Raw genomic sequence first — 72089 nt, 5'->3', positions numbered from 1 at the left:
ATTTAAGATTGAACTTGCGGAAAACTATAAACTACGCTTGACTAAAGTAAAAACTGACCCTATTCTCCAGGCGAGATCCCTGATGTCGAGAAAACTAAAGATTGATAACTTGAGAAAACTAAAAATTGACCACTTTTTTTAGAAAAATCCAGACTTCCTTTTTTTATTATCCTAGGAGAAAATTCGTCAGACTAGGTTTCTATTTTAGGAGAAAGATTCATCAGACTAAGACGTTTATCCTAGGAGAAAATTCACCAGACTAGGTTTTCTATCTTAGGAGAAAGATTCATCAGACTAAGATTTTGATCCTAGGAGAAAGTTCATCAGACTAGGTCTCTTTTTTGGTATCTTAGGAGAAAGATTCATCAGACTAAGATTTTTATCTTATGAGAAAATTCATCAGACTATTTTTGTTATCTTAGGAGAAAGATTCATCAGACTAAGATTTCTATCCTAGGAGAAAATTCATCAGACTAGGTTTTCTATCTTAGGAGAAAGATTCATCAGACTAAGATTTTGATCCTAGGAGAAAATTCATCAGACTAGGTCCCCTTTTTGTTATCTTAGGAGAAAGATTCATCAGACTAAGATTTCTATCCTAGGAGAAAATTCATCAGACTAGGTTTTCTATCTTAGGAGAAAGATTCATCAGACTAAGATTTTGATCCTAGGAGAAAATTCATCAGACTAGGTCCTTTTTTTTGTTATCTTAGGAGAAAGATTCATCCGACTAAGATTTCTATTGGGAGGAAAATTCATCAGACTAGGACTTTTTATCCTAGGAGGCAAAATGTGAAGATCAATGACAAGATTTTATACACAATAACAAGACAAATAAAGGCAAATATTTGAGAAACTTTCCTCTGTCGGCTCTTCTCTTCTTTTCATTTTCTTATCTCATTTTTTGTATTTTTTTTAGCCACTTTCCTTGCACTACTTTGTTTCCTGTTTTACACAAAGAAAAATTTGTCAGTTTTTAAAATGGTGGTCGGTTTGTGGCCTTGAGTCTTGAGCAGCTTGGCTTTTACTCGATCAGCTTGAGTCGGTCTCAAGAGACTTTTGTTCTGCATCAACTTTGATTGCTTCACACTCAGTACCATGTGTATTTGTGGCTCAATCAACCTTATCCCAACTGGAGATCTTTGCTTAGGTGACCTTTTCTGATATCTTCAATGGCTTCCTGCTTTTTGAGCAATTTATCTGTCAGAGAGAATTACCAGTTATCTTTGTTTGCGCCAAGTAGGCTGAAAAGAGTCTTTTGGGGAAGCCTTTGCATGAATCTTCAAGGCATGTTGACATTAACAACTGAGTGTATTGGCCAAATTTACTTTGTGCAACTGAAAAGCTGGTAGCAGATTTTGAAATCTTTTCTTGCTTGTTTTGACAAGGACTGACTCAGAGTGAAGGACACAAATGATGCAAAGAAACAAGTATTAACAAGAAATTCCCATGTCGGAATGACAGAAGGAAGAGTTTTTTTTATTTTTTTCAATAACTAGCCTTAATGGTCATGACATGCATTTTGGACTCAACGGCCTGATCTATCAAACTAATTCAATTTTCCCTTTTGCCATTCTTATGAGCTTTGAAGTCGGGCTTCGTGCAAATTCTTTGCATCAGCTTCGCGACTCACTTTCGACTAGTGGTGCCCCGAGGTGTTTTCACCAACAATTCTCTCTTATTTATTCATCTCGAGTTATTGTCACCTTACGGTGCCCTGTGGGGAGTTTTCACTAGTAAGACTCTCTCATTTTTCATTTTTTTTTCTTTTTCTTTCCTCTTCTTTTTTGTGAGCAACTTGACAATGTTCTATGTCACGTGACAAGCGCTGCTCACTGCGTGCCTCTCTTGGCATTATTGAAGGCATATCGGGAGGTCTTTATTTGGAAGGATTTTGGATAGCGTTGGAAAGAAAGGACGTCATAAAGGCTCAAAACAGACTCAAAGTAAAAATGGTTGTAGACTTACAACTCTTGGAATTGATTCTTTCAAAAGTGAAATAAAATCTTTGCCCCAGTTTTGGCTATTGGGGATTTTTCTTTCATTCTTCTTTTTTGGTTGGACCGAACCGTGAGGTTGCCTACGTATTCTTTTTTAAGAAATCAGATCGAACTAGTTCAAACACTTGACCTAACTATATTTTTTTTAATCTTTCTTTCTTTTTCTTTGTCTTTTTTTTTCTTTTTTTATTTTCAAAAAAAGTTGCCCCAACTTCTATTTTCTAAGGGCATGGACCATCCACTATTATTTTCTTCTCTCTTTTTTTTCATTTGAACTTTCTAAAAGTTGCCCCAGTTTTTACTCTTGGGGCATGGACTTCAATTTTTTTTGGACTTTTGACTCTTAACGTGATTCCAATAGAGGGTGGTCGAAAAAAAAAGAAAAAAATAACACAGGCTCAAAAAGGATAACGAAGGGTATAAAGTGTTTGGATAGCAGAAAAAGAGTCTCCCAGCCTCGAGATTGCCAAACATAGTATCCTTTTGCGATCAAAGCATTGACGAACATGTCTGTCTTCTTAGTATGTCATGGTCACAAGACACTTTCCATCCCTTAGTGTCAAATTTTCCAACAAACTTCAATTGATTAAACATCCTCAAGCCCGATCTTCATAATGATTTGAAGGTGAATTTTACTCAACCTTAATTCCAAAGTATTTCAACTATTTATTCATCCTTAAAATTGTTTTTTTCCTCAGTTATCCAATTCCAGATTAAATCAGTTTCTAAGATCTAGCCAAAATTTCCGCATGCATGTCATGTCATTAGAAGTAGCGAGAAAAGAACGAAGAATAGAATGCACAAAAGGACAAACTGTATTTTATTAAGTAAAGGATGAAAGGGTTTGACAACCTGAAAACAACCTAAAATCCGAGTTACAACCCTAAAACAACTCGGCGAATGAAAATAACAACAAAACATGTGAACAAAATAGAGGGATAGAAGGGTTTGACTCAAATAAACAAATAGAATCTGGATCACAAACCTAAAATAACCCAGATAATAGAGAAAACATCAAAACAAACTACCAAGATTCCTTCCTAATAAGGAGGGAATGACTTTTCAATTGCTAAGCTTGACATTTAGCCACAAATTTGCTCATCAGAATCATCATGGCCTTCTCCAATTTCAGTCGGCAAGTTCCCGAGAGGATTCTCATACTTCATGTCACTGGGCATCATCCCCACAAAGTGTGCATCATCATGTGCAGGTAAAGGATTCTGCGTGATATTCTGGGTAACACTGTCTTGGATCACAAACAGGTTTTCCTGGATCATCCTTTCTATTTCTCTTTTCAAATCCCGACAGCTTTCAACATTGTGCTCTTGGGCATTGGAATGGTATTCACACCTTTTAGAAGGGTCAAAGCTTCTCGTACATGGGTCCACATGATTTGGATGAATAGGTGCAATCATGTCATAATGCTTTAATCTCTCAAACAAGCTTGCATAGGACTCTTTTATCGGTGTAAAATTATCTTTCAACTTTTGTTCCCCTTTATACCTCTGGCCTGGATGTGGGCTATAGGGCACCTGAAAATTTTGTGGAGGCTAGTGGAGATTTTGTGATGCTCGTGCTCGCCTTCTGGGGTGTTTTGGTGGCTGGACAACATACTGAGGTGGAGCGATTGAGTATTGTGGGTTCAAAGGGGGATAGTAATGCTTAAGGGAGTTATCGAAAAACAGACGAGGCTGGTCATACCTTCGAGACGTTCTCCTAGGACCTCTTCTCGACCCTAATATCATCGTGATTTCTTCATCCATCTCACTTGTGTCACCAGATTCAATTTGGACAGCCTGAGTTGCAGCTTTGAGAGTTGCTTGACTTATAATTCTGCATGTCTTAAGGCCATTCTCTACCATTTCTCCCATTTTGATTACTTTCGAGAAGGATTTACCCACTGCGGACATCATGTTTTGAAAATAATATAGCTCTTGCGCCTGAAGGAAGACAATGATTAGCTCGTGGTCATCCATAGGTGGCTTAACTCTAGATGCTTGCTCTCTCCATTTAATGGCATATTCCCTGAAACTTTCACTTGGTTTCTTCTTCAGGTAAAGGGAATTGCGGTCTGGTGCAATGTCAATGTTATATTGGAACTGTTTAACAAAGGCATGTGCCATGTCATCCCAGACATACTAGCGAGATGTGTCTTGATCTATAAACCATTCGGAGGCTACTCCCCTTGAGGCTTTCCCCAAAATAAGCCATCAGTAATTCTTCACTTCTTCTTGCACCTCTTAGCTGATTGCAATACTTTTTCAGATGGGCTATTGGGTCTCTATGTCCATCATACTTCTCAAATGTTGGGATCTTGAAACCAGGCGGCAAGTGGACATCGGGGAACATACATAGATCCTTGAAGGCAATACTCTTCTGACCTGCCAACCCTTGCATGTTTTTCAACTGTTGTTCTAAGGTTTTCACTCTTTGGGTCATTTCTTCTTGTGCCATCTTTCGGGCAGGCTTCTCATCTTTGCAGGAAGATCAAACAAGTAAGAGTGGTACTCAGTAGAGTGGTACTGCTCTTGTTGGGTAGCAAATTGTGACTCATGACAAGGCTGTCCTTGGCCATTGGCCCATGCTTGACTTATTTGGTCATTTGCTGTTTCAGTATTCTAGTTTCCTCAAACACAGTAGACTCTTGTTGAACCCTCTGACCCTGAGTCTCTTGAGCACTTATAACAGCTTCGATGTCAGTTATCATTTTTTCTTGGATCTTGTGTTGTCCGCTTGCCACAAACCGACCACCTCAAACTTTTTTCACAATTCAAAACAAAAGACACATTAGAATGGACTCAGTCAGTCCTTATTATTATCATCATTTTTTTCATTTTTTAATGGTTGATCGAACTTGATGTTGGTTGCCTACGTATCATGTGGGAACATGAATCAGATCTTGCATAGTTCGAGAAGATTAGGAATAAAATAAACAAACTAACTCATTTTTTTTTGCTTTTTAAGAAATCTAAATGTAAAAGCTCCTAACAAGGAACATATTTTTCGGATTTTTAATGCTTTCTTTTTTTCTTTTTCTTTTTCGAAAGTTTTGAATAAAGACCTCTAAACAAGAAAGAAAATATTTTTGGATTTTTTTTTGTTTTTTTAGAAGAAAGACTTCTAAAGAAGAAAGAAAATATTTTTGGATTTTTATAACTTTTATTTTGAATTTATGAAAGAAATACTTCTAAAGAAAAAAGAGAAAATATTTTTGCATCTTGAATTTTCTTTTCAATTTTCGAAAGAAGAATGAAAAATATTTTTTTGGATTTTGAGAAGAAATTAAAAGAAATTTTTTTTTTTTGTAATTTTGTTTTTTTTAAAAAAAAATTGAAGTCTAAAAGAAAGATTTTCTAAAGAAGGAAGTAAAAGGAAAATATTTTTGGATTTCCTTTTTTAAAATTGTGGGCTGGAACTGATGAGGTTTGCCTACGTATCTCACATCCGGTGAGAATCATATCCGCGTAGTTCAGTCATTTTCGACGGAACAGGGAAATATGGCACTGGAAGATTTTGGGCTCATTTTGAAATGACCTTGTCTTTTTCTTTTTCCTTTTATTTTCAGAATTTCGGCAGAGTTTCGGTATATTTTGGATACCAGAATATTTTTCAAAGGTGGGTAATCATCTCTCTCATACCTCAAATTTAATTTTTTTTTCAATTTCCTCCCTATTCTAGCAACCAGTCAACATGCAAACCGAAACAAATAATTGTACTGGTAGCACGTAAAAAATACATCAGGATGGTCTTTTGATTCTGGGGTCTACCTATCCTAGACGGACCCAAACCATGTGTTGAGTCCCCAAAGTCAAATGCACATGATGCAAACAAACATTCCTACTAGGGACCCTGCATGAGGCTGAGTTATTCAGGGTTTTAAAACCTGGGTATATTATTCTGGACTTGGTGTACCCGAGCGGACAACTCGAGTCCGGGGGGGGGGGGGAGGGGGTAAGTATCGGGAACCAAAAGGCCATCCGACTTTGTAACTTGGCCCAACCTCTTTCTAATTTAAGGTATGATACTAACAGAAAGAGGATTCACGCCAGCGTACACATCCTCGAAGATGAGAAGAGAAGGATTTAGTAACAGTTTATATACAGTTCAAATAATATCAAAGTGGTAAAAGGCGGCATTTAGCACATTAGGCCCAAACATGTAAAAAATCAGATAATAAATAAAGCCAAGTATAACAGTTATTCTAAGCTCGAATTCTTGAACCATGAACCAGAAGTTCTGGGTTCTTGTCCCCAGCAGAGTCGCCAGGGTTGTCACACCTCCTTTTTACCACTCGAAAGGGGTATAAGGGAGTTTTTCCAATTAAAGTGACAATAATCGAAACAGGATTATTTATTCAAATTCAGAGTCGCCACTTGGGATAATTTATGGTGTCCCAAATCACCGATTTAAAATCTCAAATCGAGGAAGTTGACTCTTATTACAGTCCGCGAACACAGAAATCTGGGTAAGAAATTCTGTTAACCCAAGAGAAGGTGTTACGCATTCCCGGGTTCCATGATTTTAGCACGACCACTCAACTGTTATTATTGGCCTATTTATCTGATTTTTAAAACATCTTTGAAACCTATGTGCATTTTTATTCTTTTTAAAACCACTTTTAATAATTTATGAAATTATTCTGGAACAAGTTACGATTGTCGTACACTTGTTTGTTTGGTACACATTGCGAATCGTATCACGGGAACCATACCCACGATACCCAACATGTTTAATTTATTAATAAGATCAAATTGGGGCTGGGTCACATAATTTTACCCCCGGATTTTTAGAAATTAAATGTCACGACCACGTCACGGGAACCGTACCCGTAGCTATGACAATTATTTAATTAACGCGCCTAAATCAAACTCCAAAAGTTCAAGGCATTTTTTACACTAGTTAAGATAATTAATATGAGGGTCATAGATTATGAATTTTATTTGTGTATGGTGCACCTCAAATTATTTTTAAAGGAAAAAAGTTGCATTTTCTGGAGGCTAACTGAAGATGCTCCCACTTTAATCTAATTCGGAATTGGGTATCACAACCACGTCACGGGAACCGTACCCGTAGTTGTAATAATTTTATTATAATGCGCCTAAAGCAACTAGCGCATCTAATTATTTTCCTAATCTTTGAGGTTGTTGTGATGCCAAATTTACGAACAAGATATTATTGGGGAGCAAATAGGGTAGCTAACATGATCTAACACTTGGCCAGATTCCTTAAGGTCCAAGACCCACATTATAGACCATTCTTATTCCTTGCAAAGAAAGAAACAACTCCAATTTTTCCATCTACCCGATTAAAAGCATTTATTCAAGAACCCAAGACTACATGCATCACAATCGAAATAAAAACTAATTTAAATAATTTAAATGAAAAACTAAAACTTGCTACTCAAATAACGTAGAATCACAAATCAACCTACACACGCACCAAGCTATCATAACACAATGAAATGAGAATAAAAATTGAGAAATGGACCTTTTATTGATGAACAATGCTGAAAACTACGAATCAATCGGGCTAAACAAAACAACAATCCTTGAACTGAAACACAAAATTATAAACCGGAACCTCGAATCGACGCCGGAAAGCTCGAAACCCAAATCGACCCCAATCAAACGACAAATTAAAACCTTCGGTCAGATCAGATCCTTGAAAATGATAAAACTCCGAAGTATTCAAATGCTTCTCACATGGTTTAGAAAACGGATTTGACACTTCCTCTGACAGCCTCGTTCAAAGAAGACACATTAGAAAGGTCAATATGCTTGAAGAAAGACCAATCAGAGGAACAGTTATAGTTGGTGCTATCGTGATCGTGGAGGCAAGCCATCCTTTGAGCGCTATCTATTTCTTTGTGCTTTGTGTTCAAATTATTTTCTAAGTTTATTTGCTCAGAATCTTTTTTATCCTTTTGGCTTTGAGCTTTCAAGAACCATTTAGTTTCGTTCTCATTATTCTAAGATGAAAGGTTATTTGTTGAGTGTTTTTGTAGAGAACTGAAGATAGTGATCTTTCTTTGTTTTGTGTGTGTAGCCAGAAGTTCTAAGTGTGTGTTTGTGTGTTTTGGCTGGGGAATGCTGCTGGGTAGGGATTCTCTAGGTTTAGGTCTTTTTTTAGGTAGGTCTTTTAGGAAGAAGAAGAAGAAGCTTAGCTTCAAAAAAAAAAAGGTTGATCCCTTTTCTTGAGTGTCTAGGTTAGTTTTTGTAGGATTTTTTTAGGTTAAGGGGTATGGGCCTAGGAATTATGGGCTTGGGAATTATGGGCCAGGTCCGAAAATTAGGCTTAAAAATGGGTTGTTTGAGCCCAAATTTTATTCTTTCTCCGTGAACAAGACAAAATACGACGTCATTTACCAATTAATCCTACTTAAGTAAAATAACTATTAAGATAAGACTAATCGTTAAAACAAATCCTTTTTTTTGGTATTTTCAAATATCATATTGAAATAAAAATAAGGTACTATTTTTTTGTATTTTTTTTAGTTTTAAGAAAAGTAATAAACTAAAAGCAACTAAAAAGAAGAGATTAGTTTTCATTTTTTTTATAAAATAAATTAAAGATTCAAAACTAATTGAAATATCGATATTAGGCCTAAACTAAATATTTTACGCTAAAATGGGTGAAATCTCGGGGAGAGTCAAAAATCACATGTCTACAGGTGCATATGTTGGTTCGCAGGTGCGATGTCAATTCCGCACCTGCGATGATAGTAGATGCGGTCTAGAGGCGTAGAAGCGGTCCAGGGATTTTAAGTGATTTTTCACAGATGCGGAGATTTTTTGCACAAAAGCGGCACCGCAGGTGCGCATATTGAGCCGCAAGTGCGAAAAAGCTTGGGCAGAACCTATAAATAGAAGACTTCGCGAATTTTTGCTCATTTCTATCATTTTGAACACGGGCTCTGGAGCTTTTTGGGAGGATTTTAAAAGGGGATTCAAGGATATTCAGTGAGGTAAGTTGATTGAGCTCTATTATCATTAGCTATGGTGTTTTCCCGTTGATTTCCCACCTAATTAGTAGGATTTTTTAAGTGAACTAAGGGGTTAGGGCTTGGGATTTTGGAGAGATAATTTTGGAATTTGAGGGAGCAAATGATGTCAGATTTTGATGAAATTGGTATGATTAGACTTGTGGGTGAATGGGCTTTCTAGTTTTGTGATTTTTGTCGGATTTCGAGACGGGGGCCCGGGGGCCGGGTTTTAGTCGATTTCAAGATTTGAGTCCAATTTAGTAATTTATTTTGTAGAATTGGTTCGTTGGCATATATGGATTGTGTTTTGTTACTTTTGGCTAGATTCGGGACGTTTGGAGGCCGATTCGAGATGCAAAGGCATCGTGGAGTAGGATTTTGCTCGGATTGAGGTAAGTAACGGTTATAAATCTGGTCCAGAGGATATGAAACCCTGGATATTGTGTCGTACGACTACTTTGGAGGTGAGCACATGCTAGGTGATAGGCTTGTAGGGATTGTGACTTGGTCCATCCCGTGAGACTATAGAATCAATTAGCCTACTATTACTACGTGTTCCCTATGTTTTTATGGAAATTGATAGCACTTCATGTTAGAAATCCTGTTTAGGCATTGTGATATCACTGTTGAGACCCGTGAGGTCGTGTACTTGTCGAATTAACTACTATTAGTTGTTTTGTTCTCGGTCATGATATTACTTGTGTATTTGACCTTTGTCCCCTCCTATTTATCTTGGATACATGTTATTATCTTTATTTGGGCTGAATTCTATGTTTTATAAGAGCCTGGGGGACTAGAGAGGTTAGTGACTAAGATAGGGCCTGAGTGCCGAGCTGTGAGCTATGTGAGAGTATATGATGGATCGAGTTACATGCCGCGCTGATTATTTGTATTGGATCGAGTTGCACGTCGTAACGAGCCTTCGGGCTGATTATTTATATTGGATCGGGTTGTACGCTGCAACGAGCCTTCGGGCTGATTATTTATATTGGATCGGGTTGCTCACCGCAACGAGCCTTATGGTTGTTTATATATTGGATCGGGCTGCACGCCACAGCGATATAGCACTTGGGCTGAATGAGCCCCTCCAAAGTATGCACACTCCCAGTGAGCGCATGTACCTATTGAGTATGATTATTGAGGGCTGAGAGCTGAGTGATTGAATGGTTGAGATGAGCTGAGTGACTGTTGCCTTGAGAGGCTGTACTTGCTTTCAGTTTATTGTTGCACTTAGTTGTTATTTGTCCTTGTTGTACGAATTTCTGAAAAACTTGATATTTGGTTTACTTGAGCACGAACTGATGTGATCTAAACTGATGAATTTGAAAGCATGATTGTTCTTACTTGAAAGATATTGAGATAATTATATTTGCATAGCTCGTCACTACTTCTCAGTTCCTTATTTATTTCTGTTACTTACTGAGTTGGAAGTATTCACGTTACCCCCTTGCACCTTGTGTGCAGATCCACGTGAGACCGGTTGTAGGGGTCATTGAGTTCGTGCGTGGTTGACTGCTCGGAGACCTACGAGGTAGCTGCCAGCGTCCGCAGCCCTTGGCTCTCCTTCCTTTGTTATCTTTCTTTCTATTTTATAGCATTTGACAGATTATTGTAAACTTTGGTTCTAGAACAGTTGTAGATGCTCATGACTTAGTGACACCCCGATGTCAGGCTATTTTTCTGCATTTGTTTTTGAGTTGAACTCTTTTATGAAATTTCAGTATAAAAATGCTTCTACTTATCTTTTAATGAAATATCGAAGTGTTTTGGAAAGGTGTCGGCTTGCCTAGTACCACGATAGGCGCCATCACGACAGAATTTAGTTTTAGGTCGTGTCACTTCTCTTGAATGCGGAGGAGTAGAAGCGCAAATAATCTCCTTCCTCTTGATCCTGAAATCGAATGAAAAACTCATAGAGTGAGGAGGGAAGTCGAAGCTATAACTAGAATTAAAAGAGAGTTGGACATCGTAGTTCAACCACACCCAATAGAGATGGCAGGTAATGAAAAGCATCCGGTGATAGAAGTTGCAAGGCCTAATCTTGCTAATATGACTTAGGCGATTGTGAAGCCTCATATCACGAGTCACTTTGAACTCAAACAATACATGGTACAACTAAATCAGTCCACATGGCAATATGTGGGTCTATCTCATGAAGACACACAGAGGCACATTTAGAACTCCTGGAAATTACGGATACTTACAATATCCGAACGTTTCCAAGGACTATGTCAGGCGGACACTATTTCCCTTTTCACTACTGGGGAAATCTAAGGAATAGTTGCAAAAGGAGCCCGCAAACTCAATCCACAATTGGGATGATCTAGCAAGAAAATTCTTAATCAAGTTTTTCCCACCAAGAAGACAAAGTCGCTGAGGAGCCAGATTCTTGGGTTTCAACAATGAGATGGCGAGACTCTTCGTCAAGCTTGGGAAAGATACAAGAAGATACTTAGAGACCGCCCACATCATTGTCAGACTGATGAGGTGTAGGGTCACACTTCCGTTGATGGGTTGGACGAGGCATCAAAGATGAAGCTTGACTTAACATGTGGGGGTAGTTGCATTGCAAGACCATATAGAGAGATCTTGATCATGCTAAACAATTTCACTACTACTGATAATAATTGGAAAGAAGATGGGAACCACGAAGAGCATTAAATAAAAGGAAGCAAGTGTGATCGAGCTTGATGATTTCTCAGCCATGAGGGCAGATATAGCGAGATTAGCAAATCAGATAAATAAAATTACAATGCACCAAGTACAACATATGCAGCATGTGCAACAAATGTCTACTTGCTGCGAGTTATTTAGTGAAGGTCACACAAGTGATATATGCCCCGTGAATCCTGAATCCATCTACTATGTGGGGCAACAAGCAAGAGGGCCGATGAATCAAAATGCTCAATATGGTAACACATACAATCCGAACTGGAGGAATTATCCTAACTACTCTTGGGGTGGAAATCCGAATATCAGGCCTCAGGCTAATTATAATTAGCCACCTAAACCCCCACAACAAGCAGAACAGAGTTTGATTGACATGATGAAAAAGCTCTTGCTAGACAATCAGAAAGTTATGGCTGAGAATCAATAATTGCGCACAGAGTTTAGAAATCTAGAGAGGCAGTTTGGGCAAACGGCTAACAATCAGAATATTAGACCTGCTGGAGCTCTCCCAAGTGATATAGAGAAAAATCCTCAAGTCAATGCAGTGACGTTGAGAAATGGGAGAGAGTAGTAGAAGTGCCTAAGAAGAAAAATGAGCAGTATGGGCTCTAAGAAGAAAGAGTGCCAAAACCTATAGAGGTAGATGAGAGAAACAAAACAGAGTCTGATCATATACCAGAGAGGGTGCCACCCCCTTTTTCCTCAAAGACTGAGAAAGAAGAATGATGACCACATGTTTCACAAATTTCTTGATATACTGAAGCAGATACACTTGAACATCCTATTGGCGGATATGCTCTATGAGGTCCCAAAATATGCAAAATGTATTAAGGATATAGTGGAAAATAAGAGGAGGCTAACTGAGTTTGAGACCGTTGCACTTACTGAGGAGTGCACTTCCAGGATTCAACAAAAGCTTAAGGATCCATGTAGTTTTACCATCCCCGTGAGGATTGGTAAAATTGATATGGGTAGAGCCTTGTGTGATTTGGGTGAGAGTATCAATATGATGCCGTTGTTAGTGTTCAACCATTTGGGTTAAGTATCTTTGAGACCCACCACGGTGCTGCTATAGTTAGCTGATAGATCTTATTTTTATCCTGAGGGGGTAATTGAGGATGTCTTGATGCATTGTTTACCGTAAAAATGGTAACAACAATTAAATTTGTAAATGGGATTTTAAAAATATGTGATCCATTTTTTTGCTAGTTGCTAGAGCAGATTGTGCTAAGAATATGAAGTTTAACGATAAAATACAAGCTAAAATGGGGCAGTAATCAAACCGAGGGGCTTACTGCCTGGCTTCGAACTGGTCGATGGAGGACCTCGAGGTCGATATTTGGGATCGATCTTGAGCTATCGGGGGTAGTCAGAAATGGGACAACAATTGAGATGTGATCAAGCAAGGCTCTTTATGGCCAATACCAAACAATAAATGAAGAACAAGTATGAAAGCAATAAACGCTAAGAGTGACCTCGAGCTAATAAGAACGAGCAAGTTAGAGAGAAAAGAGAGAGAGATATTATTGAGCTAGTGGAGAATAGTTGGAGCAACATCAGCCTGTCACAAGTAGTGTGGGTTCCCTTTATATAGGAGGGAAACCCGGTTATAGTACTACATGCATTAATTGTAAAGTATAGAGATGGGACAGCTAGATGCGATGCTTTGACATAGGCTATAGATAGGCCGGCTCTGTCAGACTTAGCCGTGTGACTTGGGAACTTCCTTTTCCATTCTAGCCTCGACCTTCGTTTTTTTTGAGTCGGGCCTCAACGAACCCCAAGGGAGGGGACTCGATCGTGGCTCCACGTCCTCGGGGTCTTGAGGAATTCTTTCGAAGTGGCTTGATAGCGAGAAATTAAGTCCTCTAATTTCGCTGCATACATGCATATTAGGAAGTTTAGTTTCCCTGCAAGTTTTATCATCTTGGACTACGAGGCTGATAAGTTAGTTCATATCATCTTGGGACAACCTCTCATGGCCACTGGAGATGCCATTATCAAAGTCTGAGAAGGTAAGATGATCCTGAGGGTGGACAATGAAGAAGCAGTCTTCAATGTATATCGAGCCATTCAGTTGCCTCGTCATTACGAGGACCTAGCCATGATTTCTGTTATAGAGATAAATGAACTAGTCGTAGAGCCAAGTGAATTTAAAGAATATGCATTAGAAAAGGCATAAATGTTGTTCAATCACTTGGAACTCGAAGAAGAGGTTGAGGAGATGTTGTGAATTCTGGATGCTTCTTGCAAATACATAAGAGAAAGTTCCCAATTTGAGCCTATGGATAGGCCAATCGGCCCTCCCCATAAACCCTCAGTTTAGGAGGCTCCAAAACTGGAACTTAAACCCTTACCATCTCATCTTCATTATGCCTATTTGGATAGTTCTAACACTTTACATGTGATTGTTTCTTCTCATTTGTCTAAATTGCAGGGAAAATCTCTTAAGGTTACTGAGGGAGCACAAACATGCCATTGGTTGGACAATGTCTGACATCAAGGATATTAGCCCTGCATTTGCATGCACAAAATACTCATGGAGGAGGGATACAAGCCTAGCGTGAAACATCAACGCCGCCTAAATCCAATCATGAAAGAGGTGGTAAGAAAAGAAGTGATTAAGTGGCTCGACGCAGGTATTGTATTTCCTATCTTTAACAGTAAGTGGGTAAGCCATATTTAATGTGTACCTAAAAGGGGGGGATTGTTGTAGTGAATGAACAAAATGAATTAATCCCAACTAGGACTATGACTAGTTGACGAATATGCATAGATTATAGGAAGTTGAATAATGCTACACAAAAAGATCACTTTCCTCTCCTCTTCATTGATCAAATGCTTGATAGGTTAGCCAGACAAGAATACTATGGTTTCCTTGATGGCTATTCAGGGTATAATTATATTTCCATTACCCCAGAAGATCAAGAAAAGACCACTTTTACATGCCCTTATGGCACTTATGCATTTAAGAGAATTCCATTCGGGCTGTGTAATGCACTTGCGACTTTTCAAAGGTGTATGATGGCTATTTTCACCGATATGGTAGAACGATTTGTGGAGGTCTTTGTGGATGATTTTTCTGTGTTTGGTTCTTCTTTTGATGAATGCTTGACCAATCTTGCTAAAGTGCTTGCTAGGTGCGAGAAGACTAATCTGGTACTAAATTGGAAAAAGTGTCATTTTATGGTACGTAAAGGTATATTGATGGGGCACAAAGTGTCCAAAGATAGACTAGAAATTGATAAGGCTAAGGTGGAAACAATTGAGAACTTTCCACCACCGATTTCAGTGAAAGGGGTTAGGAGTTTTCTGGGACATGCAGGTTTTTATTGCCGATTTATAAAGGATTTCTCAAAAATTTCTTCTCATTTGTGCAAGTTATTAGAGAAGGATGTGCTGTTCAAATTTGATGATGCTTGTCTGAAAGCATTCGAGGAGCTGAAAAAGAAGTTAGTGAGTGCACCAATCATAGTGACTTCTAACTGGAACGAGCCATTTGAGCTGATGTATGATGCTAGTGATGGTGCAATTGGGGTCGTATTTGGCCAGAGGAGGAGCAAAATACTTCACTCCATTTACTATGTAAGCAAGACTCTCAATCCTGCTCAAATAAATTATACTGTGACAGAAAAGGAATTGCTTACTGTAGTGTGGGCATTCGATAAATTTCGGGCCGATTTGGTTGGCACCAAAGTCATCATCTACACAGACCATGCAGCCATCAGGTATTTGTTCGAAAAGAATGATGTTAAACCAAGGCTAATCTGTTGGGTTTTACTCTTGCAGGAATTTAACTTGGAGATCCGAGACAATAAAGGAACAGAGAATCAAGTAGCTAATCATTTGTCCAGGTTAGAAACTCGGAATCATGTTGCTGAGGGAGATGTCATCAAGGAAACCTTCCCGAATGAGCAATTGTTAGCCATTACTACTAGGGAGGTGCCATGGTATGCAAATTTTGTAAAATATATGGCAAGTGGAGAAATGCAGCATGATCTTGAACCTTATGCTAAAAAGAAGTTCTTGCGAGATGTGAGATCATATGTGTGGGATGAGTCATTTCTGTTCAAATCTTATACTGATCAGTTAATGAGAAGATGTGTACCCGAATTTAAAATAAGTGCTATCTTACATGACTGTCATGCGTCGCCTTATAGTGGTCATAATAGGGGTGACAAAATGGCAGCCAAGGGTTGCAATCGGGTTTCTATTGGCCTAAGGTGTTTAAATATGCCCATGAGTTCGTGAGGAGGTGTGATAGGTGCCAGAGAAAAGGAACAATTACGAAAAGACATGAGATGCCATTGCATGGTATTATGGATGTTGAAATTTTTTATGTGTAGGGAATTGGTTTTATGGGTCCGTTTTTGTCGTCCAATGGTTGTAAGTACATGTTGGTGACCATTGACTATGTGTCAAAGTGGGTGGAGGCAATTGCTCTTCCTACCAATGATGCCAAGGTTGTGGTCAACTTGGTAAAAAAACATATCTTTACAAGGTTTGGCACTCCGAGAGTGATGATCAGTGATGGGGGAACCCATTCCTATAACAAGCTATTGGATAATGTCTTAGCGAAATATGGGGTCAAACAAAAGGTTGTGACCGCTTACCATCCTCAGACCAGTGGATAAGTTGAAGTGTCAAATAGAGAGATAAAGCATATTCTGGAGAAGACGGTTAGTGCAAGTAGGAAAGATTGGGCTGCAAAGCTTGATGATGCTCTATTGGCATATCGGACCACCTAAAAAACTCCAATCGGAACCTCCCATTACAAGTTGGTTTATGGGAAGGCATTCCATTTATCGTTGGAACTTGAGCACAAAGCCTATTGGGCGATAAAGAAGCTGAACTTTGATGCAGAATTAGCGGGTAGAAAATGGTTGATGCAATTGAATGAGCTTGATGAGTTTCGCTTGCATATGTATGAGAATGCCAAGTTATATAAAGAAAAGACCAAGCGCTGGCGTGATAAGAATATCCATCATCGCAAGTTCGAACCAGGCCAATTGGTTCTCTTGTTCAATTTGAGGTTGAGACTCTTTCCGGGGAAGCTCAAATCGAGATGGTCGGGCCCGTTTGAGATAGTGAGAGTGGTGGCGAGAGAACAATCTTAGTGAACGGACAAAGAGTAAAGCACTATTATGGAGGTGACTTTGATCGTCAGAAGTCGAAGGTGTTACTTGCCAATGATTTGACAAGATTCTGTGTCATGCCGCGACGTTAAATCAGACGCTTGTTGGGAGGCAACCCAGCTTTACTACTTTCTTTTATTTATTTTTATTATATTATTTTTGTAGTGTCTGTTTTTCTTTTGTAGGATTATAAGCATAGGAAGCAAAACCATTGGAAGAGTGCAAAAGCGAGCTAGATGGTAAGAACTAAGTGTGGGGTGTCCACACATAGCATAACAATCGGGAGAAGTATGAGTATCTCGTGAGTTGCTAATTCTTCAGCCTTTGGCCTACCAGGGAGTCTCTTTTACCCTCTTGTTATTTATAGTATGTGTTGAGGACATTACATAATTTTAAGTATAGGGTGAGGAGATTGTCTGGGTGATTTTCAGTGTTATCTTAGATTAGTTGTAGTATTCATTCTTAGTGCAGTAGTTTTTGTTAAAAAATGAAAAAAGAAAAAAAAATCAAAAAATTGGACTTTTCCCGACGATGGATCTCCTAGACAATTTTCTTGAGGGATTTAAGTCTAAAGAAAAAGGATAAAAATATTTTCTTTGTAGGTAGTGTAGTAATTCCCCTTTGGTTTTTCTTTGTGCGTGATTTTTTCTAAGGGTTTTGTTTGAACCGGGTGTATTAGTTTTTTTTTTTGGAGTAGGAGCCATTATGTTGTGATTGAAATTGAAGCAATATCTCTTGACTTTTTTATTCCTTGAGAATAGTGAGTACTTTGGTTGTGACGCTTAGGCTCAGTTTTTTACTCTTGTATAAGTACCTTAAATTATATGATCTTAACTTTGCTTAACTTCTTTGACTAGAGTGTCTTCATGAGTCCAATCATGAGTGAGTTATGTGCCATGTGTGTATGAGGTTTGTGTGTTATTCTGTGCATTGCATTTGATGTCTAGAACTTGCCTCGTGTGTTTGCAAAATGAAATAGTAGTTTTGTTCAGTCTTGGAAGTGATATATGCGTTTCTTTGTTGAACTAGTTATATGTTTTACCCGCCTAATTGTTATGTATCATAGTTAACCCCTTTGAGCCAGTAATCCTATTTCATTGGCAACCATATTACAAGCCTTACCCATTTGTTTGAATCAACCATCTATTTGAATCTTTTCACCTCTCATGAGCACTTGAATTGTAATAAACTTTGTAAAAGTTAAAGTGTGGGGTGGTTGGTTTGGCTTTTGAGTGGAACTTATCAAATAAGGAGAAAGGTGCACTATTTTGAAAAAGTAAGAGCCACTTGAATTGAAAAAAAAAGAAAAAATAGTTGTATTGTTGTGAAAAATATTCTTTGATAGTGGTGACTCTTGATGTAATTGTGCTTAAAGAAGTAGGGAGTTAATATACATTGAAGTGAAGGTGGAGTATGGTTTAACATCAGTATGGGGTTTTAAAGGTTAAAGTGTATGTATTAAAGTGCTTAGGGAGATGTAATCACTCTTTTATCCAAATGTATCCTACCCATCCCGTAGCCTACATTACAACCAATTAAACTCCTACTTAATCCTAGACTGAATGAGATCAATTAGTAGTGTAGTACACTACGGGCAAGCCTATGGTGCATCTTTTGTGGCATATGAATGTTATTTCTGATGGTGAATGAATTCTTTCTATCTTGAGTTCCTAACTGTTCTTAAATTTTATTGTGTGTGGAACTACTCTCTCTTGTTGTGTGAGGGCACTTGATTCATAAAGGAAAGGTAATATCATTGACCTCTATGTTAGAGTAAGTGAGTTGTGAATAATGTGTGGTACTTGTAAGTCAAATCTTGAGGTGAAGATATTACACTCTCGTTCTTAGTCTATTTTAAATATTCTTGGTGTGATGAGTTAGGTGAATTGTTTAAAAAGTTCGTGTCTATATAAAGTGTAGTTTGATTGCTCGAGGACAAGCAATGGTTTAAGTGTGGGGTGTTGATGATAAGCTATAATTACGTGTTTTAGTTACTTATTGCACTCTAATTTACTGGACTTTAATTGAGTTTGAGCTTTAATCGCTAGTGTTTTGCACTAATTATGTGTTTTATGCCTTGTAAGAGTGATTTCGAGCTATGTAGATGTAATCGAACGAATTAGAGCTATTTGGAGCTTTGAAGTCTGAGTAAATGTAACGACCCGACCTGTCGTTTTGAGAATTTAAGCTCTGCTCGGTGGCATAAGGTCTTGAACAGCTTCATATTATGTGTATTGACTTGCGTGCGTGGTCAAATTCAGTTACTGGATGATTCGGAGTCGAATTGGAAGAAGGATTCTAGTTTTGGAAGCTTAAGCGGTGTGACTATGACTGGAATTTGACTTTTGTGTAAATGGCTCCAGAATGGGTTTTGGATGATCTCAATAGCTTCGTATGGTGATTTTGGACTTGGGCATGCGTCCGGATTTGGATTTGGAAGTCCGTAGAGTGATTTGAAGCAAATCGGCGAAAGGTGGAAAAATTGAAGTTTGGAAGATGGAGAAGTTTGACCAATAGTTGGCTTTTGTGATATCAAAGTCGGAATGTGATTCCAAGAGTTAGAACAGCTCTATTATGTCATTTGGGACTTGCCTGCAAATTTTGAAGTCATTCCGAGTTGGTTTGATAGGTTTTGGTGCGAGTTTTAGAAGTTGGAAGATTGGAAAGTTCATAAGTTCGATTCGTGGTGCAATATGTGGTTCGTCATTGTTTGATGTGATTTGATACCTCGAGCAGATCCATCTTAGGGTATAGAAATTTTGGTATTCTTGGACGGCGTCCCGGAGCCCCGGGCGTGTTCCGGTCGAGTTTCAGATGTTTTTGCATAGTTTTGAGCAGGTCTGATTCTGGTTTTTTTGCACCTGCAACTTTTGAGGCGCAGGTGCGACTCCGCTTCTGCGTGATCCCGGCCACTTCTATGGCCATGAAGGCCTGTGAGCTTTCTCGTTCCTGCGGAGGCTAGCACACAGGTGCGAAGGCCACTTTTGCGGTCCAGCAATTGCACCTGCAAAGATCGATTTTGCGGCTTCTCCTTTCGCTTTTGCGCTGCTGCTAGTGCGGCTGTAAATCCGCAGATGCGGTCCCAGGCCTGGTTAGCTGAGTTCGCAGATGCGGACTCTTTCTCACAAATGTCGTTCCGCATATGCGGTTACTTGTCCGAAGATGCGGAAGTTTTGGCAGAAATATTTAAGTCAATGGTTTGGCCATTTTCTTCATATTTTGAGTTTTAGACTTCGGATTTGGGAGCTTCTTTTTGGGGTTTTCAAGCAAATCGATTGGGTAAGTGTTTTTCGCCTAGAATTTAATATATTCCATGATTTTATCTTTGTTTTCAACATTTAATTTGTGTTTTGAGTTAAGGAAAATGGTAGTTTTTGAAGAAAGTTTTCAAAATGAAAAATCATGAATTGAGGGACGAAATGGTATCAGAAATTGATAATTTTAGTATGGTTGAACTCATATCGAAATGGGTGTTTGGGTTTTATGAAATTTGTTGGGTTCCGAGGTGCGGGCTCGGGGGTTGACTTTTGTGTCGATTTTTAGATTTTGATAAGGATTGAGGCTTTATGATCCAGAATAGTTTCTTATGAGTTTTGTTTGAGCTTTGGAGTAATTTTGGTTAGATTTGAGGCGTCTGGAGGTCATTTCAACCGAGAAGTTCATTTTTGAGTATCGATTTGTCTTCTATGGGGTAAGCATCTTGCCTAACCTTGTGTGGGGGATTTCACCTTAGGATTTGAGTCTTCTATATTGATTGTAGTCTGTGTACGCGAGGTGACAAGTGCGTGCTCGGACTTATTTTGTAGAAAATTGGCCTTTAGGGTTCTTAGGTCCTTATATTCACTGTGTAGCAAGTTCTTCTTGATATGACTGAGTTCCTATTTACTAGTTTCACCTCTACAGGCTTAAATTTGAATTAATTGCTCTAGGATTCACTCTTATTGCCTATTTGACTCTTATTTGGCTTAACTGAAGATTTTACCTTTTCTATTGTCATGCTACCTTTTCATAACTTTTTATCATTATTTGAAATTATCATCCTATAATTGTTTAGTCTTAATTGAGGTTATGATTATCTTATTGATTCTTATCCTTAATTGAATTGTTGAATATCCTCGTAATTGTCCAACCTTAAAAGAAGTTTAGATATCCTATATCTTAGTTGACTTGTCCTTATTTGGAACTATTTGACTCGTGTCAGCTTCCTTATTGTTGAATTGTCTATTGTGAGATCATTGCTACATATTAGTTTTTCCTTATTGAGTTGTTCTGTTTACACCTAGCATTTTTTACTGTGGTTAATCCTGGTGAACTGGTTCTACCATTTTTTGTGATCTAAAGTGCTTGAGTTGATTTACTTGTCGTACTTGGTATTATTGTCATTGTTGTTCTTGTACTTGTTATGGTGATGCATGAGGGTTCTGTCGTGCAGTTGTTGACATTGTGATGCACGAGGTTTCTGTTGTGCGGTTGTTATTATTGGGTTGCACGAGGTTTCTGCCGTGCTGTGGTTACTATTAATATTTGCACATGCGGCATGACAAGGCGGGATATATATATGTGGGTTGCACATGTGGCGAGACAAGGTGAAAACATTATTATGCACGTGTAGCGAGACAAGGCGAGAATTTACTTTACTATTGCACACGTGGCGAGACAAGGTGGGCTATGTCAGGGATTGATTATGAAGATTTGTGATGGCCTGGGGGCATTCTTGCTGTTGATATTTATATAGTGGTACACTTACCTGTGTGAGCTTTATCTTGTAAAAGCTGTGAGAACACATTCTATGTGTTGTCCGTTCTTTTCCTTATACTTATTGCTAGTATGGACTTTATTAGGAAACTTGCACAAACATACACGTAGTTAAGCACCCTTATCGTATAAGAGGTTTTCTGGATATTGTTAAGTATAGTTGCACACCTTGTTACTTGCCTTCTAGTTGAAAACGGCTCTATTGGCACATGAGTCATCAGTTTGGTTATGAGGTGTTATGAGGGCACAGGTTGTCGAGTGTTAGGGTTCATGTATTGAGACCTGTTAGTTGTGATTCGTCTGAGGTTCGGTACCTCATGGAGTTTTTTTGACTAAAAACTAATGTAAAAGCGGTTGTAATAGATGAGTTATTACTTGTCCTTGTTGTATATATGATTCTGGATTTAGGTTGTGTTTCATTCACTCTTCTGTGTCATTTTATGGTATTACTCTGATACTTGTTGTTTCCTTTCTTATTGAAGTTTCTGTATTGTTAGTCGTATTGCGTAGTCTTTATGTAGAAACCATATTTTGTTGTTCCTATACTTATACTTGTTCAGTTTATTAGACCAGTGGGTGTCTTGACTGTTCCTTGTTACTAATCCATCGAGGTTATCTTGATATTTACTGAGCACCGCTATGGTGTGCTCATTCTACACTTCTGTACATTTTTGTACAGATCCAGGTATTTTATTGCTAGTAGCAGTGCAGACCGTTGCTGAAGAGACTCAAGGTAAACATGTTGCTGCGTTCGCAGGCTTCGGAGTCACCTTCCTATTTTGTATTCACATTGTTCTACTTACTTCCAAATAGTTGTATTTAGAAGTTGTAGCAAACTCTTTAGAGCTTATGACTTGTACCACCGATTTTGTGGAATTATAAATTTTGTAGAGGTTTCTATTTTGAGACTGTTAAATTTTATTTATTATTGTTATTATTTAGTACAAGTTAGGCTTACCTAGTCCCTAAGACAAGGTGCCATCACGATACCCAAACGGAGGGAAAGTTGGTTCGTGACAAGTTGATATTAGAGCTCTAGGTTCATACATGCTACGAGTCATAAGCGAGTTTAGTAGAGTCTTACAAATCGGTACGGAGACGTTTGTACTTATCTTCGAGAGGCTACGGAACTATTAGGACAATCTCACTTCTTTCATTCCTATCGTGTGAGCTTATTGATCTCGGAGTTTGAACTTTTATCGTTCCATTCTCTCATAGATGGTGAGGACACGAGCTGTAGTTAGCGATGACGTTGCTCCCAGAGCAGGTATCGCTATAGGTAGAGGCAGAGGCCGACGAGGAGCATGTATCGCAGCTAGGGCACCTAACAGAGCAGAAGTTGAGGAGCCTCCAGTAGCTCCAGTTGTGGGGCAGGTACCGGAGGCACCTGCTGGTACCCTCGGACGTCAAGAGACCTTAGCGCAGTTCCTAAGCATGTTTGGTACATTGGCTCAAGCAGGGCTGATTCTGGTTGCACCAGCTACTTCACCGATCGGGAGAGGGACTTAGACTCCCACCGCCCACACTCCAGAGCAGCAAGTTCACGTTGGTCAGGTTCTAGGTATCATGGTGACACAGCTTGTGGTTCCCATTCAGCCCGTGGTCAGGGTAGCAGCATCTGAGGAAGAGCAGCTTAGACTTGCAAGGTTCAAAAAATATGACCCTCCTACATTTAGTGGTTTGGTTTCAGAGAGTGCACGGGGTTTTTTTTAGAGGACTGCCATTGCATTCTTCGCACTATGGGATTATTGAGACAAGTGGGTTGCTTTTACTATGTTCCAGCTTAAGGAAGCGGCTTATCAGTGGTGGCGGGCATATGAGTTGGGTAGCCCGGCCGAGTCAGTTTCACTCACATGGGTTCAGTTTTCAGAGATGTTCTTGAGAGAGTTTGTAACTCAGTCCCTTCGGGATGCATGGTGCATGGAGTTTGAGCAGTTGTGCCAGGGCACTATATCAGTATCGGAGTATTTATATAGTGGTACACTTACCTGTGTGAGCTTTATCTTGTAAAAGCTGTGAGAACACATTCTATGTGTTGTCCGTTCTTTTCCTTATACTTATTGCTAGTATGGACTTTATTAGGAAACTTGCACAAACATACACGTAGTTAAGCACCCTTATCGTATAAGAGGTTTTCTGGATATTGTTAAGTATAGTTGCACACCTTGTTACTTGCCTTCTAGTTGAAAACGGCTCTATTGGCACATGAGTCATCAGTTTGGTTATGAGGTGTTATGAGGGCACAGGTTGTCGAGTGTTAGGGTTCATGTATTGAGACCTGTTAGTTGTGATTCGTCTGAGGTTCGGTACCTCATGGAGTTTTTTTGACTAAAAACTAATGTAAAAGCGGTTGTAATAGATGAGTTATTACTTGTCCTTGTTGTATATATGATTCTGGATTTAGGTTGTGTTTCATTCACTCTTCTGTGTCATTTTATGGTATTACTCTGATACTTGTTGTTTCCTTTCTTATTGAAGTTTCTGTATTGTTAGTCGTATTGCGTAGTCTTTATGTAGAAACCATATTTTGTTGTTCCTATACTTATACTTGTTCAGTTTATTAGACCAGTGGGTGTCTTGACTGTTCCTCGTTACTAATCCATCGAGGTTATCTTGATATTTACTGAGCACCGCTATGGTGTGCTCATTCTACACTTCTGTACATTTTTGTACAGATCCAGGTATTTTATTGCTAGTAGCAGTGCAGACCGTTGCTGAAGAGACTCAAGGTAAACATGTTGCTGCGTTCGCAGGCTTCGGAGTCACCTTCCTATTTTGTATTCACATTGTTCTACTTACTTCCAAATAGTTGTATTTAGAAGTTGTAGCAAACTCTTTAGAGCTTATGACTTGTACCACCGATTTTGTGGAATTATAAATTTTGTAGAGGTTTCTATTTTGAGACTGTTAAATTTTATTTATTATTGTTATTATTTAGTACAAGTTAGGCTTACCTAGTCCCTAAGACAAGGTGCCATCACGATACCCAAACGGAGGGAAAGTTGGTTCGTGACAAGTTGATATTAGAGCTCTAGGTTCATACATGCTACGAGTCATAAGCGAGTTTAGTAGAGTCTTACAAATCGGTACGGAGACGTTTGTACTTATCTTCGAGAGGCTACGGAACTATTAGGACAATCTCACTTCTTTCATTCCTATCGTGTGAGCTTATTGATCTCGGAGTTTGAACTTTTATCGTTCCATTCTCTCATAGATGGTGAGGACACGAGCTGTAGTTAGCGATGACGTTGCTCCCAGAGCAGGTATCGCTATAGGTAGAGGCAGAGGCCGACGAGGAGCATGTATCGCAGCTAGGGCACCTAACAGAGCAGAAGTTGAGGAGCCTCCAGTAGCTCCAGTTGTGGGGCAGGTACCGGAGGCACCTGCTGGTACCCTCGGACGTCAAGAGACCTTAGCGCAGTTCCTAAGCATGTTTGGTACATTGGCTCAAGCAGGGCTGATTCTGGTTGCACCAGCTACTTCACCGATCGGGAGAGGGACTTAGACTCCCACCGCCCACACTCCAGAGCAGCAAGTTCACGTTGGTCAGGTTCTAGGTATCATGGTGACACAGCTTGTGGTTCCCATTCAGCCCGTGGTCAGGGTAGCAGCATCTGAGGAAGAGCAGCTTAGACTTGCAAGGTTCAAAAAATATGACCCTCCTACATTTAGTGGTTTGGTTTCAGAGAGTGCACGGGGTTTTTTTTAGAGGACTGCCATTGCATTCTTCGCACTATGGGATTATTGAGACAAGTGGGTTGCTTTTACTATGTTCCAGCTTAAGGAAGCGGCTTATCAGTGGTGGCGGGCATATGAGTTGGGTAGCCCGGCCGAGTCAGTTTCACTCACATGGGTTCAGTTTTCAGAGATGTTCTTGAGAGAGTTTGTAACTCAGTCCCTTCGGGATGCATGGTGCATGGAGTTTGAGCAGTTGTGCCAGGGCACTATATCAGTATCGGAGTATGCCATTAGATTTAGTGATTTGGCTAGACACGCCCCTGCCTTGGTCGCTACAGTTAGGGAACGAGTCTGTAGGTTCAATGAGGTGCTCAGGCATGATATTCGGTTCAGCATGGCTTGGGAGTTGGAGTCAGATGTTTTGTTTTAGCAGGTGGTAGGGATCGCTCGCCGGTTAGGGGGCATGTGGGACCAGGAGCGAGATGACAGGTGGGACCAGGAGAGAGAGGACAGACGAGATTAGGAGAGAGAGTATAGGGAGGCGATGAGGCCTCATAGACTGGAGAGATCCACTTGTCCTTATTTTGTAGGTAGGGTCCGGCATAGTAGAGGTTTTGTGAGTCAGCTAGTTCAATTTGCACTTCAGGCTTCGTACAGTGTTTTAGGTACTCATGGGTCTCAGAGTACCCATACCGCACAGTTCCCACAACCACATCAGCAGAGAGGTTGCTTTGAGTATGGAGATACTAGCCACATGGTGAGAGATTGTCCCAGACTCCGGACAAATGTGTTACAACGGGGTATTCAGGCAAGTAGAGGCCACCCAAGAGGGGGAGGCCTGACCCGTTAATGTGTTTCATATGATAGGCTTGAGGCCATTGCGCCAGATGATGTCATACAAGTATGCTTTCGGTTTGTTCTAGAGCAGCACCATCCTTGTTTGTTACAGTTCTGTTTATCGGGGTGAGTTCCCTATTTTTTCTCTACCTATGGGTGAGTTGATGGCATAGTATTCTATTTATGTGGTTGCCCCTGTTGGGAGATCCTATGAGCGGTAGCCATGTCTATCCTTTTTTTATTCATTATTGAGAGTTACAAGACTAGTAGTAAATTTACAGTAGGTTGATGTGATTCCTGAGTATGTTGGTTACGAGCTGTGATTTTTATGCTCCAGTAGTGCGGGAGCCAGTATGTGTTATAATTTTATTGGCAAAATTAATCTAGTGAAAGGTTCTAGTTGGTTTGATGTATATCTTACTTGTGATTCAGAGTTGAGGGTGGGACCCTCGTGATTTCATGTGATTTTATTTGTTCATGTACTTTGATTTCCTATTCAAATTGATTCGTAGTATGGTACTGATAGATAGTTGTATTGTCGGGCTTGTTTGATAGTTTTCTTATGTGTTTCTCTTTACATATTCAGTCATTTTTGTTATATGTTTCTTGAGTTTTAGCTTGCAGGGTGTATGCCCGGTGGTGTTAGCTGTGACTTGTTGATTCAGGTGTATAGTTATAAGGTCTTCGTGTTTCTTGCATCATTTTCAGTGTTATGGAGGTTCGAAACAGGGTTCTAACAGATATGAGCTAATTATCAATGTTGGGTTGTATTACAGCCAGCTATTGTGATCGAAAGTGTTATCATAGGTCTATGTGTGGTGTGTTATGTTGTGTGTTTATATCGGGTAGGTGTAGGCATAAGTTGTTGCAGCTGGTTGAGACTGATGCCAGACATGGATTTCGAATCGGGTCTTTTGGAAATGGACGAAAGATGAGTAGTTTGCCTATAAGCTTATCGGTGTTGGTAGATAGGTTAATTCACAGTTGATATGGTGTCGTTAGGTTTATGTGGATTGGGGTGACGTTGGGTCACCCCCGGGTGTATGTTAGAGGTGTGCATTCAGTGATTTGATAACTTCAAGGCGATTCTTGGTACGTTCGAGGATGAATGTTTGTTTTAAGATGGGGGAGGATGTAACGATCCGGCCGGTAGTTTTGAGAATTTAAACTATGTTCGGCGGCATAAGGTCTTGAACAGCTTCATATTATGTGTATTGACTTGCATGCGTGGTCGAATTCAGTTACCGGATGATTTGGAGTCGAATTGGAAGAAGGATTCTAGTTTTGGAAGCTTAAGCAATGTGAATATGACCGAAATTTGACTTTTGTGTAAATGGCTCTAGAATGGGTTTTGGATGATCTCAACATCTTCGTAAGGTGATATTGGACTTGGGCGTGTGTCCAGATTTGGAATTGGAGGTCCGTAGGGTGATTTGAAGCAAATTGGCGAAAGTTGGAAAAGTTGAAGTTTGACCAATAGTTGGCTTTTGTGATATCGGAGTCAGAATGTGATTCCGAGAGTTGGAATATCTCCGTTATGTCATTTGGGACTTGCCTGCAAAATTTGATGTCATTCTGGGTTGGTTTGATAGGTTTCGGTGCGAGTTTTAGAAGCTGGAAGATTGGAAAGTTCATAAGTACGATTCATGGTGTGATTCATAGTTTTGTCATTGTTTGATGTGATTTGAGACCTCGAGTGGTTTTGTGTTACGGTATAGAACTTGCTGGTATGCTTAGACGAGGCCCTGAGGGCCCTAGACATGTTCTAGTCAAGTTTCGGATGGTTTTGCATAGTTTTGAGCCGGCCTGGTTCTGGTGTTTTCGCACCTACGACTTTGGAGCGTAGGTGCGGCACCGCTTCTGCGTGAGCCTGGCCTTTTCTGCGGTCATGAAGGCCTGGGAGCTTGCTCGCTTCTGCGGAGGCTTGCACGCAGGTGGGAAGGCTGCTTTTGCGGTCCAGCGATCGCACCTGCGAAGATCGCTTCTACGGCTTCCCCTTTCGCTTCTACGGTGCCGCTGGTGCCGCTGTAAATCCGCAAATGCAGTCCCAGGCCTGGTTAGCTGAGTTCGCAGATGCGGACTCTTTCTCGCAAATGCGGTTCCGCAAATGCGGTTACTTGTTCGCAAATGCGGAAGTTCTGACAGAAACATGTAAGTCAATGGTTTGGCCATTTTCTTCATATTTTGGGTTTTAGACTTCGAGTTTGGGAGCTTCTTTTTAGGTTTTTCAAGAAAATCGATTGGGTAAGTGTTCTTCGCCTAGAATTTAATATATTCCATGATTTTAAATTTTCATCATTTAAATTGTGTTTTGAGTTGAGGAAAATGGTAGTTTTTGAAGAAAGTTTTCAAAATGAAAAATCATGATTTGAGGGACGAAGTTTCTGCCGTGCGGTTGTTGAGATTGTGATGCACGATGTTTCCGCTCTGCGGTTGTTGTTATAGGGTTGCATGAGGTTTATGCCGTGTTGTGGTTACTATTGATATTTGCACATGCGATGTGACAAGGCGGGATATATATATGTGGGTTGCGCATGTGGCGAGACAAGAGGGAAATATTATGATGCATGTGTGGCAAGACAAGGCGGACATTTACTTTACTATTGCACACGTGGCGAGATAAGGTGGGCTATGTCAGGGATTGATTATGATGATTTGTGATGGCCTGGAGGCATTCTTGTTGTTGATATCTGTGTAGTGGTACACTTACCAGCGTGAGCTTTATCTTGTGAAAGCTGTGAGAAAATATTCTATGTGGTGTCCGTTCTTTTCCTTATACTTATTGTTGGTATGGACTATATTAGGACACTTGCACAAGCATACACGTCGTTAAGCACCCTTATCGTATAAGAGGTTTTCTTGATATTGTTGAGTATAGATGCACACCCTGGTTACTTGCCTTCTAGGTGAAAACGGCTCTATTGGCACGTGAGTCATCAATTCGGTTATGAGGTGTTATGAGGGAACAAGATGCCGAGTCTTAGGGTTCAGGTATTAAGACCCGTTAGTTGCAATGCGGACTGTTGCTGAGGAGACTCAAGTTAAACCTCTTACTACGATCGCATGCTTCGGAGTCACCTTCCTATTTTGTATTCACACTGTTCTACTTATTTCCAAATAGTTGTATTTAGAAGTTGTAGCAAACTCTATAGAGCTTATGACTTGTACCGCTGGTTTTGGAGAATTGTAAATTTTGTAGAGGTTTCTATTTCGAGACTGTTAAATATTATTTATTATTGTTGTTATTCAGTAGAGATTAGGCTTACCTAGTCCCTAAGAATAGGTGCCATCATGATACCCAAACAGAGGGAAAGTTGGGTCGTGATAGTAAGATTAAGTCGGAATCGTGTTCTGGGGTAGAGAACCACGTCTGGATATCAAAAGTCAAGAAAAATCCATACTCTAAGAAAAAGACAACCACGCGCTGCGGCTGTGTAAAATGCTATTGCCCTCAATTTGCATGCTCTCTAAAGTTCCCCACAGATGCCCTGCCTGGCGCATCACCACTTGTGGCGCTCCTATGCAATTTTTATAGAGTCTCAATCCTATTCTGCGTAGGAAAAAGTGCTTTCGTCTGGGCCTAACCCTATTTGGTATAAATACATGTAAAAATATTATTTTTAGGACTTTTGACATACCTTAGACCTAAGGAGACTATTTTGGAAGGAGAGAAGACATTGAGAACATTTTTTGGAGGAGAAAATCATCGAGTTATTCATCCCTCATCTTTTCTTTGTAATTTGTTTATGCAGAATACTTGAAAAATTATTGCTATGAACATGAGTAGCTAAGCACTCTAGTTTCAAGGGTTGCGGTTGACATGATTATTAACTTTTATTAATTACATCTTTGTTAATTCGGATTATCATCTTATGGTTGTTTCTTTAATTCTAGTTTTAACTTGTGAATTGTTGTAGCTACGAATTCACCCGACTATCTATGCTATACTTGGGAAAGCCGTGTTTATATTAGAGTAGAATTAAAGAGGGCTTATTTCTGAATCCGTGACTCGGGGAAAGATTTTGCGGTTAGGATAGGAATATACCTAACAGTCTTGCTTAGTTGAATACCGTGTTGTATTTGTTCATGATAGACTCAATACCATAGGATTATAGGATTTATATATTATGGACAGACGAGTAGTATTGTGGGAACATGCTATTCATATAAACGATCCAGTTAATTAGCAACCATAGATAATCTGGATTAACAAGTCTAATTATTGAACTTAATATGATTGATAAACCAACCACAATCCTATCTTCATCTCCTCTGAATTGAAATCTCAGCATACACATTTGCATTCTAGATAAATTAGTTGTTACTTGTTTAATTTTCGCAATAATAGATTAATAGAAAAACATCAATCTTGATTATCGTGGACAATTAACCAATTTTAGTTTGTTTAATTAACAATTGATCTAAGTGTCTGTGGGTTCGACATCCGACTTTCGAATCACTTTATTACTTGACGGCTACGTATACTTGCGTGTACTTGGGGAACCAACATGCACCATGTGTCTCCCAACGAATAGTACGTATAATCTTGTGTTGGTGAGCTTCACAAGACTTCTCATGTTGCTATTATGGTGTGGTTAGCTAGTCTCTTTTCTACTCCTTGTATGTTAGTGGTGTCCGCGATTTCAAGTCCTTCACAAAGAAAATGAGAAAATTACAATTGAGGTCAAATTATCTTGACAAAATTTTGATAAAGAAACAATATTTGATAACAAGTACACACAAAGTGTCAGTTAGTTTAAAAGTGTTGTTTGATGCAACTAATTCAGAAGAATCAAGATGGGTAATTGGAATTCTTTTACCATTGCCCATAGCTATGCCTTCTGAACCATTATATTCTTCAAGATAGAGGCAGAACTAGGATTTAAAGCTTATGGGTTTGGGGTTCTAATCCTTTTAAGTTACTGGGTTATAAATTAATAAGTTGTACATATTCAATGGATTTTTTAAGATAAATACATATATTGAACTAAAGCGACTAGGTTCGGCCGAACGTACTCGATGGGCTAGCTTCGCCACTGCTTCAAGATTTGTACGCTCTGTGGTGACATGATGAGTAGCACCAGAGTCAACAAGCCATTGGTTTGGCGCAACTTGTGTACCTGAAAGAAAATTTGCCTCTAAATGATTATGAGACTGTGACCTGCAAACATTTGCAGTATGACCTTGTTTGTTGCATAAGTAACAACGAACATGGTTATTGGTGTAACATCCTTGAGTAGGAGCATTAGTACGATTGTTGTAACGCCATTGTGAGTTGTTGTTCGTCGACGAACCCTGTGGTTACTGGAATTGTTGGTTCTGTTGTGAGTTACCATAGCAACAGTAATTGGTGCGGTTTCCTTCTTTAATTCCTCATGTTTGAGAAAGAGCTCATGATCAATCAGTTTGGCATACAACTCCTCGTAAGAGATGATGGAATTTCTTGCTCGGATTGCAGCGGAAATCTCACGAAAATCTGGACCTAGACCACTCAGAATTTTCACAATTAACTCATCATTGGAGATTGAAGCACCGACAGTGGTAAGCTCATTGCAGAGAGAGCACACTTCATGGATATATTCAGAGACTGGCGGGAGTCTTTGGATAGTCGTGCGAGCTGATCACGATAGCTAAAGACTTGCGTTTGGGACTTGTTGGCATAAGCCATGTGGAGGGAGTCCCAAGCAAGTTTAGTAGTGGAGGCAACAGCCACAGTTGCTACTATTGTTGGATTGATAGAAGCCATTATGGTATACTGGATCAACTGATCTGAACAGAACCAAGTGTTGTAGTTAAGATTCTCTACTTGTCAATCGTTTTGTGTGATAGTTGTCAAAGGAGTGGGAGAAGAACCATCAAGATGACTAAACAGATTGTGCCCACGCATGAGCACAAAATCTGGGCTTTCCATAACGCAAAGTTATGGCTGGTAACAAGCTTTATTTGTAGTTGCGCCATCGGATTGAACTGAACTGAACAATAATACTAGAGTTGCTAGTAGTGGAATCGACATTTGTTATATTTGGGGACATTTTAAGTATGAGCTTGTGGTGGTAGTCAGAGGACCGAAAAAGAAGCTTGTGAGAGTCAAAGAGACTACTCTGATCATATAATGAATGAGCAAAATTAAATAAAAAATGATTTTATTGAATGACCATGAATTGAATATATACACAAGCCTATAACAGAGTTACTGAGATAGTACTCCTTCGTATAGTGGAACAAACAAAAAATCAATGAACTAAACAATAAACTCCTATAATATTAAAAACAAAATAAATTCAAAATATAAGCTACACTAAAATATAGTCAGTAACATATAGTCAACAACAGTAAATACTATTATGTGCTAATATACCCAACTACTAAACCTAAACAGGAGCCTTTCTCGTTGTGATGACTGATGAAGCATGAAGAAAGAGGTATAGTCGTGAATGAGAAAGTAGGTGAAAGAGAGATATAAGTAGTCCAACACAACAGAAACAAGAATTTTAGTAGTTGAAGCAAAGAGGCGGATTCAGGATTTAAATTTTATGAGGTTCAAATTTTAAGGTTTTTAGCATTGAATTCATTATATTTTTAAAGTTATAGGTTTGTATCTACTATTTATTATAATTTTAATAAATTTTTATACATAAATTTATGTTCCGCGTCAATAGTAATAGATTTAATTGAACCCGATAATAATATATTGCATCAGCCTCCGGTTAAAGTCAGAGTCAGTTTGAGTCACATGACGTTATGAGACTATATTATATTCTGGACGGAGAATAACACTAATTGTTGGACTATAAAAAATTAAAGAGCACGAGATATACTGCCTTTGCTTGAAGAATTGTCCTTGTGATTTTTCACCAACAATGTGTTGAAGCGTGTCGTGGGAGTTGGGACTGCCAACAATGTTGTTGACATGGCAAGAAATTTGGTCCAAATTATTTGGAACGTAAAGTTGTGGTGACGTGCTTTCGGGAGAAATTCAAAAATAGCCAGATTTACAACTGGACGTTCAAAAATAGCCTAATTTCAAAAGTAATCGAAATTTAGCCATTTTTTATGTAAAGATAAATTTGAGCGAAAATACTGTTCAAAACTCGAAAAATACGCCAGATATATTATACTAGAGTTCCAGCATAAGTATGTTTGAACTCCAGCATATTATACTGGAGTTCCAGGATAAGTATGCTGGAACTCCAGCATAATATGATGGAGTTCCAACATAAGTACACTAGAACTCCAGCATAATATACTGGAGTTCCAGCAAGTATAATTGTCCAGTATAATATACTGGAATTTGAAGCATCGGTGCTCCAGTCTCAAGTATATTATACTGGAGTCATCAAAGTATATCGGTCCAACATAATATGCTGGAGTTCATACACAGGTGCACCGAACTCCAGTATATTATGCTGGACCGGTCTGTGTTGCAGCAAAATAGTGGTTATTTTTCATTGACTTCGTAAACGCTGGCTAATTTTAAAGGAATTTTTACTTCCTATAGCAAAAGTTAACACCTTATTTATTTTAAACAAATATCATTTAAAAAAATTATATTCTATAGATACCTTTTAAGGTTTATAGCAAAATATTTAATTTTGGCTACCTCCTAGCCCTAAGCCACTAAATACGTTATTCAGTTACACTATTTTCTTTCTCTCTCTACTTTGATACATCTCATTCTCTTCTTCCAATTCCTCCCACCCACACTATTTTCTTTTCATTCCGATCTGCATAAAATCTCAATCAAGCTTTTCATTCCAACGCGGCGGCGCGTGTAATTTTCTGCAGACGCCGTGTCGGAACGGGAAGCTCTACCGCTGCTATTCAAGCAGAAATCATGGTCTCCTGATATGCTTCGAGAAGAAGCCTGGCTCAAGCGAAAAGGAAATTACCGCACGAAGCTCGCCGATCGAAGAGCGTCACCGACGACGACCTAGAAAAGCTTCGTGCTTGCTTTGACTTACCGAAACTTGCTATGTTTCGGTGGTAATTGGAGTCGAACTTACACTTGTTGTGCAGAAAACTTCTGCTAATACCATTGGACTATGGTGGTCTCAATTGATATAGATTTCGAGAGATAATTGTCAATATGGTGGTAATGTGCTTGCTTTGGATCCGAAACTCACCGAAATTTTTCCTGCTTTGGAGCTATATCAAGCTGTGAACAAGCAATACAGTAATACATTATCTAGAACAAAAATGGCGGAGTCTGGGGCTGAGCAACTTATTTTGTGTTAATATATTTCAATATTTTTTCATATATTTCATTGTATTCATTATCTTTTTTTCATTGAATTCAATGTATCTCGTTGTATTCCATGTATTTCATTGTATTCACTGTTTTTTTCATTGTATTTCAATGTGTCCCGTTGTATTCTATGTATTTCATTGTATTCACTATCTCGTTATATGCCATGAATGTATTCATATGTTTTTTTTAATTAATATATGTATTCAGATGTATTATATAATTTCTCTGAAGATTGCTATGTTTTTGGGTATTTTTCGGTTGAGAATTTTTTTATAACTGAAAATACAAAATTTTGCTATAATTGAGTTTGTTGAGTTATATTAGGAGTCTATTATGTTAATTGATTCACTTTCGTTTTAAAAATATTGTAATCTCATGTTTCACGCCGTGAATATAGTCGAATACAATCGAATACAATAATTTGTTCAATTGTAATCCCATGTTTCACTCCATGAATACAGTCGAATACAACAACTGATTAGCTAGACTTCCTTGATTCACGCCTATTTTTGCTACTGTATTCATGAATACAATAACTTAAATACATCAAATACATCTTATAACCACATAAAAGGTATCTATAATCCGTAATATAGCAAATGGTATCTATAGATGACTAATTACTACTAAAAGATAGTGCTTTATGAAAATTTCTCATTTTTAAATGACCAGTCCGAAAACTTTCTATACCGTGCTATTTTTATCGTGCTTTCTTGTTAGATTGGTTCAATCTTGAGGTGTGCTAGTTCATGTTTACCCGTAAAACGGTACAATTGAATTTGTAACGTTGTTTATAGACATGTGAATTAAATTGATCCAAAAATATAAGATAACTAAGAACAAAAATAAATTAATTAAGAATACTTGGATAATACAAGCCTAATTGTGAATTGGGCTTCTCCATAAACAAGATCAAGAACATAATACTAAGCAAAAAGATGTTAATAGAATAAAAGAGTAAGTTTAGCCATTTCTCATGCAAGTTTTTTACAATGAGTTCAAATTCCTATATTTATAGCTAAATTCAAGAAGATAAGATCACAAAATTAAGCTCCTCTTTAATATGAATAAAGACTCATTTTGATAGTTGCATAACGGTTGAGTATAAATGCAAAGATTCTTTGAAACGGCTCCTCCTTGAATGTTGTCTTATTCAACCGATATCTTACATTTCAAACTTTCGTCTCCGGTTCTAATGTCTTCGAAACTCACACAATACCGATCACATGCTCGTAACTGGTACCAGCTATTTTCTGACTCATACTTTACCTATCTTTACTGTCACGTGTCCACTCGATGAACGTCCACATGTTATTCATCAATTTTACCTCATACACTAGCCAATTCCTTACTCGACACCTTTGTGTGTAGACTTGGGAATTGAGACAACTTAGTCCCTTTGTCCTTTTTGATCAAGTAATAAAGGGATTCCAGTAAACAAAGGAAAAAGCTCCCGTATACAAGTAGTATACCAAATAAATAGAAAACCTGATTAAAATAAATGGTCCTCTACGAAAAACACCCAATCTTCTTACTGGCTCGTCTTCTTGTGTAGAAGCTGATGGTAGTGGGGCAGTATATTCTTTGAGCCATATGATTAGTTCTCTCAAGCAAACAATTCACATTCAAAACATGACTTAAAGGTCTTTACGAACTGGCACACTTGATTGAAACGGAGAGAGGATTTGGCCAAGTTGCAAAGGCTAGAAATTCTAACACTAACCTTTCCATTGTATCACCTTTATTCGCGAACGGGTTGAACAATGCCATCTCGCCTCACTTACTCTTTCTGAACGCGATACCACAAACACGAACGCGATTCTTATCTAACACCAGCAATCCAAACATGAGGAAAATGATCTGAAATCAATTCGAATCACACTCGGTCCCCACGGGACCTTGTCCAATCCTATCAATAAGTCCAAATACATTATCCAAACGTATTCAAAATCTCGAAATATCATAAACAACATCAAAACCAAGAATCGAAGACTGAAGATCATTCTCTTAACTTTCAAACCTTCAAACTTCGTCTAACGCGTCCGAAGCCTACCAAATCAACTCGGAATGAGACCAAATGTTTCACACAAGTTCCAAATGACAAAACGAACATATTCCGACTTCCAAAACAATGATCCGAGCCCCGATACCCTCAAAGTCAATTGCCGGTCAAACTTATGAAATTTCAAAACCTTTAAATTGCCAACTTTCGTCATATAAAGCCAAAATCTTCTAGGAACATATGAATTCAAATCCGAACATACGTCTAAGTCTAAAATTACCATACGAATCCAAGACCGTTTATACAAAAGTCAAACCTCGGTCGCAACTTGCAAAGCATGACAAGACAATAAGCTGAAAAATGAGTTGAAAGATACATTAGCAGTTTAAAAGAGTTCAAGACCACCAAGTTGAAGGTTTACAAAAGCTTACAATTCTTGCGGGTCAAATGTTATTTTGTGCTGACAACTAATTGCATTAGTCCTCTCCATTTTTTGATAACGAAAGAAGATCAGAAAATCTAGTGAGTTATGAATGTACCTGTAGTATAATCATTCAATCAGACACATATGTTTACAACTGATTGGTCAATGATAAAAAATTTTACACTATCAATGTAATTTAACCTAAGTTGTTGGGACTCGGGTGTGGTTGTCCAATACGGGTGCGGATCTAGAAGTTGGATTCTTCGTGATCTAAATTTTAAGATTCAGGGGTACGGATCCAGGTATGGATACAAATATAGAAATTTGGCTAAAAATAATTCAAATATCAAAAAGTAGACTTATAAGAATATGTCTAAATTATGCGAAAAACTTCCAAGATATTCCGAGAAGAAGAAAATATTAATCAATAGGAGAATTCGAAAAGGAGATAAATAGGAAAAGGACTGACATAGAAATTTCTATATACAAAGTATTTCATTTTTTTTAAATTTTACCCTAGCTTTTGTTTCGATTTAAAAAATCATTGTATCTATCCCGAATTTCTCTGTTGATTGTGGTCAAAGTACTCAAAATTAGTTGACTATATTATGGATCCCACATCCACACCCACCCCCACACCCATGTCGCGTCGAGACGAGTGCAGTACCAAAAGTAGAGTCTGAATTGTTTAAATTTTAACCTAATATAACAGGTTGTCTATTACGCAAGTAGCCACTAATGCTTGCATTATGATAAACTGTCTACATCATACACCCTTGGAATGCGACCCTACCTCAGACCCTACAAAAACGCGAAATATTTTATATATCATATTGCTTTTTTTTTTTTTATAGCAGGTTGTATGTCTTATTTTTTCAATTGCTAAAACCACTTTCTATGGATGGTTACTGGATTTTTAAACTTTTGCCCACATTAGGTTATTTCTCAATGGCAGGACAAAATCATCACGTGGAGGCTGCTGCCTATGAGAATATTACAAGACAAAGAAATAGTCATTTCACAAATCTCTTCTAATCCCCTCTCCACCAATTACAATTTATCTCTCACGTGGGATTCTTGTCCCTACAACTACTATACTTCTCCTTTTGTACACTATATAATTTTATTCCATTTCACTCCTCAGCTCATGATCTCTTATCAAACATCACAATTCATGTACAATCTGATCTCATATACTAATATTTTCTTGATTTTGCTTCGCTGAAGATCATCAGATACTAAACTATTATGGGTGATTCCTCTGCTTCATACATATACATGGTAAATAAAAAGTTGCATAATTCTTGTTTACGAATTCTGATCGCTTTCACGCGAGAAAGATCAACTTCAGATTTAACTGTCTCAAATTTACTTTTGTTGATTTTGCTTTTGGAATTTTGAAATCTCATTTATTGTGGTATATTTTGTTGTTTTTGGTTCCAACCATATATACTAACCTGATTATCCTTCATTTAGGTACATCACCTAATAGAGAAGTGCTTAATATTCCACATGACCAAAGAGGAGTGCATGGAGGCCCTTTCCAAGCATGCAAATATCAAACCTGTCATTACTGCTACTGGTTTGTGCTGTAATTTCTCATCGGATTTAACTTATACATCCAAACCTCTATATAACGTGTCTTGTTTGTTCCGATATTTTTTGGTTGTTACAGTAAAGTATTTTTATATAGGTCATATATTAATAACAACAAAAAAATCGATTTCGAGAAAAACTTGATTTTTATTATGAATGACTATTATATAGAGATATTGTTATAGAGAGGTTTGACTATATACAAAAAAAAAATTTATATTATTAGTGCATTTTAACATATTATATTCTAGTAGCAAGTTACCTGCTTTACTTTCTCCAGTTATTAGTTTCACTTATTATAAACGGTTACTTGTAATTATCTTTTAATCAAGTGACCTAATAGTTTAAATTTCCTTTCCGTCATTATGTAGATGTTATGTGATCTTATGTTGTTCCTATCCCTACACATGCATGCACAAATTTGCACTATGCGAGACTTGGAAAGCATAAGCTAAGACTACTTTTAACAATTACTATGACTATAATAGTAAGACCTCTCTATAACAACATCCTTATATAACAGTCATTCACTATAAAAGCCAACTTTTTTTCGAAACTAACTTTTATGTTATGCTATAATATGCTCTATGATAGAACTTCACTTTAGCAGCCAAAAAATATCAGAACAAACGAGAATGTTATAGAGAGGTTTGACTATATAAGAATGAAGAGCTTTTCAAGGGTAGTGATTAGTTAAAGCTAACAAAATCATATTGCTAATAGGAAATTTCCTGTATTTTGCAGTGTGGAATGAGTTAGAGAAGGAGAATAGGGAGTTCTTTGAGACATATGCTCAATCACATAACAAAGATTTCATTACAGAGGAAGAGACAAGTGCAATGATTCAGAAAATGATATTGGACAATGATCATACAAAAAATTCAGACTAAGATCGTTTGAAGGAGTTACACAAGGAATAACATATAAACGTGCTAAAGTGATATATTGTTGATAGTAATGTTCTGTTGCTTTCTGCTCGAACAGTATATACATATGCCAAAAATTGAAATGTATCCAGATGGGGATCTATGACTGGTTCTGTTGCTTTCTGCTCGACCAGTTTATACATATGCAGAATTGAAATGTATATATATAATAAGGTTACACTCCTGTTGAATACGCTGGCTAGCTCTAAGATCATGGTTTACCACGATGCGTCAATAGAACTATGGAAGTAGTACGAGAGGCGGATCCAGAATTTTTAGTTTATGAGTTCTGGATCATAATCTTTTCTACGTGCTGAGTTCTAATTAGACTATTTATCTATATTCAATGAATCTTTTAACACAAATACAGGGTTAGAATCAAAGCTACTGAATTCTGCCGAACCCGTAGCTATAAGGCTAGCGCCGCCCCTGAGTAGTACTACAACAACATACGCAGTATTATCCCACACTGTGGGGTCTGGGGAGGGTAGTGTGTACGCAGACCTTATCCCTACGTTGTGAGCATAGAAGACTATTTCCAATAGACCCTCGGCTCAGGAAAGTATATGCACCACATTAGTGAAAATATAGACAAGAAGGGATAGTACCAAAGTCATATAAAAGCAGGAAAAAAACAACAAGATAGTAAGGTGATCAACAATGGAAGAAAACAATGATTAGTCATAAAAACCTACTACCAACAGAAAGCGAGAGTGTGTGTCAATACTATTGTTATGAACACTCTAAACTACCTACTCTACTACCCTAATCCTGGACCTCCATACCTTCCTATCAAGAGTCTATTATGGTACTATGGTCTATTATTGAAATGTTTATTGTACTATATGTGTATTCATTCAGCTCCCAAATCCCAAGTTGAGTAGATATAACAGAGTACTGTTCAGGCAAGTTGGTATTGATGAGCCAAAATCTCAAAAGAAGGGTGGGTGATTGAGACTAGGCTTGTTAAATAGGAGCTGCTAAGGATGTGTCATGGCCCCTTGGAATCTTCAATTGTCATCTCTGTAAGGTGTTGTCTAGTGAATTTGGATTTCTAGTTGTCTTGTAGTCTGCACAAGATTCATGTGACTTGTGATTTTGTTGTTATTAAGCAATTAATAAAGTGTAACATAGTGGGGACTACTTATTCATTTTCATGTCGCAGTCATGCACCTTTGGAATATGAATTCAGAATAATCGGGATTCTGTATTATAAAGATTTATCATAAATTGATTAAGTCTTACGGTTGTTCACTTCCCGCAACTCTCCTCTATAATCCGAGCTTGAGACCGGCAATATGAACCAGCTCACACACGCGGAGTGTAAAAAAGAAATTTAGTTAGTGAGGAATCATACCAACGAACCCGACTAGCTCGGGACTGACTAACTCAGGACTGAGGCATAGTTGTCGCTTATAGCAGACGCGATGACTTTTAGGGCTCTTTCCAGTTAACCATCTTTCAAAATGACAGGATTCAAACTAAGAAAATGTAATAAATTTGATTTCAAGCCAGAGGATCTGAGTCTATTAGGGTGAGTTACAGGTTTCATTGACAGTAAATAATTTGAAATCCTCCCAAAGCAACACTTAGCTCCTTCTCTGATTTCCAAAGCAAACATGAAAATTAAGCCATTTTGGTATATTCCCTCTTCACTTCAAGGACAATATTGCCATTTGATTGTTAATAACCTTATTCAAATTTTATATATTCTGTCCAAACAAAAAGAAAATCCAAGCTTGTAAGTTGTTTCTCCACACTTCAAAAGAATATCTCGACTCGACCCAACAAATGAAAAGATTTCACAAAGTTATCCCTTGTGGTCCAAATAAAGAGAGGACGAGCAACAAGGAGGTAAACAATGGTGGAGAGGGATAGCATCAGTGAGAATGAGGAGCGAGGGCCATTGCCTGGGGCTCGAGTTCAGAAAAAGGAACTAACAAAACGATAACATTGAGCGCGTGAATGGGTATGGTCTAATGGTGAATAAAGTAGGTGAAACCTTGAAAAGTCGTGTTCAAATCCCAGTAGAGACAACAAATAATGTACCCAACAGAATAGTTGATTTGTCCAGGAAGCCTGAACACCATCACTATCAAAAATAAATAAATAAAACGACAACAATTAATGACAACTTGCGATCAAGAACAATCCAAGCCTAGGTCTTCAAGTTCCCAACAACGAACAACAACAACAAATCCATTGCAATCCTACATGTGGGATCTGAAAAGGGTAGTAAGTATGCAGCCCTTACCCCTAGAGGTTGTTTCCGATAGACTCTCGGCTCAAGGAAAGAGGACCCCTACCTTGAGAAAGAAGAGAGGTTGTTTCCGACAGACTCTCGACTCAAGAAAAGATGAAAAAAAAGAAGCAGTAACAACAACAAGATAATAAGTTCCCGACAGCAAACATTCAACTATTTAAGCAATTGAACAGGTGAGGAAGCTCCTCTAAATCGGAACTCCTTCCCTCTACAGTAAGCATACATAATACGAAACCTTTATTATTTTCTTCAAGTGAGCATATTCTCTCTTTATATATACCAAATGACGAGTGCAAAGCTCTAGCAATTTCTAGTTTACTGGGAAAAAAGAGTGCTAATGTAACATTCCTTCAGCTGACTTGACTATATCTATTTTTAATCAAGACATATTTCACTGAAAACTTGGCTATCTCTATCTAGCAATTCTGTATAGCAAAACTCTAACCAGCATATTTCATTAGCTAAAACGAGTTTTAGAACATGACTTATTTATTAGAACATAAAGAGCAGTACAAGCATGATCCAACAGTAACAACTTTTAGATCTTACGAGATACATTCATATTTCATTATGCTGCATCCTCAACTGCTACCTACCCGCGAAAAAACGGGATCATAATTTTGAGTCGGTTCATGGATTGACCTTTGGAGCCCATCCTGCAATGATGTACTCTTTTGCAGCCTTGGTTTTCTGGAAAGACTCTCGCTCGAAGAGCAACTGCAGAAGGAGAACAAAAAGGTGTCAACTCTTGCACCACTTTGCTTTTGTTACGAAAAATTGGAAGAAATAACATCCTAGCACAAGCTAAGCATGGACAGAGTAAAAAGGCAGCCCGATACACTAAACTCCTGCCATACATGGGGTCCGGGAAAGGGCCGGATCACAAGGGTCTATTGCACGCAGCCTTACCCTGCATTTCTGCAAGAGGTTGTTTCCACGACTTGAACCCGTGACCTCTTGGTCACATGGCAACAACTTTAACAATTATGCCAAAGCTCCCCTTCGTAAACATAGACAGCGTGAAGCAAAAGAATAGGGAATCATAAAATCAGCATCTAACATGTGAAAGGTTTTATACCATACACAAAATTGTATACTTACCGCTGTCCCATTTTATGTGAAAAGTTTTAATTAGGCAGGAAAATTAAAAAGTTAATGTGATTTATACATTATATTAATTGTTTTAAAGAAAAATATAAAAGACTGCCAACATGTTAGAACACAGATGAGAAATAAAACGAACTATAAGCATGGAAACCCTAATGAAAATATAGAGTTCCTGGAGGAGAAAGAAGACTGTTAAATGGTTGACAGCCAGTATAAGCTGTCCCAAATATGTCTTCTTTGTGCAACTGAAACAGATGATTCTGATCATATCACTGCTTCCATACATTCCCTTTAAATTATTCCCTCATACATTACACTGGGTTTTTTTGTTGTTGTTGTAGTAAAGAAATCATCAAATGGAATTAGTGCTCACTTAAAATTAGGAATTCATGTTGTTGAAAGTAAATTACGCACAGAGACGCACCGAGAAGAGAGAGTGCATACCTTCATGTAATTACGCACATGACTCAAGCTTTCAGGCACACTCCACTTCTTGAAGTGTCCAAGAGCCACCTCGAGATGGTACAGTTTTGGAGCCAAACTTAGATCGACTGAACAAATATTCGCCCCATTGACATATGGTCCCTGAAGAAATTCCCCACCAACTGAAGTTCACATCACTGTAAAAATAAGAGAAACATACTAAAATAAAAAATATCAGGCAGCTCAGTGAAAAAAGCATACATGAGCCTTGAGATGCTCTTCCAAAGCCTTTAATTCGTCGAGCAGAGCCTGCTCAGTACCATCACTAGCATCCTTGCTCTTCAGAAATGAGACAAAGGTAGGAAATATTTTCGAGCCCCTGTAATCTCAGGTAAGTTACAGATGATATTCCACCCATTGACATCAAGGGAATAAAAAGGAAACAGCAACAGACGGACAAACACAGTATAGAGACAATCATGTAAAAGGAACCACTCGGTAGACGAACAAACTAATTACTCCTTTGCTCCTTATTGAATCTTCATTTTGACTTGGCATATTAGTATGAGAATCTATATGTGAAAAATATGAAGCACTGTGGTAACTTTTTTGTTTCTGCAAACAAGTAAGATAATCTTGTATGTAGTAATTAAAATGTAAAAGGTGGTGCTTGGTTCAAAATTTTGAAAGAGCTTTTGCAAAACTTCTTTTAGAGTGTAGTAAGAACTGCTTATCAACCAAAACGACAAGAAAGGAAAAACAATTGTTTTTCAGAAACTCTTCTTCAAAATTTTAAACCAAATGCTCTCTAAGACATTTGAGATAGACAAAGACAAAATATGTAAATTCAATTTGGAACACAGGAAGCAAGAGTTTTTGCATGATCTAAAGAAACTCAAGGCATAAAAGTGAAGAGAACTATAATAGAGCTCATTTAAATTTTAACCCGACCAGGGTGGGGGATGGGGGTTTGGGGGGGGGGGGGAGGGGGGACACAACAAAGAGTGTAGACTAAGTCTTGCCCTAGTAACTTAAGGAGTAAAAAGTTTCAGAAAGCAAAGCCTTTTTTTAAATATCAACAAAATTTACAGGGAACAGATAGTCCAAAGAATTTTAGGGGGTAAAAAGCAAATAAAGGTACCGGATTAATCTGAAACGTTAGCATTAGGGAGATGAGGCTAGGTAGTTTGAACTAGTTTGACCAAAGGGATAAATATTACCGAGTGTTTGAACGAAATATGCCCAAATGGAGCAAATGTATATTGAGGATTCATAAACCCGAACCAACTATTTTGAACCGAGCTGTAGTTGTTTTGATGGTGCAAGGAAGGAGGAGATCCTATTCATATCATGTACAGAAGCATAAATGTACCTCGCAAAATGTGCCCAAACCTAAGGCGGATTAACAATTTACTTCATCCCAAAGAAAAAGAATTAAACTTGGGGAAGTTAAAACAAGAAACTTTTTCGCAGAACTTTTAAGGTAAAATGCCATGTTAATGTAACTGGAAAACAGCAACTCTGTAAAATGCTTCCACTTTTACTATCAATAGGGAGTAAGGGACAAATAGATAATGTTACAAAATTAACTTCTTCTTTTTGTATAACTTGTGATACATATAACATGAAGTTTCAATTTATCTATAGCAAGTAAATGCAGAGATGCAGCAATAAAATATGCAATGTGGTCAGCGTAGAAACTAATTTAAACATATGGGGAAAAAATAGTAAGAAAACATACACAGAAGCAAATTCGGATGGAGTAGAGAGAGAGGGATTTGGGTATTTCTCTTCAAGGAGCGCAACAATAACATCAGAATCAGGGATCCATTTTTCATCAAACTTGATCACTGGGACTTTCCCTTCTGGGTTCACTTCCAAGAACCTGAAACCACAACCCCAACGCAAAATCTTCACTATCAGAGTTAAAAAAAATGTAATCTTGGGAATCAAAAGAGTAATTTTGCTTCCAATTATTACCATTTGGGCTTGTCACTAACATTGATCAAGTGCATCTTGTAAGGCACTTTCTTTTCCTCCAATGTCAGAAGTGCCCTTTGGCTAAATGGACCTAAGTATCACAAAACCATCAAAATTTCAGAAAATATAAACACCAAAGCCATGAAAATTTGACCCAAAAGAAAAACCACACACACTTCCTGCAATGTCAGAACAACCCTTTGGCAAAATGAACCATGGATCATAATAACATCACAGATTCAGAGAAATTGAAACCAAATCCATCATAATTTACACACACGCACGCACAACAACAAGGATAAAAATCTTAAAGAGCAAGAAATTACAGTCTCAGAAGTACCCTTTGGCTATATGGAGCTTAGTAAAAAAAAACTCAAACCAAAAAAACTGAAATTTTACCCATCAGACACACACACACATTAAAACAATGGTATAAATCTTAAAGAGCAAGAGATAATTGCAGTCCAGAAGTACTCTTTGGCTAAGTGGACCTTAGTATCACAAGACCATCATAAATCAGAATAATTAAAACCAAAGCCATAAATATTTGACCAAAAAATAAAACGTCACACACACACACACTCTCTCTAAAAGAAGGGTTAAAATCTTAAATAGCAAGATATTACAGTCTCAGAGGTACCCTTTCGCTAAATGGAGCTTAGAATCAAGAAAGCATCACACATTTCAGAAACACTCAGACAAAAGCCATGAAAATTTGCAGACAAAAAAAGAAAACACACACTAAAACAAGGGTATAAATCTTTTAAAGACCAACAGATTACAGACTCAGAAGTACTATTTGGCTAAATGGACCTTAGTATCACAAAACCGTCAGAAATTCAGAAAAAATAAAACCAAACTCATAAAAATTTACACAAATAAAAACACACACACAACAAAAAAAAAAAAAACTAAAACAACGGTATAAATTTTTAGAGAGGAAGAAATTACAGTCTCCGAGGACATTAGGGGCACCCACAGCAGCCTTGACACAGATTTCAACAGCCATTGATCTACAGCTTTTTTGTAGTGTAGTAAGGACTAGAGAATTCTACTATTTGTGAATATAGTGTGTTTTTCTTTTGGAACGGTGTGTGAAGTGTAGAATAGCGTGTATTTAAAGCATTTTCCACATGTCCTAAGCAGGGGCTACGTTGCAAATTTGTATTCACAAATGTGGACAAAAATGGTTTCCTTTTAAAAAAAATTCTTTTTCAATTTATGTGTCTTACACACAGAAGCTATCCTTTTTAATTTATTTAAAAAGAGTATTTTTTTATATTTAGCTTCCGTTTGATCATAAATTTAATATTTTTTTTTCAAATTTCATTTTTAAATATTTATTTATATATTTTAATTATTTGTTGGCATATTTTAAAAATAAAATCTTCAAATCCCAAAAACGTAGTTTTTGAAGTTTTTAATGTCTTCTAAAATGCATGTCCAAACACAATTTTAATTTTCAAAAATTATTTTTCTTCTCATCTTCAAAAATTTATTGTTTTCAATTTTCAACCAAATCGATATTCAAATGCAAGCTTAGTAACTCCAAGCATATTTGATGCCACATTCAACTGCATTTTGGTGCACTTAACAAGATTTAAAATTCTTCCTCACTTTTTTTAAACACCGTGTTTGATCAAACTAAAACACATAAAATGGAATAGAAGTAGTATAAGATCTCTTAAATTGATGATGTAAAAAGATTTAAAATTTCAAAATATAAAAGCTAATTTCAAAAAAATAATAATTATACAATATTATTACTTGTACCAATCTGAAAGATAGTTGTATTTTTTGCAAAGAGAGTCATTTTTAGATATCTTTTGGTGTTCTTTTTTTAATGAGTATTTTTTGGCTGAATATGTAATTAGGTTAGTTGTACCAATCTGAAAGATAGTGTACATAAATGCTGTTCTGGTCCTCAAATATTGTGTTATTCCAGTTTTGATCCTTGTATTAATAAACTTAACACATATAACCTTTGATTAAACTAAATATGTGATTTTAGTCCCTAAAACTATTTTACATTAATATTTTTGTTTTTTCATTACGAAATGCCTTTTTATCTTCTTCCAACGAAAGTTTGTGACTTCTCCGTTCATAGTGGAAGTTTTCTTTAATTTTTCATCATTCCTATCATAACAACTACTACCATATGTTCTTTCTCACTGCCAAATATTACTTAAAAATTAATTTTAATAAAAGGTACGGTTTTTCAAAAATCATATTTGCATGGGAGGGCTGATAAAGAATCGTGGAAAATGGCAGAGGAACTTTTATTGTATTTTGTACATTCAGTTATCACGAGCCACCAACATTCAAATGTCTGCTCAAATATTGAAACAGAAAAGATACTTGTGTATCATCGTACAATATTTGCAATCTCTTCTACATCTTTGTGAAATATACGAAAAGCTTAATAATGTCTATTGAGATGCATTCCTTTGGCCAGCATACCGCTGCTCTTCTTCTAATAGTGTTTGTTAATTTATAGTTTTGAGGGAGGAGGGGATGAAAAAAGGTAAATAAAGACCTTAAAGGATTCCCGGGCCCAAGCGAGAGCAGAGGAAGTAGGGTAGGTAACAACAACAACAACAATAAACCCAGTGTAATCTTACAGATAGGGTCCGGAGAAGATAATGTACGCAGACCTTACTCATACCTTGTGAAAGTAGAAAGGTCGAAGCAGCAGGGCAGCTATTCTCATAAAAAGAAAGAAAATTGTCATAATAGACGGAAACCTTCGCGGAGCTTGAGGTATATATCCTATTGGACATTTTAGTAAAAATAAAAATTTAGAGGCTAAAACCATACATATAGTTTTTTCTTTTACTGAGATAGTATGGTTTTAGATTATGATTCGTCTACTATATTTGCCTCGGATATAAAATTAGTTGGTATTATTGATGATACCCTAATGATTTTGCAAAGCAGATTCATAAAATAGTCAACTAAATTTTTCTGTATTAAACTTAGGGAAGAATCATGAAAAGGGGAATCTAAACTTGTAAAATTTTGTTTTGTGAAATGGAGTTGAAAATGGTCAACTTGCTTCATGCTCCATTTTGTCAAAGGAATCCTCATCTTGTTGACCAATGCTTTTCTAGAAATACAAAGTGTGAAATTCTCTCCCTCTTTGTTCATTTCCATCGCCATATTTTAAAGTAGTGATACCAATTAGTTTAATTAAAGGTATCAAATATGTTAATCTAGATAAAGAGAAATAAAATTAGAATATATATACAAAATCGCAAGAATCTTAATTGTTACTTTCCCTTAGTAAAAACTGTGATACTTATGAGTTCACCTTTTTTTATCTTCTGAGTGCAAATAGAACGATGTGATCACCATCTATATATAGGTACTCAAGATATTGTATCTGGAGAGGTGGATAAATATGATTATTAGTTGCTGTATTAAGACCCTAACTTTATTGCGAGCCAAAAACTTAATTAATATGTCCCTTTCTTTATTTAAGGATATTCTATCCAATTATCATCCTCGATGCGGAAGAAGTAAAGAAAAAAGAGTTGAAGACGACTTGACACTAAAAGAGAACCCCTCGTCTGGTAACTAAGAACATCTATTTAGATAGGATTAGATTCATATCGCAATTCAAGATAACTACATAGGAGTATTATAATTATCTAACATAATGGAATACTAAACTTTTTATGTAATGAAGCTTTTTGTACATTATAACACCAAAATGTAGGTAACCTAAATATATGAGTTAACCAATTTCGATAAAAGCTTTCTCTCGTTTTCCTTATGATTTCAGCAATGCCATAAATATAATGGTTTTGTTTGACTAGTCATTCTCTAGGCATATAGAGATTTAAGAATGAAAAATATATCAATTCACATTTCTTGGCTGAGATTTATTTCATAATAAATTAAGTTGATCGTGGACATTGGTATAACTTTATTATGAAATTGATGTTATTGGTACAATATAAAGTAAGATTCTGACATAATGTACATAAAAATGTCACTGTCATGAGAATCACATTGACTACCTGCATTTTAAGTGTCATTTTTTATGATAAAGAAAAAGAAAAAGGTTTGAAAATGATTATTCTATCTTTTTCTTTTTCCCCTATGAAAATCCATCCATATTCTGTTATATACTCTTTTTTTTCATGGTGGGAATAATAAAATGGCATCTACGTAAAAATTAAAAAGGAGAGATGTTCTTTTTCCGAAAAGTCAGACGAATTTTTTTTCGGAAATCAATACAATCCAAACACAGTTTTACACAGAAATTAACACAGGAGTCCGTTTGGACATAAGAATTTCTTACTTTTTTGGAGAAATTTGAAATCAGTGTTTGGCTATAAAATTTTCAGTTTTTTCTTGAAGATGAATTTTGGAATTTTTCGAAATTTGAAAAATTCCAAAAAGCTGGTTTTCAAAATTTTCACTCAAATCACTCACAAAACTTCAAAAACAATCCAAAATTATATTCATGTCCAAACACAACTCTAATTTTCAAATACCATTTTTTTTTCCACTTTTTGGGAATTTCAGCATTCTTATGTCCAACCGCCCACAAAATGTTCTCCAAAAATTTATCATTAATAATCCAAACATACGTATAGATTATTCATTATATTTCACATATATATTAAGATTTTGTATTCGTGAATATTTGGTTCTTACTTTACTCACCAAATGTCATTAATGTTAGTACTATATAAGACAGCAGTTGGAATGCATTCATAACTTCGACTCAATTATATACTCTAATAAATATATATTCAAAAAATTATATTTCCATATGAAGACAGCAGAAGCTGTCAAAGAATTATGATTGCAGCGTCCTTTGTTCCCACTGGCCCAAAAATCGTAAATTCTTGGCATAGTTATTTTCTAGAAAACAATTTACATGAAGAAATAAAGTTTTGATATTTGGTTAACAAAAATTATTTTTCATCAAAAAAGGCAGATGATATCTTCTATTTTTAAAAAGGCAGATAATATCCGTCACTTTGGAAAAAAATTATTTTATTTTTACAATTATCCTAACTTTTAGTTTTATATATACCATTTTCAACAAATACTTGCATGTTATCTTCACTATATAATACTCTCTCCCCCATTTTATGTAACAATTTTTTCTTTTTAATTTGTCCAAAATATTGATACTTTTTCATATTTAAAAATAATTTAAACTTACGCTCATACATCTATAATTTGCTTTATACCATAAATTTAAGAAGTAATTATATCTTTCGTAAATTTCGTACCCAATGCATCACATAAAATGAAATCGAGAGAGTAATAAAATTTCAGTAACACAATCTCCATTTTACTAAAATTTATCATTAATCTTTAATAAATACTAATATATTTTTCAAAAAAAAAAAAATTCACCAATCAAGCAACAAATTTTTTATATAAAAATCTATAGAGTACAATCTATCTATTTATTTATTTATTTATTTTGAGTACAAATTTCCTATTCTATGCTGTCAGTACGCCTCAACATACTCTAGTAAAAACAAAAGATGGAAATGTAAATATCCAATGATTGATTGACATTTGACCGACCAAAATTTGGCACAAACTTTCTGTTGACCAGCAATAATGGCGGCGGCGCGTAACACCCAATTTTGGCAATTAAAACCCTAACCAAAAGCATTTTATTATTATATCCCTATTAAAGTAATATATCAGTTATCTTCCTAATTTCCAGCTGTTCTTCTTCAATCACTCCATTATACTCCCAAATTTTCAGCCATTTTTAATTAATATATTCACACACAAATCCCCATAAGCTCATTTTTTACATGCAACTTTATTGAAATTTGATCCTCTTATTTTTTCCAGTTTTATTGGAGGTATGCTTGTTCTTGCTTGAATTTCAATTTATAATCATTTTCACTTATCATTACAAATTATTAAATTACTTGATGACGTCATTCATTTTGCTGCTATATAGATTATATCAATTTTGTTGCGTGTAGACATTAATTACAAGGAGTTGAAGATCATCTTCAATACAGGTATCATCTTTAGCTTCTGGTGTTTTCTAAATTCATGGTTTTTTCTTGATTCATGGATTTTTTGGGGTTTTCACTGTGTTTTATGTTGTGAGTAATTATGTGAAATGAATAAGTAGCTTGCTTTGTTGCTAGTCATAGGATTTATGAGATTCCACTTATGTGAGCTTTGTAAAACATAGAGACTGGAAGGGGTAACCGGCCATATTTTAAAAAAATAATACTAATATATTAGTAGTGGTACCCTATATACAAAGCAATTTTGGTTGAATAATTCAGACTTTAAGTTTGCATAAAGGAGGATAGTTGCATAGTGCATAAAAGATAGTCTAATTAGGACAAATTCATGGAACATATATAGAGAGATTGAGGGGTATTTGAATCTTCTGTGTATATAGAAAATTTATATAACCGACCGCAACTAGTTTGCGCCTATTTAATTGAGAGTGATGATGGGAATGATTATGTTGGGTTTTGAGTTGACTTCTGTGTTGTGGTTAATGATGGTAATTTGTTGTCTTTTATGATGGCTTTGGGTTGGACTTTGTCAGTGTTGGGATTTATCATTTATTGATAATGATGATGTTAATAACCATGGCCTGCTGCTTTTTAGCTTTGGTTGCACATATTTGACTCTCTGTTTCTACTTCATTTACACTTGTGAATGCTGATATATGAAGGTATCCTATGTTCATTTCTTTGGCTAAAGCAGAACACGAACATGTATTTCCACATCTTCAAATCATTTTCTCATTTTCTGTAAATCAAAATCCACATGTAAACCTTTCTCATCTGTGTGATTTAGATTTAATTAAGGTCCCCTTTTTCTTTTCTTGGGAGCTATCTTACTTAAGTGAATTTAACTGTCTGCTTTGTCTTTTAGGTGAATACGCATGGGTATAGAATCAGTTTTATGTACTTAAAGTTTGAAGCTTTTGTTATTGTTTCCTTTTTTCTCTAATAGTACAACCTAGTGGTTCTGTTTAACATGTTGTGCATAATAATTTGCAATTTTCCGCCTTTCTTGTTTAAGTTTTAAATGCTATCAATGGATATTGCCTGCTTGTGCAGTTAAATGTAAGTCATGCTAGATTAACTACAAGGACAGTGGTGTTAGTGTGTTACTACAATGCCTTTAGAGTTGGTGTACAATTTTAGTATTTAGTAAGTCCTTTAGAATGTTAGAGTTAGTGTTAAATTTTAGTATCAAATTAGTCCTTCTTTAGTTAAATTATCAGCCATGTTGCTCGGACTCTTCAAAAATACCGTCAGGTGCGTGTCGGATCCTCCAAAAGTAGTGCATTGTTGAAGTATCTGACACTGGTGCGGCAACATTTTTGGAGTGTCCGAACAACATAGAATATAGGATATGGATTGTATCTCTTACCTAGTTTTGTATTCTATTATCAACAAGTCTTCAATATATCTCTTCCCTTCTCTTATTTTCTCAAAAAATCATGATTTGCATCTATTTTGCTCTTGCAGACAGAATTGTTAATCTGGAAAACTAACACAATTCTCGTCATATCTGCGCAGTGCCTGGTTAACGACCAGACTAGCTACAGAGTTGTTGAAACAGATGGAACAGAAGCATCATACACCAAGTGTTATAGCAAGGCTGATGGGCATTGACGAGCTTCCACCTCAGCAGCCTCTCCCTTCTAAGAAAAGGAGAGTACTCTCTGAGAACTATCTCCGGAAAACGGCTACCATAGGTTTGCGAGAAAAGAGCTCATTCTCTGTTGGCCTCTCCTGCGGAATAAATACTCAGAAGCATCAAGTAGTTAAACATGTATTCGGAGTTGAGATGCCAGATATTTATAGCCGTGTAAAAGCAAGCCAAAATGCAGCCAAGTTGAAGAGGCAGAAATATAGTGATTCAAGTTTTACATCAATGAAGGAGAAGCATTCTTACTTTAAGCACTCCAAAGGTAGCTCAGAATGTTTACTATCTGAAAATACTTCGAGATCTCTTCAGAGACTTGGGATTGGTACAACAAAAGATGATGTTGGAGAATGTGCTATTCATCACTTGAAGAAAATAAACTCAGAGTTTGATCCAAACAGAAACATGCTTCATCCGTCTGGAAGAATTATTGCGCTCAAACCTAGCTCTAGAAAGTCTCGTAACACCAAAAACCAGTCATTTTCTCTTAGGCCTGGTGTGGAATCCGATCCTGTTGATTTGAAGTACAACCAATTCAGAAAACATGAAAATGGGGAAGTAGATAATGATAAACCAGGAAGAGAAAATGGTGTTTATAGCTTGGAACCTCTAAAACATGGGGTTAGAGTTCCACGGAAAATAGTACAGACAAGGAACCTTGTACAACACGAACTTAATCACAGTTTAAAACTCACATCAAGAGCAGAAAACATCAACGACACTTTTCTGAAGGCCGAGGATCTGAAATCACCTTCTTCAAATTTATTTAGTACGAGAAGAGAAGATGATACTCTGTATTCCTTTACAAAAAGGTCATCTTTTGCCAAAGAAGAGAAGAAGCAAATCATTGGAAGATGGAAACTGAAGAATGATTTTCAGGAAGTTGAAATAGCTCATAGAAACAGGAGTCATGGAGAAATGCTTGCTATGGATTACCTAGAAACAAATCCTCAATTTTTGAACTCTGAACGGGACAAGCATAGTTTTGACAGTTCATTCAGTGTGCACACTGGAACCTCGGGCCTGTGCAATCCTTTGGATATCAGCAGCAAGTATATGAACAGAAAGCAGAAAGATAGTGCGGAATATAGAGACTTAAACTTGAAGGAAACCGATCAGGGTAGTCCAAATTCAGTTCTGGAGCCACCTTTCCAGGAAGAGAAGCTCTGCACTTCTGAATTCCATGGCTTATGTAGTAAGTAGACATAAACCTTTGTAAACTATTGTTTTCAATAGCGTTTCATCCAATCTCATTTTCACTCTTCTAAACTTGTAAGGTGTAGCAGTGCAACTTCAGTTTCTTGAGACCAACTCCGAGGAAACATATTCAGAAGGATCTGAAATGGGCGTCTCAAATGATGAACACTCCGAGAGAGGGTCTCTTGATCTCCTTCAAGATAGTGAAAATGTATTAACGGACTTCAAATTTGCAGAAAGCAGGGACTTCTCCTACCTGGTTGATGTTTTAGATGAGGCCAGTTTGCATGGCATGAACCTAGGAATGTGCTTTGAGACGTGGCATTCTTTGGATTGCCCTGTGAATCCCTCACTGTTTGACTTATTAGAGAAGAAGTACGGGAAGCAAACATCTTGGCTAAAATCGGAGAGGAAGCTTTTGTTTGACCGCATAAATTCAGGGCTGAGTGAGATTTTGCATTCGTTTCTGGATATCTACATAAGGGGAAAATCTTTGAAGAGAAGGTGTTGTTCTGCATTGAGGAGAATTGATGTTGAAGAAGAGTTGTGGAGGATGCTGGTTAGTCAGGAAAATGAAGTGCACAAGGACTTGTCCGGAAAGGCAATTGGAAACGAAACCAAATGGTTGCAGGTTGAGGAGGAACTTAGTAGCATTTGTAGAGAAATAGAGAAATATTTGTTTGATGAGTTAGCTGCAGAATTAGCTTCGCATTGAAAGCATATAAAATGGGATTTTTGGCCGCTGAAGTTTCCTACTATTTCCCTCCTCAAGTTACTGGGAATAGATTTAGTTTTTTCCAACAGCAGTTTTGATCTGAAAGTATAGGATGTTGTGTAGAGAATCTGAAAGATGTGGCACTATTTATTCTTATATTCATCAAACACTTTGTGCAATTCTTGTTTTTCTGTAGAAATCCCATGCTGATGCATGAAGATGCATGTAGAGAGATTTGGTGTAAACAACAAAATATGAATTCCATTGGTATATTTCTGAAGGCAGAGAGCCAGAAAATTTAAAAGAAATTATCACTGAGCAGAAGTTATTCCATTATTTCTTGCTTTGGATTTACTTTAGTGCATAATTTGTTAAATACTAGGAGTAATATTTTTAGACATGTAACATCCAGAAGGAATGCTACAAGCTACTTTGCCTTGTGACTGCTTTTCCTGTTGCTGCTGTATTGGTGTAAAAAGTTTCCAGGGATAAGATTTTGGAAGTTCTTTCCTTTCATTAGATATTTCTTTTTATACATAATTAGTATTTCATAATATGTGATGGCCAAATGAAACTCCATGTTGGATACACCTTTTTGGACTGTGTAAAAGAGCTTTAATATAGATCATAACACCACCAACACAATTAACCATTAAATTATATGCTTCAAAGTACATAATGTAAAGATTCCGAAAATACAGAAAACATGTTGAATTAACGCCTTATCTAGAAGACATGCTGCTGTTTAAGGGGTGATGTAGACAGTAAAGTGGGTAATTGTCTCCAGACCATCAGTAGTATGTTGGTCCACGTGAGGAAGAGTTTCAATGGTGGCAAATCCTTTAGCATTTTCATACTTGCCAGTCCCTCCAATGATGGCAATGTGCGAAATTGGTGTGGCTGTCCTGTGAATTCCAAAGAAACTAATGGTATCATCCACTTCATGATCGTGTTCTCCATGGAATAGTGCTGTCAAGGCTAAAGTGTGGCTGGTGCCATCTGAAGAGCTTGTCAGGTAAAATCCTTGTGCTCTGCCAAGAACAGCTGATCCCAGTTCGTGCCCCTCGGTTACTTCATTGTCAACGACAGTAATAGAGCCAAACATGAGCTGCTGAAGCGATAAGCCAGAAGGAAGCTGACCGGCTGTTACAAAAGGTTGGTTGTTATCACCATTAACTACATTGTTGTTTCCGCTGTTTTGCAGGATAGTGTTAGCTTGTTGCTGGCCATTTAGGCCTGCAAGGAATGGATAATTGTTGTTGTCGACAACGTTGTTAATGGTGTTCAAAGGAACTCCACCGTTGATTGGGAAGATTTGATTGGTGGGGTTCGAGAAAGGGAGATTGTTTGCATCAGAAGTGGCAACAATTCCAGTGACCACTCTTCCTGAAGGACGTGTACCACCAAGGATGTCATGCATGAAAAAGGAGAATGTCGGGTGCTCAAGGACAGGGCTTTCTACTGTGGCCCCACCTGGGGTTGCAGTGGCCACTCCTGGTGTTTGGTGGACAGGGGTAGTTACTGGTGCTGCATCGGCAACAGGGGCTGCTCCAGTGTCTGGTAAGTCAGCAGGAGGGGCCACTGAGGCAGCAGGGGCGACAACGGGGGCAGAATCTGGTTCAGGTTCAGCTGGTAAATCTGCTGGAGGAGCCACTGTGTCAGCAGGGATGGAAGGATCAGCCACAGGCGCCACGTCAGAATCAGGACCAGTGACAGTAGCTGGTAATTGGTTACTTGGCAATGTGGCAGCTGGGGCAACCACAGGAGCTACAACAGGATCATCTGTTTCTGATGATGCGTCAGCCACTTGGTTCACTTCATCAAGGATTCTTGCTGAACTGGCACAACCGAAGGTGAGGGCTAGCAGCAAAATGCAGAACGTGGCTTGGAGTGTTTTAGAGGTGAGTTGGGAAACTTTTGCCATTTTTTCTTGCGAATGACGCTAGGGAATGAGAGATTAAAAGAAACAATATGGTTGAGTAGATGCTTGATTGATGAGGAAAGACTGGAAACTCAACGGGTATATATAGTTTTGATTACATCCTTAATAAGAAGTGGAGCTGATAAGGTGGTTTTGGTAAGGAGTACTAAATACCCTTTGTAGATACTATTTTTTTGCAGAACACCAAATCCAAAATGGACATCAGGTTTGGTTGAACCAACTCTGATAGCTTTTTGCAAATTATCTACACAGTTATATTACATTATCATCTTAAGCCTAATCAAAATAATTTTTTTTACCAAATAAGAAAATTAATTAGCTGTTTCTAAGGGTAAACCATATCGTTGTTCCATATACTCGGGACTTTACAGAAGATTCCTTTCAACATCTGCAGGCAAAGTTGCGATGTCTCATTCTTCCTGTATTTCCTAGCTTAAGAAAATGCAATTTAAGTTTCCTTCCATAGAGGATAAAAGATTGATATTTAGCAGTAAATCTTGTTGAAGGCAGAAACATTCTTTGTGAATTTCGTACAATTTTGAAAAATGAGTTCCTAAACCTTAGAATTCTCCGTAAGTTTCCTCGACGCTAAATATTTTAGTGTAAATCTATAAGGAAATTTAAGTTCGTTTCTCATAAATAGCACATCTTCAAGAATACTCAAATATGTATTATCCATTCATCCACCGGCATTATCTGAATTTTTTTCAAATGAGCCGAGGGCCTATTGGAAACAACCTCTCTACCCTCACAAGGTAGGGGTAAGGTCTGAGTACACTCTACCCTCCCCAGATCCCACTTGTGAGATTACACTGGGATTATTGTTGTTGAGAAGGGTCTCTGCAGCTTATTCCGTGCTCCTTAATTGGTAACATATGTTAACTCTTAACTGCGTGAATGTAGTCTGTCACTTTAACAGTATTATGTCTGCCCCTACACTATTCCCTTCGAATCTGGGCAGAGAAAGCACTTTCTTTGCGAGCAGTTTTTGAAGGACTTTATCTGAAGTTAATTATGCACTATTCTAAACTTTGATTTGCTTATCGAGTAAAATGTTATGTTCAAAAACATTCTTTCTGAATTTCATATAACTTTTTGAAACCATTGAAGATCGGTGTATATTTCTGATGGTATACACTTCGAAAAAGATCACGGTGAACTATTGAAGTTCAGGTAACATATCCCTTTGTATTGACAGAAAGCAAGAATTCCACAAAAAATTTGCTATATAAATTATAGGAGTGATCTTCACCCTTAAATAAATCTTGAACAAGCAAGAATTACAATAGAAAAAAGAAATTTCAGCTTACATCACAATGATTACTCTAGCAAGTTATCAGATAGACTATCGTATACTAACTTTTAACCAAGATAAACACTGAATGAAAGAATCTTGTATGCGCCTTCACTCTTATTAGAGGTTGCATTGACAATCTTGACAGTAGCATAGCCATTTGCATCATGATACTTTCCAGTGCCACCAATTACTGCTATATGTGATTCAAAAACATCACTCTTATGCACCCCGAAAAACCTTAAACTATCCTTGTATTCATTACTAAGAAAGCTAGTAGTCATTGCCATCATATGACTGCTGCCGTCTTCTGAACTAGCAACATACATTCCTTGAGCTTTTCCCATCAAAGACGAGCCATAAATAGAACCTTCGTATATGTTCTCATCGATTGTTGTCACTGTCCCTAGCTCTAATTCCTGAAGTGTGGCTATAGCTGGGAATGTCATGCTGATTCCTTCCAAATCAAGCGCGCGGGTATGCAATCCGTTCATTTCAACAGTTGGATTTGTGTCGGTCAATGGAATGCCACCCACAGGAGGGAAATAGCCTAATGGTTTCGAGAAGGGAAGCTGATGACTATTTACTTTTGTTGATGCAGGTTTTGATGAACGGTGTTTTTGGCTAAGAACATCTAGCATGTAAAAGGATATTTCATGGTGTGCACGATTGCGATGAAGGTCTTCTAGGGAAGGATTGTTATTCAGAGTTCTTGCAGAAAATGATCGATTAGTTAGCGCCAAGAAGAAGAAGAAGAACCAAAAAATGGCTAGTTTAGAAGGAGATTTTAGCATCTCCATGGATTGTAGAAAAGCTATACTTTCTCTTTTCAGTAGGTTATATGAGCTAAATTAAGATGGGGAAATCTCTAGTAATACTTGGTTTGGAGTGGAGTAGTTATTGTATAATGAAGTAGTTAACTTTTGGGGTTTCATCCTCCGTGGACTTTAGCTAGTCCAATATTGTAGTAGTTATGGTAGTCAATAATATGAAGGGGAGCATTTGAGCAACGATAAAGTTGTCTTCATGTGACCTATAGGTTATAGGTTTGAGTTATGGAAGCAGCCACTAATGTTTGCATTAGCATAGGCTGTCTACATCACACCCATTTGGGTGCGGCCCTTTTCCGGACCCTGCATGAACGCGGGATACTTTGTGCGCCGGGCTGTCAGTTTTTATTTTATTTTTATGGTAGTTAATATCTAAGGACCATTATCTGTTATCAAGAAGTATGAAAGAAAGAAAAGAAGTAGATAACCATTTGATCTTTATGAACTCCAACATTGAGAATTTTTTAATTACCCATTAATTAGTAATTGTTAAGAAACTGTAAGGCCCCGTGGAAACTTGTACTCAAAACCGGGTAGCTTGTGGTGTCAAGTCCCGAATATATGTTACGAATGTGTAAAATTAAGCGAGCCGCGGTTCGGACCCTTTTGGTACTGATCTATGTTATAAAAAGTCAAGAAATATTGTTTTCCAGGAAATGCAATACTGCGGTCTAGAATGCGGTCGCATAACAGATATGCGGACCGCATAATCGCCGCAAAGTGAGTCAGTGTGTTGGTCGAATTGGAGGTTAAATATGCGGTCCAATATGCGATCGCATAACGGATATACGGACCGCATAGTCGTCGCATATTTCCCTTAGGATTTTGTGAGGGGCAGTTCTGCGGTGCACTATGCGACCGCATAATGGGTATGCGGACCACATTTCTGCCACATACCCAGGCAGTGTGTTCAGATTTTGGGAGCACTTTTGCGGTCCATTCTGCGGACCGCATTTCCACTCTGCGATCGCAAAGTGCGATCGCATACCTAACTCGGGCTCCTATTTTTCTAAATTTTAAACCCGACCCCTTCTTCAATAAAACACCCCGACTCCTTATTTTAACATATTTTTTGAACAAAACTAGAGAGAGGAGAGAGAGAATTCTTGAGAGATAAAGCCCTACCTTCATCAATTTGATTCTTCAAAGTCACTCGGGCCGGGAAATTTCAAGTAATTGTCCTCATCTCCGTTCTTGCAGGTAAAATCCCCAACCCTTTTTCATTGTTTTCAGATTTAAACAAAAAAGGGGGATTCTCATGCGTTAATTCTTGAAAATGGAAGTTGAGATACACATGCATGCCCTTTAAAACCTAGAATCTAGTAAGAGGAATTGGGTAGAACTAAAGATTTGCAAAAGAGGGGTTGATAACCTAAGTAAGTTCGGGCTGAGTTTGTGAACGTCAATTCTAAGTTATATGTGTTAACTTGTGAACTAGATTGATGGTACTAGGGTGTTGGTGAATTGGAAATAGAAGAAAAGAAAAAAAGGGGAATTCGACTCCAGGTATGTATTGCTAACATTAACCCTTGTAAAGTCACCTTTGTTTGGTGTACGAGTAATTGGTATGTATTACTTATGTGGACTATTTGCGAATTCTTGTGATTAATATGCCTTGAATGTTGTTGGTTAAGTCTCCCGATATAATGGTGTAAGTAAATGGCAACAAACCAAGTGTGTGTGTGAATGTGGTTATGTGGTAAGAGCTGTGTAACAAATGATGGAAAGAAATCGTAATTGATGCGATTGAAACAACTGTGGTAATATCATATGTGACTTGTCGCGGGCAATTATCGTTGTGACTTAAATTGTATACGGGCTGTTGCATATGATGGAAATGGTATTGATGTTTATGAAAATTCTTTGTGAATTGTTGTTGTTGTCGTATGAAATGTGATTGTCCGGTGGGATCGGGTTGCGCGCTACAACACGAAGTTATAAGGTGTGGGTTGTGGTGATAAGGGTGGCCGAGGTAATAAGGGTGGAACAGTGATCGAAATCACTATTGAAATAAAAATATGTGAAAGTTGTGAAATCATTGATATGATGAAATAATGTTGAAAGGAGAAAATGAGAGATTGTGGAGTTGTTTGGCTTTGGTTGTTCCTTTCATGTGCATTTGATTGTTGATTCTATTACTGTTTGTTATCTGTGTATTTCTTGATTTTACTTGGGGTAAAGTTTGTTCATACATACCAGTACAATTCAAATGTAGTGACGTCCCTTTTGCCGGGGGCGCTACATTCGTGTTATGATTGTAGGTGGTTCTATAACAGGTACTCCAGCCCACCGACAGTAGCACTCCTTCACCTCCCGTCAGCTGAATTGGTGAGCCCCTTTCCTCTCGGGGCCCTGCGTGGCTCATGCCGCTTATCCTCCCGAAAATTTATTTTGGTATTTGTGTAAGGTATAGTCGGAGTCTTGTTACCGGCAAGTATTGTAACACTCTTTTGTATCTCTAGAGGCTCCGTAGACAAGAAATGTGGGTTATGTACTTATGTATTTTGGGCAGTATAACTTGTAAACCACGCTAAGTAACTATGTATGTTATGTAAATCTCGTAAGAATGTGTTTAAATTTATAAATGGCTATTTCACTTGGTTAATGAGTAATGAAAACGCAGAGTATCGCGTGGAATAGGAAAGGCACCCAGGTCCGCTTGGCTGGGGGCTACCCGGTCGAGCGCCGGTCGCGCCTCTCGGTTTTTGGGGCGTGACAGAAACTTAGCTCAAAGTAATAAAACAAGAAAATAGACAAGAATGTAGAGAGCAAGAGATGAGAGCTTCTTATTTCTTTCAAGTGTGTCAAGTGTGTACAATGTGATGCCCAAACTCTCTATTTATAGGATGACATTGAGGTAATACAAAGAGATGTCATGAACATGATATTAACTATTGAGAACATGGGGAAGATCATGGGGAGGTTATGGAGGTATGGGAGTTACAACTAAAATGGTGATAAATAGTGGGGAAGAGTAGTGGGAGTTATACTTGATTAGTGGGCATCCATATAATATGTATTTCATAACATTCCCCCTTGGATGTCCACAGATAATGTGCCTCGTTAAAACCTTACTAAGAAAAAACCCTATAGGAAAAATCTTAGTGAAGGAAAAAAAAGTACACATATCTTGTAATATGTATTACTTGCTGCCTCAACTAAACCTTGCCAGGAAAACCCAGTGGGATAAAACCTTAGCTAAGGGAAAAAGAGCACAATGCGTATTTGTCTCCCCCTGATGAAAACATCACTTTTGTTTCTCGGAGACGACGAATTCCAAGCTTGTATAACAACTTCTCTAATATTGAGATCCGCAATGCCTTGTGAAGAAGTTTGTCAAATTATTACTTGAACAAATTTGTTGAACAATGATCATGTCTAAAATAGAACTTAGGTGAAATATGCTTTATTTTGTCTCCTCCGATATATCCTTCTTTCAATTGAGATAAACAAATATCATCGCCTTCACTATTATTGGAATCTTCTCTTCAAGGAAAAGTCACACATCTGTTGTGTGTTGAGTCACTTGCTTTATCAGTTGCTAGTATATTGATATGACTTGGATAAGTATCAACAATTGACTGCCTTGTGAAATAATAATATGACAGTACCTTCACATACAGAATGAACTTCAGAAAATGCTTGCATTTGAATAACCAACAAAACCTTGACAATATCTGTTAGAATAAACAAATCTATATCATAGATTCCTTTTGCAATATAACACTAATCGTATTTCAATATACAATGGAGTAAAACTATATCTCGCTAGAATATTGTTATACTTATGGTTCTAGCAAAATACATTAGTGCACCAATTGCACTAGACACAAAAATAAATCATACCATGATTACTCTAATCCACATAAGGATTTGCTGAAACTTTAACAATTTAAATCCTTCAAGGATTTTCATTATACGTATATCAAGTTTTTTATGTATTGCTAAATTAAAACATGAAAAGGATTTCATCCACCATAGGAGAACATATCTCCCTATAACTAATGCCGGAATATTTACGAAAAATCTTGTGCTACAAGTCGTCTTTATGTCTATCGACTTGATTTTTCATTTCACTTTCAGGTGTTTGGACTATCCGCCCAACTTCACATTTTTCAAGTAAAGTAAATTTTCATTGCATATTTTTCATTTGTCCAATCATTTATCTGTTCAAATTCCATGACAGCTTTGAGCTCAAGATACTCGTCAATATTAATAATATTGAACGCTACAATCAACAATATCGTCGACGATCATTTTATATCGGCTCCATCGTTACTCAATAAAGACAATACTTATTAAGATCTCTTTATCTTATTATTTTCAGGTACCTGAGCCTCTCCCATGAGGTCTTATGAAGTGTTATATCATGGTGCTCTTATAAAGCACTTGCCTCCTTATTATGACCAACTTGAACATTTGCTCCTTTCCTTCTTCAAGGAGTTTTATCTTTGGAACCGATTAGTTTATTACACTTCGTGTGTCTCATAAACTCTGTTCATCATGGATTTTATTCTATTTGGAGCATTAATAACTGAAATATGATATTTAGCTTTGGGTTAGCAAATACGCCTCGCAATATTTTGCAAATGAATTATCACTTGAACTTCAAGTTCACATTTTCTTGTACGAGGATCTAGATGTACTCATAATAATTCATTCCACGTATCACTTTTTCAGCTACTCATTTTCTCCCCCTAATATTGGGATTACCAACACATATCCCAACTTTCTTTGGGAACTCATCTTTGTGCATTGTGGTGGGATAATCACATCTATATTTCTAGATAAAACTTATTTGGTTCATGACCCTGAACCAATTGTGATAGGAAAAATTTATCATAACTTGGTTAGATGCGTACAAGTGATGTTGTATATTGGAAGTTTTGTTCTCATAACCAATGATTTAGCTATAATTGGAGGCATACAATTTCTGCTAAACCAACTTGGATTTAAACCAGTATTATTAAGATAAATCATCATAATTTATATTCTGGAATTGTGCTCTAATAATTTGAGCAATCAATCTTGCAAAAACCAAACTGCAAGTTGATAACAAATGCACATGTGACCATAAAATAGATGCATTTTTTAAAATCATATAATAGTAAACGGTCCACATGGCATGTGACTGGGCCCATATATATATCACCTTTTATTCCTTCCATTTGTTCTAGATTTTAAGAGATTCAATCCCAACCTTAACTGGTATATCATGAGAATAAGCAGCACAAGAGAATTCTTGAAGAATCTTCTCTTTATTCAATATATGCCAATGTGAATTCTCAATTAATTTTTGCATCATAATTGAACCGCGATGGCCAACCGGTCATACCAACTAATATTTGTTTCAGCAAACATTTAATTTACTATAGCATGTGATTTTATCATCATGATTATACATTTGTAGTACAAATAGAAGAAAAGTCGGGAAATATTTTATACTTACCCGGTATGATTATAGTAATATGAAGATATTCAATTTTTATTCATTTGTAGTCTCAATATGCCAACCACTTAGGCTAATATATTTGAAACTCAAAAATTCCTTTTGAGACTTATTACAATATCAATGTCATGGACAATTTCATTTATCCGAGTAGTAATAAATTAGCCTTTTGGGAGCTCTTAGTTGCTTTTGTACAACAAGACTTTTTTCTCACCATCCATATGGTAAATGTCTCCTTCACGGAGAAAAATTAAATTATTATAGTCATGGTCAATCATCATAAGCAAAATCAGTTCTTGATTTATTTTTGCCTTTAATAACTTTTTATAAGGCATGTCAAAATATTTTTGGCGTACCACATGTACGCGACCAATGACATATTCATGTAACCACACAGTAATATTCATTTTCTTTCTTTCTCTCAAACCTCCCTTAGATGTGAGTTTTGATATTCATCCAGCCTTACATAAGCACATTCTTATGCATAATTTGAATCGCATATATATTTTCACATTCACTTTCAAGAATGAGTCTGCATTTAATGCATATTCACAAGTCATATTCTCTTCAAGTAGACTATAATCATATGAGCATGCTCATTATTTTCATACTGCATTGATGGCAAACATCACCTTCACATTTTGAAAGAATATTTTGAGAACCCTTATTGTCCTCATTTTTACAATTATCATAATGATGACTATTATTATTTGACCAATGGCACGTCCATGTTCATTGGTCAACCGCTTGTCTTCATTAGACTTATTGTGCACTGCTATCATATTTACTTCAAGAATGGTGCAAATCATGTGGGACAAGATTCATGTTTTTCCATGAAAAATATGCCTTGCTCGGATGGTTCAAACGGGTTGATCATATGTGAATGGTCACGGGTTCGAAACCTGGTCTTTCATTAGACTTATTATGCACTGCTACCATATTTACTTCAAGAATGGTGCAAATCATGTGGGACAAGATTCATGCTTTTCCATGAAAAATATATTATTTTTCTTTAGTCATCATTATATCATCATTATGGAGCATTGAGACTTAAACTCAATGTCTTACTCATATAAAGGCATGTTAGCCCATAATGAGTTGGAACTCAAACTCAACTCTTATTATCATGGTACATCGGAACATACACCCGATGTCTTATTCTCATGGTGCAAAGGACTTGAATCTACCGTTTTACCCTCAATCAATGGCATAATAGGCTAATCAATATTGAAATTTACTCTCAAGCCGTAATTTTAATCACATGCCAAAAACAATTGTACACAATTAATTTGCAACTTAACAAATCAAATTTACTTTCTTAAATAAATGTACAAACCTCAAATCACCATAAAGCTTAATCAATTATTTATAGCATCTAGTAAAATAATCTAGAGATATAGAAGTTATCAAATAATAAACATTAGCAATTTAAATTTGGGTGAAGCAAAATTAAAATTACACTCCGTCACAACATCAGTAATCATAATAAAAGTAATATAAAATTTATCTCACAAAACTATTTTGCTCTTGAAAATAAAAATTTTGTTTTTAACACTCTTGAGTATCTAGAAAGTGAAACTATTACTTTAACATTTCAATGGAAAGTGATAACTAGTCTTATGTTTCTTAAAGAAATATTCAGGACTTAAAGAAATATATAAGGCATAGCCTAATTGTATAATTTTAAAATTATGATAACTACAACAAAATCATCTTTTAAAATTATCTGCTTTATATCCATCATAATGAATGATAAAATATCATTTCGATGTCCAAATTAATCAGATTTCTATACTAGTGCAGTATTCAATAAGCAAAAATTAACGACAATAAAAAAACGCTAGGAGTGGTTATAAATACATTTTAGATGCTAATGTAGTTCATCATAATAAACTGAATACAACACCCAAAAACACGTAAATATGCACAAGATTGAAAATAACAAAGTGACAGAGTTAAATCTGATTTCTAATTATGAAGAAAGATTAAATTAAAATTACCTAGCAGCCAAAAGGATATGAGAAGGCCGAAGCCTTAGAAGTTAACGAGTGCCTACCACACTGTCTTTATGAAAAAGATGAAATGAGTTGTTGGTGCTGATAACGTGTTACGAAACTTAGCTCAAAGTAATAAAACAAAAAAATAGATAAGAATGTAGAGAGCAAGAGATGAGGACTTTTTATTTCTTTTAAGTGTGTACAATGTGATGTCCAAAACCCTCTATTTATAAGATGACATTGAGGTAATACAAACGGATGTCATGAACATGGTATTAACTATAGAGAATATGGGGGAAGATCATGGGGAGGTTATGGAGGTGTGAGAGTTACAACTAAAATGACGAGAAGTAGCGGGAATGGAAAAAAGTAGTGAAAGTTATGCTTGATTAGTGAACATCCATATAATATGTATTTCATAACAGTAATCCTTTTTTTTCCATTAGAGCAGGAATCTGGTGTGCTTGTATCTTTTGTATGAGATGACAAGAATGATTATAATAATATTTAGCAAATACATTGATGGTGGCCTAAATTAAAGATATGACTACAACCTTGAATACACTCTTATCATAGAAATATTTCATTACATAAAGTTGATCGCTAGCAAATGAGTCTAGGAGTCCAATGTTTCATTTGATATCCAATTTTTTTTTATGGAGATTAGAATTTCAATAACTCAAATCTAGCCAATTAGATGTATTTTTTGTTTCATTTCGCAACTGTTTCCTAGCTTCTTATTAATAGTTTTGAATCATTTATAGTTGATCCAATATCCTAAAATCATTAAGAAATTAACTTAAAAGTTTCATGCCATTGTTACTTCACCATGACTCTATTTATTACAATTGGCTAGTCATCAGCAAACAACCATCACTGTCAATTACCTCCACCACCAGTGCCTGAGCTACCAATTGGTGAAAAAAAAGAAATTGAATCTGCTCCGTCAAGTCGGTAGCTATATTTTGAAATTGGATGGAATAGTTCCTCCACAAAGGTAACCAATATTACGAGTTTAATCTTCTCTATTTATATTAACCAATGAGATAATGCTAGCGGGAGAGATAATGGCTTGGAATCCGTAGTCTATCTTGAAGAAATGCTAGATATTAATTCTGATTCTTAAGAGCAAGAAATAGAGAGTAAAACGACTGTAACATTTCTAATGAGCAAGAAAATGAAAACAGTAACAATTTTGAAGAGTAAGAAACTGAGAGCACTCTACCCACAACTCTGATAACTCTATGCAGAGTCCATTACACAAATGGTCACTCAACTATTCCAAATTATCTTCTAAAGTTACTTTACTTTCGTTTATAACAACAAAATTATTGAACTATGCCTATTGCACTCAGAAGATCACTCAATTTTCCAAATTTTGGATTACCAAATACCTATTTTACCCTTTAAATTATAAATATTTATATTTTTTAAAACTTTATAATATTATGATTTTTCCTTTTAAATTTATATTATGGACTTACCTATAGAATAAATAAATATTATTTATAAATTAAAAAATAAAAAGTATTTAAGCATCTATAATGCCGGAATAACAAAATAATGGGCATAGTAAAAAAATTAATTAGAATAATTTGTTGGTAATAATAATTTTAGTATTAACAACAAAAATTTATTTACACAATTCAGAATAAAAAAAATAAAAGTTGTAAAATATATATTCCATGAACGTAATATGAAAATAATTATTTAAATAAAAGTATTTTTATAATATACATTATATTCTTGAAAATTATGCTCAATTATATTATATATATTCCATGCACGACTTAACATAACATATTTTGCTCTATACAGATAGTCCCCCTGCTTTCGGGTGACATAACTTTGTATCGTCGGAAAGTTGGTAGAAACAAAATAGTAATATAATTGAGCATAATCTTCAAGAATATATAATGTATATTATAAAAATACATTTATTGAAATAATTATTTTCATATTACGTGCATGGAATATATATTTTACCATCTTTATTTCTTTCATTCTGAATTGTGTAAATTTTTTTGAATTTTTCGTTGTCAATGCTAAAATTATTATTATTAACAAATTATTCTAATTAATTTTTTTACTATACTCATTATTTTGTTATTCCAGCATTATAGATGCTTAAATACTTTTTATTTTTTAATTTATAAATAATATTTATTTATTCTATAGGTAAGTCCATAATATAAATTAAAAAGGAAAAATCATAATATTATAAAGTTTAAAAAAATAAAAAGAAGATAAATATTTATAATTTAAAGGGTAAAATAGGTATTTGGCAATCCAAAATTTCGAAAATCTAGTTGAGTAACCTTCTGAGTGCAATATGAATAGTTCAGTGATTTTGTTGTTACAAACGAAAGTAAAGTGACTTTAGAAGATAATTTGGGATAGTTGAGTGACTATTTGTGTAATGGACTCCTCTATGCATTCCGGTCCTTGACTTCCAATACCTGTTTCCAAATTATGTGCATATTAAACTTTCTAATTAGTTATACTCTCAAAATTTAAAAGAAAAGTCTACACAAATTAGTTATACTCTCATACAGACCTCTCTTTAGAAAAATACTAGACATACACACAAAAACTAAAAAAAATCGTGATTTTTTTACAAATATTATACTGTATGAAAAGTAGTAGAGACTATATTGCATCAACCTCTGTTATTTATTTTAGAATAGATTATGTAACTGAATGTGTCTAGTTATAAACATTAATTTGGAGATGCAGTCATGCAACATAAAGTAAATTAAAAATTAGTCTAGCAACTACTATAGCTATCTAAGAGTAGTTGAAAATTGGCTTTCTTGCAATTTGAGAGTACTCCGAATACTTATTCAAATAATATTTTTTCTGATTTTTCGATGATGTGATATCTTTGATATGTCATCATCAGATATACCATTTATAATGTTTGGTTATTGTTGATATATTGTATATTGTTGCTTATATCACCCATAGAATATAGGAATGATCAAGAAAATAAGAATTGGAGAAAATTAATTGCGTGATGGATCTTAATTTTGTTAATTAATTCCATTGTTTCATTAAAGTCCTTTTTCGTACAACTGAACAACTGTATAGTGATGAACTGAAAATCTCGAGTTATAATAGCAATTACAGAAACCAGTGAAAATCAAAATGGTAATATGGTGTTACAAAACACCAACACAATAAATAATTAATGAGAATTTTACAGGAATATCCTAAATAAGTTCCAACCTACTAACCTCTAACCATTAATCATAGACTTATCAAAACTAGCCAAGCACATATAAAAATTGAAACCCAAATAAATAAGATTCTTTCTCTCCAAGAATTACACGCAAAGATCTCCTTCCATATTTTTAAGCATGATCAACAACAGTAGATGCAAGACAGAAAGGAAATTTCATGGATGAGGTAGCAAATAAGGTGATAAAATACAAAAAAATATATATATAAAAGATTCCAAAAATCTAAGCAAAAACTGACTTTTTCAATGGGTATGGTTGAGATTCATTGAAAACATATAGATGAGTCAATATACAAAATTTGAAAAAGACTGGAGATGATTTGGACTAATTTGGTATCAAAATTTGTAGTTAAAATCGAGTTTAAAAAATTCTTCTACGACACATGCATGTATCAAACATGTATTACGCATGTATCTCACACACGGGTATACATGTGATATACATTTGATACAAATGTGATACATATGTGATATACAACGATACACATATCATTTTTTTCATGTTCATCTTCTATTTCGAATTTTTAACTCAAACCACCTCAAACCTCCACCTAATTATTCCAAAACTGAGATTCAAACTACTTAAGATGTACTCAATTTATTCTAATAATACCTACTCAAAAGAAACCAAAAATTTGACCTTTTTGATTACAAATAGCTAATTGACTAATATTGATAATAATTGACATAACTAGTAGTTTCACATAATTTAATTACCTAACTTTGCAAATCAATTCCCTCTTATTAAAGATTGTATTGATAATTTTGACACAAAACTACCTTCACGTTGATCAAGTAACTCACAAATGGGGTAAATTTCACAAATGATTCTAAACAAGAACTGTCAATATAGGCGGGGCTGGGCTCAGCCTACGTTGGCTTTAGCAATTGACGGGCTGGATTAGGCTAGCCCATCATTTGATGGGCCTTATAATGGTCAGCTCATTCCAGCCCTATGTGGGTTGCGGGCCCCCTCGGGTCGTCCCATCATTTTTAAATATATTTTTATATTTTTTTTATAAGTTCTAACATAAAAAAGATAAATATTTAAAAGTTAAAAAAATCTTATTGGAAAAATTTCACAAAACTTAATAACCCTTTATACTGTTCCAATATATAATAAACACTAAAAAAGTAAAAGACAAGACTAATATTAAAGTCAAACTCAAAACAAACTATTCAAGAGAACGTCCATGATGCATACGGGATATCCAACACATCATCTTCATCAAATACATTTGAATTCGCTTGTGAAAAGGGTGTCTTAATATCTTCACTTTCATCTACATCTACAATTCGTAAGCAATATTAATTAGTTAAATATTAAGAATAATTAAATTTTTAAAACTAATTAACGTTTTAAGACTTTGATCTTTTAATATGATGAGCTTAATAAACTTTAAGCTTGGATACTCTTCTTATCTTTTTTGTATCGTATAATTTTTATATTTTATATATTTCAAATACATATTTTTATTAGTCCCACGGGCCGGTTCAATCCCGTCTCAGTTAAGCCTCATAGGCTACGGGCTTACTCGGGCCGAGCTTAAAAGCCTCGTTTTTAAATGGGCTTCAAAAATTCTAGCTCAGCCCTGCTAAATCACGGGCTGGGCTGGCCCAAAGGGCCAAGCCTATATTGACGGCTCTATTATAAACTATCATATTTTTCATCAAACTCATATAATTATATTTTGAGAAAATCTTACTTTATACCCATTAAACCCAAACTATTTATCCTTAAATACCCAAACCTAAACTATTTACTTTTCCTACCTATGCAACCAAGATTATTTACCCTGCTATAGCTATTTGCCTTCGCATTCGAAGTACAGAATGTTAAAACATCTGACTTCATTTTTGCACGCTTACTTGGTAGTGGATTTAAATGGATCTACTTCTCCTCTGCCAGATCGATCTTCATTAAGAGGGTCCACCCAAGCTATTGCTCTACCTCCTCTTCTTATGATTTTTATGTGTGTATGAAGACCCACCATTGTTGAGCTTGAAGCTCCAGAATTTGAAATTATATTTTGAAGATTTATTGTTTGATTCGATGTGGGAGCTATAAAATATTGCTTATAGCATCTTCGAGTAAGCTTCCCAGATCTAAATTTTTATGTGTATTTAAATATCCACCATTGTTGGGCTTGAAGCTCAATTTTATTTTTGAAGATTTCTTGTTTGATTCAAAGTGGGTGCTGTTAAATATTGCTTATAGTACCTTCTGGAAGTTCATACTGAAATTTGATAGCATTTCGAGCTGATTTGAGGTGATTGAGATCGTAATTTTCAGCTGAAAATCGAAGAAGAACACAGCTACAATAGTATACCGCTACAGTATACAATATGATGTAGGAGTATATAGTTATACTGCAACAATATACTATTATAGTTTACAATATACTGCAACGGTATATTGTAATAATCGAAGAAGAACATAGTTACCTAACAGTATACCTCTACAGTATATAATATACTATAGGAGTATATAATATACTATAGGAGTATATAGTTATACTGCAACATTATACTATTATAGTATACAATATATTGTTATAGTATACTGTAATAATATGCAATATACTGTAACAGTATTCTATAATAGTATACAATATATCATAATAGTATACTTATTACCCGTAAATTCACTTGCCTTTTTCCGTTTAATTTGCTTTAAGCTTTTACCCAGCGTGAGAGGCAAATTGAAAATGCAAATAAAATAAA

At 36.5% G+C, this 72089-nt stretch overlaps 5 protein-coding genes across 9 annotated transcripts; 2 read left to right on the top strand and 3 right to left on the bottom strand.

Moving 5' to 3' along the window:
* Positions 1-37856: 37856 nt before the first annotated feature.
* LOC107777261 (uncharacterized) lies at positions 37857-39446 on the top strand. Of its 2 annotated transcripts, none has more exons than XM_016597257.2 (3): positions 37857-38012; positions 38208-38313; positions 39072-39446. In XM_016597257.2, the coding sequence occupies exons 1-3, from the start codon at positions 37980-37982 to the stop codon at positions 39215-39217; spliced, it is 285 nt and encodes a 94-aa protein (XP_016452743.1). In that variant the 5' UTR covers positions 37857-37979; the 3' UTR covers positions 39218-39446. The 2 variants fall into 2 exon arrangements, with proteins under 2 accessions (XP_016452743.1, XP_016452742.1); XM_016597256.2 differs by having other exon boundaries at positions 38208-38322.
* Positions 39447-41987: 2541 nt separating this feature from the next.
* LOC107777254 (glutathione S-transferase DHAR2-like) lies at positions 41988-46133 on the bottom strand. Its single transcript, XM_016597251.2, has 6 exons — positions 45978-46133; positions 45027-45117; positions 44788-44931; positions 43308-43425; positions 43068-43208; positions 41988-42233 (listed from the first exon to the last, which is right to left on the bottom strand). Exons 1-6 carry the CDS (start codon positions 46033-46035, stop codon positions 42147-42149), a joined length of 639 nt encoding a protein of 212 aa, XP_016452737.1. The 5' UTR covers positions 46036-46133; the 3' UTR covers positions 41988-42146.
* Positions 46134-50579: 4446 nt separating this feature from the next.
* On the top strand, positions 50580-54791 carry LOC107777253 (uncharacterized). 4 transcript variants are annotated; one of them, XM_016597248.2, is made up of 4 exons: positions 50580-50872; positions 50974-51037; positions 52571-53895; positions 53984-54791. In XM_016597248.2, the coding sequence occupies exons 3-4, from the start codon at positions 52614-52616 to the stop codon at positions 54610-54612; spliced, it is 1911 nt and encodes a 636-aa protein (XP_016452734.2). In that variant the 5' UTR covers positions 50580-50872; positions 50974-51037; positions 52571-52613; the 3' UTR covers positions 54613-54791. The 4 variants fall into 4 exon arrangements, with proteins under 4 accessions (XP_016452734.2, XP_016452732.2, XP_016452733.2 ...); XM_016597246.2 differs by having other exon boundaries at positions 53978-54791; XM_016597247.2 differs by having other exon boundaries at positions 50689-50872; positions 50999-51037; positions 53978-54791.
* Positions 54792-55240: 449 nt separating this feature from the next.
* LOC107777259 (dirigent protein 24-like) lies at positions 55241-56591 on the bottom strand. Its single transcript, XM_016597255.2, has one exon. The coding sequence runs from the start codon at positions 56534-56536 to the stop codon at positions 55358-55360; it is 1179 nt and encodes a 392-aa protein (XP_016452741.1). The 5' UTR covers positions 56537-56591; the 3' UTR covers positions 55241-55357.
* Positions 56592-57916: 1325 nt separating this feature from the next.
* On the bottom strand, positions 57917-58648 carry LOC107777256 (dirigent protein 25-like). Its single transcript, XM_016597253.2, has one exon. The coding sequence runs from the start codon at positions 58646-58648 to the stop codon at positions 57917-57919; it is 732 nt and encodes a 243-aa protein (XP_016452739.2).
* Positions 58649-72089: the final 13441 nt, after the last annotated feature.

The sequence above is a fragment of the Nicotiana tabacum genome, chromosome 11, assembly GCF_000715075.1.
Source record: "Nicotiana tabacum cultivar K326 chromosome 11, ASM71507v2, whole genome shotgun sequence".
Taxonomy (NCBI): Eukaryota; Viridiplantae; Streptophyta; class Magnoliopsida; order Solanales; family Solanaceae; genus Nicotiana; species Nicotiana tabacum.
This window is presented reverse-complemented; position numbering and strand designations above follow the sequence as displayed.

Bases quoted from the DNA above. Each gene is read 5' to 3' on its own strand.
- LOC107777261 (XM_016597256.2), top strand. From the start codon at position 37,980: ATGGGTGATTCCTCTGCTTCATACATATACATG. The intron at 38,013-38,207 runs GTAAATAAAAAG...TCCTTCATTTAG, and splicing joins CTGCTTCATACATATACATG to GTACATCACCTAATAGAGAA. The intron at 38,323-39,071 runs GTAATTTCTCAT...TGTATTTTGCAG, and splicing joins TACTGCTACTGGTTTGTGCT to TGTGGAATGAGTTAGAGAAG.
- LOC107777259 (XM_016597255.2), bottom strand. From the start codon at position 56,536: ATGGCAAAAGTTTCCCAACTCACCTCTAAAACACTCCAAGCCACGTTC.
- LOC107777254 (XM_016597251.2), bottom strand. From the start codon at position 46,035: ATGGCTGTTGAAATCTGTGTCAAGGCTGCTGTGGGTGCCCCTAATGTC. The intron at 44,932-45,026 runs GTAATAATTGGA...TTGTGGTTTCAG, and splicing joins GTTAGTGACAAGCCCAAATG to GTTCTTGGAAGTGAACCCAG. The intron at 43,426-44,787 runs GTATGTTTTCTT...CTGAGATTACAG, and splicing joins CCATCCGAATTTGCTTCTGT to GGGCTCGAAAATATTTCCTA.
- LOC107777256 (XM_016597253.2), bottom strand. From the start codon at position 58,648: ATGGAGATGCTAAAATCTCCTTCTAAACTAGCCATTTTTTGGTTCTTC.
- LOC107777253 (XM_016597246.2), top strand. From the start codon at position 52,614: ATGGAACAGAAGCATCATACACCAAGTGTTATAGCAAGGCTGATGGGC. The intron at 53,896-53,977 runs GTAAGTAGACAT...TAAACTTGTAAG, and splicing joins TGAATTCCATGGCTTATGTA to GTGTAGCAGTGCAACTTCAG.